This window comes from Augochlora pura, chromosome 7 (assembly GCF_028453695.1).
Source record: "Augochlora pura isolate Apur16 chromosome 7, APUR_v2.2.1, whole genome shotgun sequence".
Lineage (NCBI taxonomy): Eukaryota > Metazoa > Arthropoda > Insecta > Hymenoptera > Halictidae > Augochlora > Augochlora pura.
In genome coordinates, this window is record NC_135778.1 from 40,106,098 (window position 1) to 40,166,672 (window position 60,575).

The window sequence follows — 60,575 nt, forward strand, 5'->3', positions numbered from 1 at the left end:
CCCCTTTTCCAGAGAACTCATTTTTAGCAGAAACTCGAGCCCCCCGTCGACTCGAAGAATTATTCTGTCGTTAGCTTTAAATGTTAGGCAATTTACCCTGTTATCATGGTTTCAAAGTTTCCACGGCTTTGTGAAGCAGCCGCGCGTGTGTATAGTTCGGCGAAGACGTCGTGACTCTGTGATTTTTCTCCGCTGCGGGAAGTTGGTCCGCTTGCAAGGGATTAAGGAGAATATAAAGATGTTTTTGGGGGGAATTTACTACCCCTCTGCTGAAAAGGAAAATGTCAGGTTGTGTCGGATAAATTAGAATAAAGAATAAATAAGAATAAATAAAGAATAAAGAGGACAGATAAATTAGTTTGAAAACTGTTACCGTTTTATTTCTCCCGATTGAATCTTTCAGTAGATTTATAGAGAGAGGCAACCCCTTTGCAACGATCCCCTAAAACATGACGCGCGACGTTCATGGGTCGTTTCGTTCGGACTCGAATGAGAGACGAACTTGTTCCTCTTTGCTGTTTCATGAAATAGAGAAGCTATAGTCTTGCATTATATTTTTACGGTTTATTATTATACGAAAAAAGGAAAAGTTTCTGAAACTAAAAATTTTGCTAGGCAAACGCGAGGACGTAGGCGAACGCGGTTAGCGCGAATAAAAGCTACGCGGCGGCTTCATTAAAGTGCGTCGTCGCAGCCGAGATTTAGCGACGAAGAAATAGAGTGAAAGGTTTTTTAGCGGTTGCCGGACCGGGTCGCGGAGCGCTGCACAAAGGTGGAAATATACTTCGGCGCGACCGTAGAGAGACACGGCGGTCAATGAGAATTTTTTAGCGTCTCCTCGTTGCCGCGAAGACCTCGCGATGAATCTGGCATGATCTCGGGCGCGGAGCCCGCGATGAAAGAGCCGCGGCGTTCGCAGAAGTTATCGCAAAAGGGGCCGCATAATTATTCCATTGTTTTGGTGCTCGCCGCTCAGTCCTTTTGCGGCCGGGGTATAATGACGGTGGGAGCAAAAGAAAATCGCGTTCCGTCTAATTATAAACGGAGCGCGATGCCAATGAGACCGAAACGGTGATGTTTCAAAGAAAATATACAGTGTTCTTAACTAAAATTTTAACGATCGTCAACGGCTTGTTAATTTTCGTGCTTTTCGTGCATGTTCGACTTCGCGGCGATTTTCTCGCGTTATTTTACAGAAGCGAATCGATCGAGCGATGGTCGAGCACTTCGGTCGCTATCGAAATGTCTGTGCGGGTCATTTAAAAATAGTCCCTTCATTAACACTATTCCTACCGCGACCGGTCAAATGACCGTTTTTAAATTTTCAATTGGAATTTCCTACATTCAACGTAAGTGAATCGCCTTTAAACTTTACGACTTTTCCTCATATATATGTATGATACATTTTTCAATATTCGCTTATTTTTTTATTGTTTATTTTCTGAGAAATATTTGTAGTCTGTCTTACCTACCACGACCGGTCATTTGACCGGTAGTACGATTAATACATTTTTATAATAGTTTCTCTCTAAGATTCAATGCCAAAACTATAAAGTCGTTACAAACAAAAGGTAATGCAGTTGTGACACGATTTTATCCGAGAAGTACCTTCCAGAAAATGGTTTACTGCACTTCCAAGTGTTTACAGTTCTCGCTCGACTATAGGGTTAGCGTTGTTTATTTGCTTGAATGATATCCAACACGGTCCAGATCCTCGAATGTTCTTACGCCATCTTATCTACTATGACGCAAAATAAATAAACTTATAACTGAAGAAAATGTATAGAGGTCTTCCCACGAATTCAAATCAGTATAGTCTTGCGACACGAACAGAGTGCATCGAAACGTGAAAGTCACAAAGAGCATACTTGGCAGTCTTTTATTATTATTTTGTAATATTTTATATTGTATTACGTGTTATAAGTGCAATTTTGTACGATGTACGTAGCAAATATATAATAAACGGTTTTTCATATTTGGGAAAAAATGAAAGTAGAGAACCATCAGTTCCTCTTGGAGAGTTTGTCACTATGAAATTAGCAGAACCGTATGTGGAAGAAATATAACCACAGACAACTTTTTTACAAGCCTACCTATAGCAACAAAACTTTTAGCAAAAAAAACTATTATTGTTGGGACAATTAGAGCAAATAGAAAAGAGCTACCAGTACTGGCAAAACTGAAAAACGACGACATGGCACTTTTCTCAACCAAACTCTATCGCTCAAATAATTGTATGTTGAAAATTTACAAAGCCAAACCATGAAAGAAAGTTCTAATTCTCAATTCAATGCACAACTCCGTACAAGTTGAAGAAAATGACACCCGAACACCGGAGACAATTCAATTGTACAATAGCACCAAATTTGACGTAGATGTGACCGATCAAATGGCCAGAAATTATTCGGTGAAATCTAAATCTCGGAGATGGCCTTTGCAAGTATTTTTTAATATCTTGGATTTAGCCGGGATAAATGTATGGGTGTTATATAAAGAAACTACGGGAGGAGAAATTACAAGACAGGAATTTCTATTCCAATTGGCAGAAGAACTTCCCATCGAATACCAACAAGAGCTCGGCAAAGAAAATCAAACAATACCCATCGCAAGTACAAATACAGGTTCCAGTGAACGGAAAACATGCCAGATAAGGTATTGTAAAGATAATAAGACGAACAAAATCTGTCTAAAATGTAAAAAGTACGTATGCGGAAAATGTACAGTTGAGAAACGCATATATAAAAAATGCGACGAAAAAGAATAAAATGTAGATTATGTACTCTTGAACAAAAGAAAATATATTCTTATACTGGTAAACTGGCTATTGGTCTGCATACAACATTGAAAAATATAAATTGTGAACGACCGGTCATTTGACCGGCCGCGGTAGGAATAGGTATACGTGAAGTGTCGGTAGGAATAGTGTTAACTGCAAACAACGTCGCAGCGTTACAATGATATCGTTCAGATATTCGCCGACGCTGTTAAAAAGCATTTAAACGGATTACTTTGCGTTGTTTTATAAAAGTCGCTGTGCACGGTTCTCCCACTTAAAATTAATTCTTTTTAGATTGTATCCGCCGCGTTTGTTTTTCATGCTTTCGTACTCCTTTCGCAAATTAAATGAATCCTTTCGCAGGTTTTAGTCGTCCTATAATAAACGAAATTCAAACATCCTTCATACGATAGTTAAGTTGCAATAGTTAAATTCAACATAACCTTGACTTCGTAACTCCAATGTAAAGAGTCACGTGTCCTGAATTCTGATGTATTTCTAATATTCTTTCTATTTCAATTTTGCAAGATAAAATATTCTCGCCTTGTTTTATACACATAAGACCACTGTTTACTGAAGATCATTGTAGAGTAATATGCTTGCCAAGAAAAATAATGTAGTTAGTCACAGTGCAAACTGTGATCGATAATCTCCCACCTGTAATTTAACAATGATGATTAAATTCGGTATATGTATATTTGCAGATATTAACGTTACGCACCGTTATAATTACTTTTGCACAGCAGGGGAGATTTCGTGGTTGTAAAACGTAATTACACATTTCCATTAAGGTACGACCTCGTAAATAAAATTGTTGCACGTGCCTGAAAAATGATACTTTTTTCCGAAACTGTTGATTTGTTTATAGATAAAATATGTGGTAAAAATAGGTATTTATGTATAGCTGAAATATGTGGTAAAAATTGTTATTTATCTATAGATAGAATATATAGTAGAAATAGTTATTTTATCTATGAATAAAATATGTAGTCAAAATAGTTACTTATCTATATGTATATAAAATATGTAGTAGAAATATTTATTTATCTAGAGATGGAATATATTTTTCTTTTCTTTTCGCGAACATTTTTTTCTATCGAAGCCGAGTTAGGTGAATAATTTAATAATATAACACGCGAGAAATTTGACATTTCAAAGTTCCTGTGGGGAAAATACATCGCGAACGAACGACTCGCGCCGTGCCGAAAAAAATGATCGCGCGCGGCGTCCGCGAGAGTTTTTCGAACAATTCAGAAACTCTTTTTCCGCTCCGCGAATTTCTGGGCGTCCTGGAAAACAGAATTTCCGTCGCGAATAAATATGCGAGCGCACGGATTGTGCCCATTGCACGGATCCGGTATCAGATAAACAGCGCATATTCGTTGGTACAACAGCTTTTCTAAAATATAAGAGAAAATTATTAAAACCAATAATAATTTTCGAATGAATTAAATCGGTATTAATATTAATCTCTAAATGAATTAAATCAATATCAACTATAATTCACAAAATGGAAACTGTGTAAAAATATAACTTTTTACTAATTCAATACTATTAAATAAAATACCCGAATTTCCCAAAGATTTCGAGGTTATCGACACGGCATCCAAACTCTTAAAGAGTACAAGTACATGGTCCCGAATCAGATAATTCCGTCTGCCAGAATGAACCACGAGTATGACGTTTGGACACCTGTGCCACGGAGTTCCCCAATAATACCCTCCGACGAGCCCCGAAATAACTCCGCCAGATCTAACCCATATTTAGATCATCCGTTCCACGCACGGTTTCCTCGATTCCATTAGCGTAAGGTGGTAAGCGCAGCAACGCAAGAGGCGCGCGCGGTTTGCACGCTTGCGAAAAGCGGGATACTGGGTTGGCTAGGTCCACGGCGGTAGGATGTAGGGAAACGGTTGTGACAAGGTTTTCCGGCAATCGTCGGCGAATCACGCTTAAGGTCGATCAAGGCCACAATCACGGGCGTATAAATAAGAGCGAGCGTCTCCGGTCTGCGCGACGCGCGGGTGTATCCTCTCTCTCCAGGACGACGCGACCGGGGGGCGCGCGTTCAGTCTGCCTCGAGCCGCAGCTGCGACCACTTGCACCACAGCGACGCGCAGTTGCCGTTCGGAAACTCTGGCTAGCTAGTCTCCCGGTACGGAATATCCCCCCCTCCCTCGTGCGATCAGGATCGAAATTTCGACGACGCGATTCGCGTGTTGCCACAGGCCGTCGCCGCCGCCGCGATCTCGCAATCTTTGGTTGTAGCTAGCTTCGGCTACGCGGCACCGCCACGCAACGAGGAATCAGCGAACGCGTGCACGCGTCGACGCGTTCACAGCCTGCGATAATGATACCGTTGGAAAATTCGCGATCGTACTCGATGGTGGACACGGTGGTGGTAAGTCGACTCGATACAATATCACGTTCTAACCTAGTTCGACGTGCATGATGGGGAACGCGGGAATCGGAGGATCGTTTGTGCAATTGGGGCTCGAATTGTCGTCCCTTATGATGGTTAACAATATGTTATATTTGTGACTATATATATATATATTTTCTACTATATATATATATTTGTGACTATATTATATATATATATTTGTGACTATACTAATCAATAAAAGGCTCAATAAAGAAATTTGCACCATCAAGAAGTCAATCACAATTTGACTAGCACTTTTTCGTTTCGACGCAGCTGCTTCACTTGATTCTAAAATGGCTGAGTAATTCGCATTATTCCTCGAATTAGCACATAGTTCGATAGATCGTTTAGTTGGGCTCTTAGTATTATAGTCGAAAATTGAAGGAACATTCTTGGTTACTGGCTCCTTTGAGTTCAGCCCATCGCGGTTCAAGGTGTTTCCCGGTCTCTACAGCTTGAAACTCCGTTGTTCGATTTTCGCGTGGGCTACCGTGTCCGTTCTCGGTATATTTTCGATTTTCTGTGTTAATTTTCGTTCGATAAAGTCGAATCGAATGAGATTTATAATACGACTCGACAGGTTATGGTGTATTTATTTTGACACGTTATGGCGTAATTCATTCGCGCGATGCAATAAGCGAGGTACACAGGTGTACACGCGACGCAATGTAATAGATTTTCGTCCGATTTAATTTTAATAATGGGTGTAAATATAATATGGGTCAATTAAATGCGTTATCTCTAATTGAAGTTAGATAGGACATTAGTACAACAGTGACATATTGATTAAATGTATTCGCGTCTTTCAATGATTTGGGGATGATCTACTTCTGTTCGAATAATTACTGTGATTTAATAGAAGTAGCTTTCTCAGAAAATGTGTGTGTGTGTGTCTGTGTGTGTGTGCAACATTAAAATAGAGTTCGTTGCTTTTAATTATTAAAATTTCTAATCGTTGATCGAACGTAAATAATATACTTAATAAAATTCATTATGTTTATGGCACAGACACCGTAACTGTTAGCATTCGGAAGTTTTGAATGTCATAGTGATATATATTCGATGAACTAAATTTGTGAATAAATATGTCCACTTTCACCGGAAGTTATCGAATAAATTTCTTCTTTGTATACACAGTGATATAACAAATCTTGTAACTTTGACAATACAGTACATGCTAGTTTAACCCTTTACACTATAATAACGAGTCAGACTCATGATTTAATACAAAATTTATTAAATATGAATATTATTAATTTCTAACATCGAAATAAGGATAAATTCTTCTCTTATCAAAGTCTAAAGACAAAAGTACATAAAAAGAATAAAAAAAAAGAAAAATTGCCTGGTCTTACTATCAAAAATATTAAGGACAAATAAGTGTTAATCATAAAGCAGCGCGAATTAAAGAAATGCTAATCAACGCAGCGCGAAAGGAATCGTAGTGCAAAGGGTTAAACGAAGTTTTTCCACCCGTCAGGTCATTGGACAACCCACGGAATGAAAGTACCCCTTTTTCGTGTGTTCCACTCGCGGTCCTTGAACGTCTACCGAAGGAATCAACGGCACCTTGTTGACTTTTCGTGTTCGCATGTTATTGGCACACGAACGAAAATAGGGAAGGGGTTAAATATTTCACGCGTTCCCGTCGAGCAACCCGGCTATGCCCGAGAGTTCTCCGTCGCTTCCCAACTCACCCCTTTCTCCCGGCGCGTCTCTCTCTCGAAACAGGTTTTAACGTATGAAAAGAGTCGAAACGTACGACCGCGCGTAATTATGCGCGGCGTGCGCGTTGACCCGCTCCCCCATTTTTTTTCCTTGTTTTCTTTTTCTCTTCCCTCGGTTTCTTAAAGACGTTTGTAAACAAAAGAAGGGGCTGGCTTGGACGTTGACCCTGTTCTTAAAGCTTCCGCGAGATCCTTGTCCCAATTGTGTTAATAATATTCGTTGACCAAACTCTCTCTCTCTTTCTCGTTGCTGAAATTTTGCATTTGTTTGAAACAAAATACAGAGCCGAGTCGCAAACGGGTCAAGAAGTTAAATAAATATTTTGCGAGTCTTAGGTCAATTCCCGACGACGTTCCTCGAGCAGTAAAGACAATTATATAATATATTAACTCTTTGCGCTCGAAGTCGTTTCAACTGCAAATTCTAAAATAATTTGTCCTTGCTCTTAGTATTTCCATTTTATTTAACAAAATTCATTCGACGCGTATGAGATTGAGTCTCGTGACTCGTATAACATGTATATACTTTCAACAATTTTTTAAAGCTGTAAAAATAATTTTCGAACGCGTTACAACAATTTTAACAGCGACGCAGAGTGTCAAGAGTTAGGTTAGAAACTACGAAACAAGCGTTTTGGTTAGTCCGTGTTCAACCACGATTGAGAGAGGATCGTTACAACGTGCGCTCGATATTTTTATTTACACAATTTTTAAGGTACTCTTCTTACTCATTTTGTACATTTTTTTTCATGTTTGTGCCCCATGTTTATTTTATCAGGTTGGAAACTATGAAACGGGCGTTGAATAGAAATCAAAATCAAAAAGCACCATTTTTGAAGTTATATTATGAAATTAATTCCATTCGCATCTGTTACATTTCAATTACTAAACATCGTGGACATTTCAACGTACAGGCGGGGAAAAATTCCCGGTTTTAAGAGGTTAAGGATGGTAATCTACGTTCGAACGACAGCCGATCGCCGCTTTTATTAGTTTTCACGCCTCCGAGCACGTGGAGAGCGCGCGCGGCTGTAACTGCCACACAACGTTTCCGGTAACGGTTTTATAGCATCTGTTTTTCATCCGGTACAACCGATGTTGGATAAAATAAGTGCCGCGAGTTCTATTTCTGTTTGTGGCCATATCGATCGTGGGAACACGAAGTCGCGCCAGTGTCAGTCACGTATCGCATTTATAGGCAGCGAACGTGATCGCGAACCGATGCGCTTCGCCCCGTTCTAGAAATTCTCCCGTAGCGGCGGCCATCGGCGAATTTCGGGCGCGACGGGATCGTTGCCACGTGAAACTGTATAAATTCGAATGGTGTTGTCAACGGGCATTCATTTCATATGATGAACTAAATCATCGAAATGAATTCGATGCTTCGTCGAAAGTCTGCCTGACCGTTGCAGGATTGTACTACTTGTATATGTCTGCTGCTACTAAGTATATGTAGCTGGACGAATACATGACCCTGTTATATACTTGTATGTTATAATAATTGAATTTTTGAGGATTTCTGTCTAGTGTTTACTAATTGAAAATAAATTAAATTATAACTAAAACGCAACAGGACTAAATCAAAAATTAGAACAATACTTAGACTTATCAGACAAGTTTAAATAACAATGGAATGATATACTTCGCTCCTATTTTAAATGAACAGAGATTAGATTTCAAGTAAAGAAATAATTGATTTTAAAACAAGTATTTTAAATGTAATCACTGTAGTCAGTACTGTCGAATGAAACTCTCCAAGTAGAGGAGTCGAGGTCATGTCAGACCAGTCGGACAAATAATCAGACGATCCTCAATACTTATTTAAAAATTAGTTCGATTATATTTTAATAATATAAACTAGCTCTGTACTATTTTATAAAATTATTAACACTCTGCGTCGCGTCTTCCATCTTTGTATTAGCTATTAAAACACACACTATGTAATTTCTTTATGTTTTACTTCTATATTATAATATCATTTTTTTTCTTTTTTTCCCTAAACATTATACTATATAATTTTATACTATTTATAAGGTTTCTCTGAACTGTGTACAGTAACTCCATGTAATTTAAAAAGGGTTTACTAACCCATTAATAAAGATTAATAATAGTAATAGTAATAATTATCGCTAAACCTATTTGACTAGTTTCACAATTTCTGCTTTAAAGTTATTAAATTTCCGTAGAAAACTGTTGGAGGAATTCCTTAATTAATTTACCTAAAATATAACGAGGAACTACCGAAAGTAAATCTTTTTAAATATGAATAAAATTGTTGGAACCATATTTTTTGATATTTTTATACCGAACGTAGCACCATAAGCCAGTGTTTACGAAAAGATACCCGGGGAATTTTCGGCAATAAACGTGGAACGATAACACTAGAAACAAACGAGCAAACGTGTGTTTTCCACCACGCAGGGTCAACCCACTTGATACGTCGCGGAGTCCCGAAAGCATTCAGCCTCGTCCCTCGCGCGCTATTGTCTTCTCCCCTCGCTGCTTTTACGATCTAACCGAGTTCCTTTTTTTTATCGAGTGTCTGGAACAATTCCTGCACACGGTCGGAGAAATACGCACAGTGGATAACAAAGTATTTAGACACCGGATAACAGAAATATTCGGGCAGTAGATAACGTTGTCTTTTCTTTATAGCACGTGGCTTCTTAACCTCACTTTCTTTTTCAGTTATGTCTCGTTTAATTACGACGCTCTAGTCACACATAACCTGTTATCGTTTTACGAGAATAACTAAATCAACTATACGCTAGGCACTATTAAGAACTATATATTTATTACAATATGGTGGACGGATGTGGATTTTACGAAACACTTACATATAATGCAAGACGATCGTTTACTTTACACGCGGGACGCTCGGAATCGGACTGACGCACGAGTGAAAGCTCGGTATCTTTTGTTTGCGGTTTTGTGGATAATTTGGCGATCCTCGTTACCAACAGATAACAAAATATAATAGTTAAACATTGGATGATAAAATATTCGGACAGTAGATAATAAAATATTTAGACAGTAGATAACAGAATATTCGGACAGTGGATAAGAAAATATTTGGACAGTATAACTTTTTAAGATTAGACTAAATTACTTGAATACTTTCAGATATTATAGAGACTAGTTTACTGTAAAATATTAAAATACATTTTGTAATTTTTCTATTGCTTACAATGGAAATAAAAATAAGAATTTTAATCAAATCGAGAAGAGCATTGCTTTTCTGTGCCTTTAAATTCACAAATCCAGTCGTCTCTACGGTGTTCGAACAACCGTTAAACTCTGTTCTCACAACAAGACACGGTTTTTAAAGAAACAAAGAGCGAGGGGTGTGAAAGTGGAAACTTGATCCTTCGAAACGAACACAAGCAAAATATTTCTTTTTGCCCGAAGCTACAGGCGGCGGCTCGGAGTTGATGTACCTTCAATATTGTGGAACATTGTATCAACATGGCCGCGCGTTCGTTACTTTACTCGCCGCGTCGAATTCTGCTATCGTGGAAATGGAGTAACGCGTGAAATTTATTAAAATAAGCTATTTATTGAAACGTAATTTATCGAAGAGGAATTAGATATTAGTGAATATAGATATTAGTAAATATGAAAATTACTAAACATAGAAAATACTAAACATTGCTACCACTAAATATAAAAATTACTAAACATAGAAAATACTAAACATTGCTACCACTAAATATAGCAGCTATTACTAAATTACTATTCCTCGTCTTTACCAGATTCAATTATTATTAATTCCAATCGTTAAATTGAATGCTGATTTGTTTCAACGATTTAATATTAACAAAAACATTGCTATGCTATTAACAACTATTCGGAAACATTTCTTCGTTCGAACATAAATCCGTAAATTACGAGCACGCACGGCGAGAGAGGGAACTAATTGAAAACGTATCTTCTAATCCCAGCGAAATTGACAGAGATCTTCAGTATTCACCGCAAGAACGCGAACGTGGTGGTATGTATTCGTTCCGGCACGGTGTAGCTAGTCGCCCTGCGGAATCCGTGATGTAATTGTTTTCAAGTAAGGAGGAAACGAAGCTTTCCATTAGAATAGTTAGTTATGACTATCGTCACTTTAAAAACATCCTATTCCGTTACAAGTTTCAACAATAGCAATTTTTAATTTTCCTAACCTTTAAATCCCATCCTACTCCCGATTAATATCGTAAATGGAGGAACACTGTGCATAATTTCTGTCCATTGTAATAGCTTCGCGATACCGCGTATTATACAGGCAAGCCATAGAACTTTCCTATGTAGCCAACAATTCAATAAATTGATGATCTCGTAGCAGACGATACATTGTGTTACGATTGATTACGACAAATATATATGGTCCTATTGTCTCGGAAACAAAAGCTTGTTAACACATTTCAAGGGTCTTAAATCTTTTACGGCGATTCGAGCCCTAGAAAGTTACGAGCATTATCGAATTTCAATTTTCATAAATCAAGTCGAAAAAATTTGTATTCGCACGCTGAACCATTGTTGCAAAATTTATTAAGTCTCGGTGGTAACGAAAATATTAATTTACAGCGGAACACGGTTATGGTATAACAAAGTGTGAAAATTGACGCGGTAATTTTAAAACACGGTGTTTTTATAATATTGTAATTTTTTAATAATTTTAATAATTTCAGGACCCATAATATTTTTCTAAATACATTATTTTATTTTTCTAAATACAATACGGTATTTAGCAAGTAACATAACCTGAAATGGTAGCTTCCTTTTAACACCGTTCCGTTACAACACGGATCGAATTTATCGTGTTATCAGATGGTTAACCTTTCTCTAGTATTCCACAGTTTATGAACAGTCTTTGTCGCATGTCATATGACAATTCAGACTCAATTCACTTTCTTATATATAATAAGATCGTGGTTCGAAGGTATTGTAAAAGATAAGGCTCCCGTAACACGTTGACAAACTCGATCATGTTAATGTCGTGCCAGCTGAACGGTCGGTGATATAATGGCATCAGTCAAAACTTTCTCCTTCTCTCTCTCTCTCTCTCTGTCAGCTCGTTCCACGAAGTTTCCACGATAATGCAACTCGAAGCTTCGGATTTTCGGAATGTGTTGCTGACGGCGGAAACGAGAATTCCCGAACACTTGGCCGCGGCAGATAACAATACAAGCTTGCCCTCGCTTAGTCAAATTAATTAGATTTAAAAATTTAGCGATTCTCGAGGTTATGTCAATGGCTGTTCTTCGATTGATAAAAATAAAAATACTGCACATTTTATACGCTTCTAAGAGAACGTTTTTACTAACACCGAGTTAAATAATTAGATAAAATCATCCAACTCAAACGCAATTTGCTAAACGATCCCCAAAAGAAATTTCACCTTTCCCGTCACAAATACCGCTTTAATCGGCGCGGCTTAGGGTCGGGTGTCGTCCGCGTAGATCCATCGTCGAGGGGGTAAAATCCCGTCGCCATAGAGATTGAGAAGAATCGTCGCGGAGAGTAGAGACGTACGTAGACACCAGGGACCACTCTATTTCCCAAAATTGGCCCCAATTCCGTCCCGTTAAACTCACCGCGCCCCCTCGTCGAGCCTCTGCGCGCCGAGGATGGAAACAAATGGATTTCGGGCGAGATGATAGACCGTCACCGAAATCGTCCGCAGATTGGAGGAGAAAATAAAGAAGAAAAACGGAGAGAAAAGGGTAGTTTTCGTGCGCTGGCCGTCGTCGGCTGATCGAATCCTTTTTCATGAAAACTGCGACGAAGGCTCGCGAGAAGATTAGCCGCCTCGGTTAAGTATAAAAATCGGGGACGAAGGGGGATACACGCGTGGACGGGGGTTGGAGTGACAGCCAAAAGGAGCAGATCGAAAGAAAAGTGTAATCTGCGCGCGCTTTGTTTTCGGCTAATCGAATCCATTTTTCATGGAAACTGCGACGAAGACTCGCGAAAACTACTAAATATAGAATATTGCTAATTTATTTAAAATCGAAAGCAAATTGAATTCTTCTGTTGCCAAAGTATAGAAACGAAAGTGAATAAAGACAATATACAAAAAACTGGAATTGTCTAGTCCTTGTTAAAGAAATTATTAAGAATAAATAAAAAATATAAAAAAATAAATATTACATATTTATTATTACAACGCGTCTTTAGAAACTACGGGAATAAAAATTGGAGAAGAGGTGGGCGGGGGTTGCTGCGACAGCTAAAGTTCACGCAACCCTTGTGACCCGCAGGATTGATAAGGGTAGCGAAAGAGCCCGCCCTTGTCTGGTAGAAATCGACCGATTGCCCTTCGACGACGTCTCGTCCTTTCTCCCTCTTGGAGCACCGTTAGGCACGAAGACGTTCCTTCTGGCGACGGATTGATTTTTATTTCTCGTGCAATCGAACCAACCTAGACCATAACTCGGCGACCCTAACCTATTGATCACCGGCAATCATTATCCAACGTTCTTCGTGATGTGCTCTACTTCGGTATAGTCGGCGAATTGATTTATCTCGATACGGCCGATGTTGTAATAAACCCTTGTTGTATTAACTCTTTGCAATCGAGGCTATTTTCACTCTAAATACAAAATCATATTCCTGGATTATAATATTTCTACTCTATGGAATAAAGTGTAGTTTTATGCGAACGAAATGGATTCTTACAACTCGTAGCAACAGTTTCACTACTCAATTTTTTAAATGTAAAATTTATTGTTATAAAAATTATTTTGGAACGTAATAGAATAATTGTCTATAGTAACAAGTACTGTGCTACGCAATTTTAATTGTTATTATCGATCGACTAGTACAACATGATATTTTCGCGAAGGATAAAAATTCTATGGCGCAATTTTCTTTTCTGTTTCAGAGATGAGAGTATGCTCCATTACATCGCAGCACCTCGTCTCGACGCTGCAGAACCACGGCGGTCACCAGCCCAAGGGGGCGGCGCGCGAGCGTCGCGACGGATAAGCCGATGCCGCAGAGTCCGCGGGCGATGATGGAACGGCAAAGATCGCCGCGGGAATTTTTGGTGGCCGACGTTGTCCCGGATGTCAAGCCAGAATTCGATCAGGTTACTAATCTTATCTAATATTATTAATAAATCAGTCGACACATGTTACATTTCACTTTAGGACAACCAATTTAAAAATTAGAAAATCCAATTTAAAAATTTCCACTCGGCAATCTCTGATTTCCAATTGCAAACACGTTTCCATAACTCGTACGTTCTTCGCGCGTGTCCAAGCAGAATCGACTTTGATTAGATCAGCCGGCAAAGTATACTATATTAGCTCTGAAACACTCGCAACTGATGCGACCGCAGGCCACGAAACCGTTGTCGCTACGGATCGGCTTCGAATAAACTGTGACAGAGGGGGTGACTCGTGCGGCACCGCAAAAACCTATTCCGCCGAAATCCGAGGCCGGCAACTTCGAGAGCCGGCTTCCTAATTCCATGGGGAAAAAAAAGAGTAGTCGCTCGAAAATCCCTCGCTCGTGTATCATGGCCGACGCAACAAGTCCTCGGTAAATCTCCGGCAACTTCGCCTTTGTCTATCGTCGCCGAACAGCTGCATTGAATATGTATAGTTTCTGAACATCCGAGTAGAATATGCATAGTCGTCGAATATTCCTGTTCAATATTTTTTATTACATTTTTAATTTTTTAATTTTTATTTAGTTACTCTTAATATTGTAGCTCGAGCTTTCGCTAATTTTCTCTCATTTCTCTCACCTATTTTCTCATCATAATATTTATATTTCTAGTGTAAATTATTATAAGGTCAAATCTCTTTTAGGTTACAAATATTCTTTCAGTAAATCGTCTCATTTATTTTCAAAAACTATTTTATACTTTACTGTAACTTTTATACTATACTATACTATACTATACATTTTTCAATTTTTTATAGTGTTTTTTTTTTAAAATTCGTGTCGAATATGTATAGTCATCGAATTGCATAGTCGTCGAACATCCCTGTCGAATATGTATAGTTTCTGAACATCCATGTCGAATATGTATAGTTTCTGGAACATCCATGTCGAATATGCATAGTCGTCGAATATCCGCGTAGAATAAACATAATTTCAGTGATCGTCCACGCGAGTAACTCGACCTTTCGTTCTATTATTCAGCGGGGCCGTCCGGACCGCGAGAACTACGTCGAGCCGCAGTACGCGATGAACGCCAGCCGAAGCCCCCGGAACTCTCTGGTGCCGGACGACTATTACCGGGGCCCGAGCAACGGCGGCCGGCGAGCACGGCACAGCTTGGTCCCCGAGTCGACAGGCTTTCCACCGGAGATGGTGTACGGCTCGAGGCACGCGATCCACGACGCCTCCTCGTTGAGCCCCAGGAACTCCTTGGTACCGGACGTGGTCTACAATCGGAGCCCGCGGAACAGCATGATACAATTGAACGGGTCACGCACGTCGCTGATGTCCGAGAACGGGAACCCGGCGGTGTCGAAGAGTCCCAGGCCATCCATCTCTTTGAGCGCGTCCCGTTGCCCGCGCGGCAGCATCACCAACGTGGAGCTGGTCGACCGCAGTCCCCAAAGAAGCCCGCGCGAGTCCATCGTCGCCGAGACCGTGAACGCGCCGAAGAGTCTGAGCAGATCGCCGCGGGGCAGCATAGGGTTGGGCGTGCACGAGGAGGACGCGAGGTCGATGCGACGCATCGTCGAGCCCGAGATCGTCAACAGGACTCCGAGGGGCAGCGTGGGCGGTCTGTCGGACAGGCAGACACCGAAGGCGAATCTGATGCTGCAGGATCCGAGGAGAGCTTCCGCTGATCAAGGTAAGATGCTATTTTCAGATTAATATATTAGGCGAAGTAAAAAGTTCCGAGCCTTTTTCTCTTTATTTCAACTTTTCTCCTTTTTGTCCATTTTGTTCTATAAAATAATTTGTCTAGGTTATATAGTATTTCCAATTTAACCTGACATTTTTAAATACTTTTTAAATCTAAACTTTGTTGGTATAAACGTTATTTTGGGATAGAATAATTTTAGAGCGGTGCCTCGGAGTCAAAAATTGAGCGCAAAGGGTTAATAATATTCATATTTAGTAGAGCCCGCACGAATCCGACTTATTAGTTATTATAGTGCAAGAGGTTAAAGATGGCGTCCTTAAAAGGCGGCCAAAATAATTTCCACGTGCCGCCACGCTTTTCGTATTAATTTTCTCTATTAACGCCCACATTTCCGCGGCTATCACTCACGACAGAGATTTAATTGCGTCTCGTCGTATCTGGGACCCACCGGTAATTCGATGCCTACCAGCGCGCGGCACAGCTTGATGCAATCTCTCAAGGGAGCCGTGAATGTCGCTCGTTTCATTGACAAATTCTAGGCATGACGGTAGCGACAGGTTCGTTTACGAGCCGACCGCCGGGAATTGAACCTGATAATGCGTCGCCTCGCTATTCCGACGTCAGGATTTCCTGAGTAACGTGTCTCTCGTTTTGTTTAGTCCTGCGCTGTTCCATCTCGATATTCGAAATAAAAGCTCAGTGCTGAAATACCTTTGGAACAGGAGTAAAAGATTACGACAGTAAGATCTTGTAGATGAATTTTACGTGCGCTATTAATTATTGTAAATATCTAGAAAAAGCATAAAAATACTATTCAAAAAATTATTGGTATGTTGTTGACAAGATATTTATTTATATTCTCTTTGTACTTAGAATAGTCATAAATTTAAGAAACCTAAATGTACACTCAGCGACAGAATTCTTGAAGAGGTTAAAAATGTAAAAATCTTAATCTATTATTTTTAATCTGTTAAAATTTTTTTACCTTGTAATTGATATAGACAATTTTACTTAAAATTGATACAGACAATTTTAATTATAATTGATGCAGACAGTTTTTATTTCACCCAAGAATCCGCAGTCTACTTATAACCGCGACACGCGCGGCAGGATTAAAAATAAGAATACGGCTGAAAGAAATTGCGATAAAAATAGTATCGTATAAAGTCGCGCGCGATGGAAAAAGACGCGTTTCCTCCGTCGTAGAATCAACGACCGACGGAGTATCGAACGCGCTCGAGAGCGCCGCGAAGGTCGGATGCCCGACGAGCCAATGATCCCGCTCGATCATCGGGAATTATTACAGCCAAACGCGTCCCTAATAATAAATAAAACCATGTTAACCCCGTACAACGATATTTCGTTGATTTAATTATCATTTAGCAATCGCTTGTCAGAGATTTCGAGTGGAACTACACAGCGAAAAAATATTAATAATATAGTGAGCCAAATTCGAGGTTATGCATTCAGGAAGCAAGAGGTGAAACCACAGGTGGGGTAAAAAGCAGACGCGAATCGATCTTTTAAAGAGAGATGATGCACGAAAAAAGCACGAGAGCTGCCGAGTTATTTATTCTCGTCCTCCGAGCGCTATTTATAGGTTTCTGTTATTTGACCGACACTGTTGCGACGAGGATTCGTCGACACTCGACTTCGCTGTCAACAGTTTGGACATTTGAAGAATAATCGACAAAGGGCGTCGAATTCCGTCGGCCGCCACTTAACCTTTTCCACTCCAGCTGCGACTCTGAGGCGTCGTTAAAAATTGCTATACTATTTCTCGAAATAATTGTAATAGCATCACACTCGTTTATATATAGAGATTGTTAAAATAACAAATATGGTATTTGTTAATAAGCACAATGTCATAAATCGCAATAAATCGTATAAAATAGAAATACCGGAGAACAAAAATTATGTTTAAAATATAACGAAAATAGCTTCGAGTGCGCAGCGTTAAAGGGTTAAAAGTCCATTAATTATTTGTTTGATGTCATGAGATGATTGATTCAAATTTTATTTCGATTTAATAGAAATGATTGGCAGCCATATTTATCGAATCGTACACGAAACATCGTCACGCGTCCGACTCGTTATTATAGTTCGAAGGATTAAGCAAAATAACAACTAGCCTAACGAAATTTCACGGAAATCTATTTGTTGTGCGCAGGTGCGAGTAACACAAGAACGATGAAGTCAGCCATCAGCGTGCACCAAACCAACCACGGCTATGGGTCGAGCTTCGAAGACAACCGTCGCGACAGCAGCTCCGTGTCGCAGGTATAAAACCCTTTTGTTACGACCTAGAACGTGTCCTGTACAGCATCGAAGAATTAATAAAGCAGAGCTCTAGCTAGGCGATTACCGGTTCTAAGTCGATTAAGGTTAAATTTAATAGCATTTAATGATAGCAATTTAGCAGGAAGTTAGGCCACAGTAATCGCGGCACATCTCGACCGGCGCGCCACGAAATTCGTTCTTCGCGATGTTATTAGCGTTGTTACCGCGCCGGCTTTATTAGAATCTAGATATTACCACGCGCGTTCTATATTTTCCGTCATTCTTCGTTATTAAATCAAAACAGTATCAATCGGTATAAATAAAATAATTTTTCCACCGTTCCTAATTTTCAACCTTCATATTTCAGGTTCGCTCGAACTACGTCAAATATTCACAGAAAACAATTCCATATAAAGTCAAAGCTGTCAGTAGTTCAACTTATTTTCTACGATCTACCTAACCTTAACCTGTTAGCTGCGTACGACGAGTGTACGCGTCACAAGGAAACAGCAATTTTATATCTTATAAGAAAAATATTTCTCCTACGATCTAGGTTAAGATGCTTATGAAACATAAATTTTGCACGGTTTAGAATAATTCTAGAACAACCGTCGACAAAACTATACTTATTGTGATCGATAAAGGACATAACAAAATTTATCTTCGAAATCAATTGACGCAGCTGAGAGGTTAAGTATGAATTGGTATTCGCGATACGAACGGAATAAATGCGATAATTCACGGACGAACGAAGGAACGGGAAAACTTCGCAAAAATTTGCCCGAATCCCTGTGGTCCATGGCACGAATTGAAACGGTACACCGCGACCACGGGTACGCGAGTAATTATCGAGATATATATTTCTACCAATGAATACACATGGTACACGAAAAGATCCAACGAATTGGCTATACAAATCCCATGCGATATCCGTTTCCACGTTCCACTGAAAACAGATTTGTTCTCTCTCTCTCTCTCTCTTTGCAGTTCTAATTTAATGCTGAATAAACATAAACCAACCAAATTGAAAAGTTTCGGACGATATACAGCACCTGCTGTATACAGAGCTCATTTACAAGTTTTCAGATATTTTTGGAACACCCTGTATATAAAATATTGATGTATACAGAAGGTGCAGAAAATAGCAGTGATGTATTTTTATATCACTATGATTTTCCTGAACTTGAATTAAATAAAAGTCTAATAAATTTGATGCGAAATAATGACAATTTTATTAACGTTTATTATATATAAAATATAAATATATTATATATATTTTTTATTAACGTGTAATGAATAAAATCAAACATATAGAATATAATTACGATAACTAGCACATTTTTCGAAGAAACCATCGAAGCTGAAATTTTCACGAAATCACGCGTCGCCGCGTTCGTTTCCGCGGCCAAATAATTTCCGCGTCGAAATAGCGAGTCCGTTACTGTTCTATGAAAACCGTGCGCTCACCGATTTCCGGTGCAGCGACACCTAGGCTTTCCGTTCCGTAAACGCGTGATGCTTGACATTTCGAGGAATTACACCGTATTAATCCTCGACCGAGATATATACACCAGAGGGAATTGAATTTTATCGCTTGACATGTAACGAACTGAATATTTCATCGGCGCGTTGACAGTAAAGCGATCAATTGTCGACAGGCCGCCGTTAAAATTCGGACATGATGCCGTAATTACGCGACGCGGGACGTTAACACTGAATCAATCAGAATGACCGATTCCACGCTTTTTCTTATAAAATTCGTTTAATTATAAAGACTTTTACGTACGAAATTATTAAATGGATATCAGGATTAAAGTTGATTTCTAGCTTTCAGGTTATGTTAACAAGTTATCGATGGGTAGTCAATAAAAAGCCGATTAATAGGCTATCGGTCGGTAAAATGTTAATTTCTGGATATCAATTTTAATTTCTCGATGTCAATATTAATTTCTCAATGTTAATGTTAATTTCTCGATTTCTACGTTAATTTCTAGCTTTCAGGTGACGAATCGCGTCGGTTGTTCAACAACGGTGTCAAAGCCCCCGACGAGAAGGTAGAGAACAGCACGTACAACGCCATCACGTACGGCTCGGTGGTGTTTCAACTGAAGGACGCGAACATCGAGGCGAGAAACACCATCGTGTTCGTCTTTCGTGCGCTGAAGGTCATGTGGCGGACCCGGATAGTGTCGATATACTTGACGCTGCTATGCATATTGCCAATAACGATGCTTATATACGGTGAGTGAAACACATAACAAAATGCGATCGTCCAACAACCGTGTGGCAAACTCTGTGCGATTTGACGGCGACCTCGGTTTCCGTCGATTCGCGACTCTACGGTTACTACTCAATTTTAGGTTAAAGTCAAAGAATTGGAACGAATTTGAATTTTAGTCGAACATTTGACAAGATTATAGGTTATAGTATGGCGCAGGAAACAGTAGAATGACGCACTTATTAATTCTTATTAATTCTTAATATTTTCCCAAATGAGGCCAAATAATTTTTGTTTTGCAAAAGTGAAGCATTTTCGAGTAGTTTTATTTCGCGACCGTTGATTTAGTATTTACGCTCGGAGCTTCCCACGAATCGTCCGTGTTTTTGCGCACCCCACTTCGTGTAAAAACTAAAAACACTCTTTATGCGTCCAGCAGATCGAAAATTAATAAAATGTCCGTGCACAGTCGACGTAAAAAGTGTTCGTATATACCATCTGAAACGGAATAACTTTTTCGCAATTGGGTCAAGCGATTTCTATCTTTCTTTTATTTGAGCCTATAACGAAAAATTAAAACATTTATTGAGTGACATGAAGCTGTGCGACGTTAACATTTAAAGCTCGTGAATATAGATGAATGTGCCGGATAAAGACGTTGAAAAGAAGCATAGTTTTAAAAATATTTCTAGCATTCCCTAATTGAAGAAACAATTTTTTAGTTATCACCAGTAACCTAACCTCTCTAATATGCCGAAAGAATTTAATTAGCTTGGATAAATCATGGAAAAGATGTTTCATTTTAAAAGGCGTGCGAACTTTTGCATACTCTTTGCACAAATTGCGAACAAATTTGCACTAATTGCGAGCGATAGTCGCGCTTCGTTAGTAAACAATTGAAACGTTTACCAGGTAATTGACTTCGCGCTGCTTCCGTATATCGACGCGTCGGGGATGTCAAATATTTTTGCAATTACTAACAGTAATTGAAGTTGAAAGTTGCGTTCGTCCTATTTCGAAGGGACGAGCTCGCGTTTCATCTGAATACCGCACTTCGAACGGATACACGTTATTTTAATCTCTCTCCGACGTGTGTGCAGTTCTCAATTGTGTATTTTACCGAGGAGGGAGCTCAATTTCCTTTTTTAATTACTCCTTAATTAACTGCGGATATCGCACGAATTAGGTCAATCCCCGTGCCCGTCGACTTTCCCGGTTGTGCATGCCGGCGCGCGTCACTTTCATGAGATTACCGTGACTTCGCCGGCGACTGATGCAAATTTATATCTAAACAGACCAATATCCACAAAAACACTAATAATTATACTGATATAGATATATTATATTTACTGTCATTTATAGTATTATATATAATATAACGTAGTATTTAAATAAATTTATTGCATATAATATAACATAGTATTATACATATAATACTATATATAACCTAGAATTTATGTATACTAATATTTATATTATATTCATTATTATAGGTATTAATATTATTTTATAATTTGTTATTCTATTATATTATGTTGTTCTTATATTTTTATACTCTATATTATATTTATTTATATAGTTACAAATAATATAACATAGTATTATATAATATAATAATTATATATAACACTACATATAACAGTAAATTGCATATAAAAATGATTTTTTTTATTCCAGATATTATTTAAACGAACACAAATAAAATGATTTTGCAAAACCATATGAAACACGGCATATTTACCAATTAACGAATGCAGAATAACCGGAAAGCCGCGGGTCCACTGCAAACATACCATGACGTTACATTAAACTGATTGTGTGACGTAAAATCAAAAGTTGATTTTAAATCGTCGCCGAGGTCCAATAATTCTTCGTTTACCTTTTCTACGCGATACGCGTTCACTGTTTGTATCCGATCGGATCGATACGACTGCGTTAAAATATAACCTGACATAACCTGAAATTTCCCCGTGACTATTCGGTTTCGCATTAGGATCGTTTAGACATTACAATAATGCAAAACAGGTTATGACAGAGAGAGAAAGAGAGAGAGGTCGGATAACAACACTAACCTTACATTATTCAACGGAGTCCGAGCGAAGACTAATTGATATCGATTTACCTCGGTCCATTTGTTGCTTTAAGACGACACGAGCGCCCGGAATGAAAAAGCTCTGTTGTGAAATCGATCGAGAGCTCTCTCTCACTCGCTCTCTCTCTCTGGCTTTTGCCGGCGATAAAGAAGGATCGGTTCGCGATTGATCATCGGAATTAAACCGTGTTGGGAACGAGGCAACCGGGGATATAGGTGATCAATTACCGATGACAGCCAACAAATTTCAAGCTCCTCTCGTTGCACAAAATATTGGCTCTTCTTTCGCGGTGCTGCTCCCAATCAAACGGAAGGGGGATTTTTGTGCACCGTAATTTTATTGATCACGTAACTGCGATCACCTGTTTATTGACCGAACCCGGTCGGCGTGTACAATGTGTTTGCTGGTCGAGGAATTCTTCGTTTCCGAAAATTCACAGTCGACGTGGCAATTTTTCAGTTATTTCGTTCGTTACTGATAAATATATTTTTGTTGCAATTATGCGATTACGATTATTTTGTTATTTACTTATTTCATTAGTTACGATTATTACGTTACTTATTTTATTACTTACTATTATTATGTTACTTACCTATTTTATTATTTACGATTATTATTATTATTATTATTATATTACTTATATTATCATATAGTCGATAGCTTTTGTCTTCTACCCCTTTCTCCTCGTTACAGGGTTAACATATGAATTCTCTAAACGATTGTTACTAATGCAATAAATAAACAAAAACTAAGCAGAAAATTGTAAAAAATAATTTGTCAACGAATTCTTTCTTTTGTCTGGTTTCAGGTTTGAAGTACAACGGTAAATGCCCGAAGAAAGTGGAAATTTCGACGTACATGACGCTAGGGGGTGTATTCGGGGCAATATACATGTTTCTGATCACGTATTCTCAGATCCGGTCAAGAAGACGGGAGATTTTGACGCTTCAGCCTCCCGACTCGCAGATATCCTGTTTCTCAATAGGCGTGGGCGTGCTGTCGATGTTCCTCCTCGTCTGGTTTGGTATGGGTGAGTAAACTGGATCATTTTTTATTCAAAGTATTTAATAATGTCGTCGGTATATTATCGAATTAATTAATCACTCTAACTCATTAATTATTTACAATCCAGAAAAAGAATGCGTAAACAGTAACGTTGCGAGAAAAAATATATATTGTAGATTATAACAAATAATAAATTCACTGTGAATTAATTTGCACACTCAACGCACAGTGACGTCGATAAATAAATAATTATACGAATATCTGTGCACATAATCAGAAGTTTATTCGACTAAAAAACAGAATTAGTCGAATTACGTGAATTAGGACACGAGCGTGAGCCAACACACCGTTCACGTGGTAACCGGAATGCACTCGATTCGGCGTTGCAATACCGATCGATCGCTCCGCGAGCCGGTAATTCGTTAGACGTGGGCTGTGCAAGTTGTTTTGATGCAACCCAATTCTTGTTCGTGATCGCGCCTAGTTACAGGATACCCGGCCACGTAGATCCACGAACGTAATTCCGTCGAATTTCCAGCTAATTAATTTTTGCATCCGCAGTCACGGCGGACGACGAATTCACGTTCATTTCTGAGATAGAAATACTGAAATAAAATACTGAATTCTATTACATTAAATTTAATGTTCACTTCAAGCAATATTTGAAGCTTCTTTTACAGTATTTAATAATCAAAGTTAATAACAAACGGGCGAAATTTGATCTGGACGCCTATTGGCGTCTACGGTACCAGGAAGTGGTTAAAAGCCCCACTCTTTATATTATTAGGCTGGAAACTATGAAACGGGCGTTTTTGTTTAGCCTTTGCCCACCTGCGACGCCCGTTTCATAGTTTCCAACTTCATAAATTTATTTTTGGTTGATTGGAAACTATGAAACGGGCGTTTTTGTCTAGCCTTTGCCCAGCTGCGACGCCCGTTTCATAGTTTCCAGCCTAATATAATAATATTCACCTGCCCATAATTACACCAACAATTATATTACGCGAGTCGTTATCACCTGTTATCAAACGAGACATTCAGAGAGGAGAAAAGACGTGGAATCAGCTCGAAATGGAAAATCGACAAAAGCTCATCCATTAAAGTCGCGCGCAACCCTTCTCAGAATAGATGAAAGCAGCCTCGGACCCATCGGAATGTTCCTTCAAAATTGAATCCTTGGATAATCGAAATTCTCTGTTCAAACACGTCGAACCGTCGCCGACGGCTTCCGATAGGAAGTCGCGCGAGAATCGAAAGGAAACAAATTAATGGATGCGCGCAGTCGGCGCTTTCCAAGCGGCTTGACGCACGCGTTCGACGCGACTGCCGGAAAATTATGGCTTCTCGTAAACGGAATCGTTTCTACGCGGAGCCTTGAAAAATCGAAAAAGCCCTGGAAAAAAACTCGCCGCGCGCGCGCTCGTTCGAAAGGCCGTTGCGTCACGGGGCGGAATGTATGTCAAAGGGCAAACGTGGATTTCGCTGGCCGGCAATCCGTTCCGGGAAGCACTTACCTCGTTTTTTTTGCCGACGGACGAACGATGATTCCCATTTTACGGTGATTTATTCCATTTTATATGATAGCCTAAAGGCGCTTTTCAGGGAAAAGGAAGACAATTAGTGTTAAAAATAGAAGACCTTATTTAACCCTTTATTGGACCAGGGACGACACGATGTTACCCTTGGCAGGACTATAAATTATATAATTGTATATCACTGCATGTTAATTATATTTTTATCATGTACAAAATAATATAATAGTTAAAAAAATTATATAAATGCGATTATATAAATTATATAATTTTATATAATTGTATATAATCGCATTTGAATTATATTTGTATTATATACAAAATAGGATAATTGCATATAAATTATATAATTGTGTATAGTTGCATATAATCAGTTACACAAATTATATAACTGTGTATAGTTGCATAAATTATATAATTGTGTACAGTAGCATACAATCACTTGCATAAATTATATAATTTTATATAGTTTCATACAATCAATTGCAATTATACAATTGTGTATAGTTACAATATACACGCAGTATAGAGTCAATAAAACGATTCCATTTCCAGCTGATAATTTTGCAGGATTTAATGGATTCCTTTAATGGATTTCTTTTACGATCGTTTCCGGCAGGGAACAAGTGGATCCTGACGATCATGTGGCCCCGTTTCAAAGCGGAGCAATACAAGCCCGACGAATATTGCGACAAAAACCTCTACATCTTCTCGCTGGTCCAATTGGCTATAGTTTACGTGACGTTCGCCATCATAGTGTTTGTGATGTTCGTCATGGCGTCGCTTAGGATCCTCGGCTGGTGGTTACCGGAGAGGTAAGAAAGTCCAACCATTTCAAGCTTAGATCCAAAATTGCTATTTCGACCAGCTGTGTGGTATAGTTACTTGGTATAATTTGTGCGTGTGAAAGTGAGTGTTGCGACGCGTGGAACTGTTGCGCTTTTAACCGAAGGATCTTTAATAAGGTCAACATTATTTTGTTAATTATATAACAATTTTCATTGGCGCCACTCGAGTGCGAAGGGTTATGTCCGCCCGGGTCCACCGTTTCGTTTCCAACGCACAACACGCAGCACACTTCGGAAATCGTCGGAAATCGTCGGAAATCGTCGGAGATCGTCGGAGATCATCGGAAATTGTCGGAGATCGCGCACGAGTCCTGCGGAATACGAGCGACGGCGACTCTCCGTGGTTAACGACGCGATAAACCGTCGTCCCACATTCGTCCCCGTGGATCCGCGCGTCGGTTGCCGTGCGCTCGACAGGTTAATCTCGGGCTGTTGCATATTCGAACGCTGTCAATGGAGCAGCGGCCCGGTGGAAAAAAAAAGCGTTCCCGGACCGCGCCCGAAAAACACGGACGATTTTTCACCGAGAGAATCGCTCCGATGGTATGATTTGTTTCGCGTAGTGGATTGTCTGTTTTAAACGAATCGCGTTGGAGGTAAACCCGTTCGTTCCCTCCGACTGATCGAGCAGCTCGTGAACTATGAACTTTCGAGGTCGATTTAGTAGAGTGCCGGTTCTCGCGCGGCTGTAACCGCTCGTCGAAGAAACATCGAATCGAATCTGCGCGGAACTTGAAGTTTTGGCAGCGTAACTTTTGTAGTTGAAATGATTAAAAATTCATTGTTTATGATAAAATCGTAGAGGAAAATATGAAAGAATATATAACAATACTTAATATTTCTATAAATTGGGCCAAACAATTTTTGTTTCTTGTATCGTCTTCTGTTTAACTATAATTAAATTCCTAAACTATTGATTAAATTTCTAAACTAAAAATTACATTCTTTTGTTATTATAGTTTAGAAGCGAAGATAAATAAATTTTAGTTAGATTCTTTAATTTCTTTTCTAATTCAATTATTTCACTATATTTTATACAATGTAACAATATTCTCAAATTTCTCTAGTGCCTTTATAATTTCAATTTTATTCAATTTAACGTAGTCATTTCTGTAGAAGGTACACAAATCATTTCTGCAGAGGGTACAAATCATTTCTGCAGGGGGTACAAATCATTTCTATTTTTTCAAATCGTGTGATCAACCCTTACGCGTTTTTATCGTCGAGCCGGCAACAATAAAGAATTTAGGTCGCGCTAAAATTACACGCGACAACGTGTGTATGCACGTGGACGTTTGCTTTCATGAAAATCGTGCACGCCGCCGTGCGGCGAGCGTTAACGTTTCGCGGAATCGACCTACATATATAATCGAGAGAGACGTCAACGAACTTCTTTTCCTTGCGAGTCACGGCTCGTCGACACGTCTGTCAAATGCACATAACAGGGCGCTTGGGCCCCCCACCCATATATACACACACACACGCGCGCGCGTGCCACGCCGTTGAACTCGCGGGGCCACTGGGTCACCGCGCATCGTCGCGAGACTATTCCTCCGTGCGCCGCGCCAATGACGAACACTGTAGCGCCCCGGAAAGCAATTAGCCCGACGGTATTGGAACGCGTGTGTGCTAGCGCGTTTAGAAGTCATCGAACGGCCGCGTCGATACGCGTTGACGTTGACTGACACCGAAGGGGTGGCCCCCGAAGTTTTGACAGCGAGTTAACCCGTTGTAGTAACAGTTAGACTCTATATATTATGGAGAAAATGCGTTTAATTGTTTTCTGCAGTATTGATACTTTGTTTATTGGAAGTCCCTCGAACAGTTACCCTCGAACAGGAGCAGGGCGATATCTTGGAAATTTTAGGTTGGAAAGGAATTTTGTTGGGGGTTGCAAAAATGGTCGATGTGGACGTTGTTTCAATATTTGTTTTATTAAATATTGTTATAATTTTTAAATTCCTGAAATTTTAAAGGTTATGCTTTTAAAGGTTAAAATTATTTAGGAACGAAATATAACAATTTTTACTGACACCACTGAGTCGCCATTAAGGAGCTAATTAGAAAATATTATATCATTACCAACTGATTAAAACAATTAAAAAAGACAAAGAAATGTCTATGCATCTTAACCTAGAAAATTTTTCTTTTTTCCATTTAATCACCGAACAGCCTCGCCTTATGCATTTACGGCACGCATTTTATAAAACACACAGCCGTATTTAAATATTCGTTTAAATATTCTCCCTATTTTCCCTCGAACAATTATTTGTCGGTAAAAAACGCAAGAGCGAAAAATTGACATTTGCATAGCGATCGCCCACAAGCTAGAAATCACGGTGGTCCATATTTTCCGCGGCGATTTTCATGCCGTGGGACCTCGCGGCAAGTTTGCTTTGGAAAAAAACTCGCGTTCGCGTTCTCTATCGAGCTGGTGGATCGGGTGACCGGCGGTGCTACCGGTGTACAATGTGCAGATAGAGGCGGCAGCGTTGATCGAGCGCGTATGTAAAATAGTAGGTCAACGAATCGAGTCGCGTGCCGCCGTGGGACGACCATAAATACCGCGGTGAACACCGTGTATCGCTGCGCGGCCGCCGCGGTGAACGAGACGCGTTTCCTGGGTTTCGCGTGACGTTACGGAGGAAACCGTCCGTTTTTTCCGTTCCGTCCACCGCCACTATCTCCGGCGGAATAACGAGTCTGCTCGCGTGATCGCCTTCGAACCGATTTTCCTCACGACTCGAAGAGAAACGCGAGCGAACTACAACAGCATCGACCGCATTAACCCTTTACACTCGATGCCGTTTCAACTGGAAATTTGAAGTAATTCGTCTGACTTATACAATGTAAAATCAAAGCGTCCTAAACAGGAGTCAATCGCACCTTTCTCATTAATTTCTTAGCCTAATAAAGCAATTGCGTTTTTTTTTCCAAACACAGGTAACCGCGACGGCCCATGGAGTTAAACAAGATGATCACGCAAAACCGAGACGAAATTTTCTTACACCGGAAAGACACCTTGGAAACCTTAACGGAGCATTCTTGTGAAAACGATATACCGCAAAAACCGTCTAACAAAAAAAGGAACACAATGGAAGAAGATCCAGCATTAGACTAAATCCCGTGTAATTTTCTGTCGACGAAGAGGATCATGGCAACCGGAGGCAAACGATTAAGAAGATCTCTCGTGGACGGGTTCTTCGTCAGATACCAAGGAAGATACCGAGGCAGATACCGAGGAAGATCTGTTAGCTAGAACGTGGATGAAGGGTTACGATCGATCGTTTCGTTTGCGATCGCGGCGCGCGGATGCGCCCGATCGAGGGATTGTCTGACGGCAAATGTAGAGGTATTGTCCCGTAAAAGTGGCGGACGCGTCGCGTGGCGCGAGTGAGAGACTCCACCTGCCAGGAAAGAGACGTCGAAGAAAAGACGAGCAACGAGGGGAGACAGGCGAAACAAGTTTGAAAAAAATGGAATTCCATTGGCGAGTAAACGCGGCTACACTTTTCCATTGTTTTGAGCGCTTCGCGGCCAGGTGAACCAACGCGTTGCGGATTTTCTTGGTGAAGGATGCCGATGGGAGGAGGAATCAAGAGGAGACGAAGGCTCGTCGGCGAGACGAAGGATCAGGACGAGACGAAGGCTCATCGGTGTCAAAGGGTTGAAGAGGAAGCTTAATACCGGTGACTTCACGGCGACGATGTTTTCGAGTCGCGAACAGCGAGACAAGGATTTTTTCCGAGGATTCTTTCCGAGGATCTTTAGGCGTCGAGGAATCGGCCTAGACGGAGAAGAGGCGCGCGATCTACGCGCTGCGTCGCGAGAACGTCCTCCGAGCAGAGCATTACCTTCAAGAAACGCGGGTCTAGGATTTCAGCAGCCAACGCGCGCCCTTTGTAAAAAGGGAAACCCGACTCGCGGCCCTAAACGGAGAACGCTGAACGCTTCTTCCGGAAAGAAGAGGACACCGAAGGATTTCGCGAGACGGTATGACATCTTCCGTCGCAAGAATTCGCGCGAATTTTCGAAGACAAGAAGCTGCACATCTCGCGGAAGAGGCACGCGTTTAACAATTCCAAAACGGAGTTCGAAGGGTTAAGACGCTAGAAGAAGAACACACCGAGCGATCGAGACGGTCAGCTGACCTCGTAGCGGGTCCAACGATACAGTTTATAGGCAGAGAGGTTAGTAATCGTTCCGTTATTTCTGTAAAAACGCTTTCGAAAGTCGGTCTGCGCGCGCAGACCATTTGTCCGGTAATTTTTGTCGAAGACCGAGCTTTTCCGCTGTTCCAGAGAACGGCTAAATAATTCATTGTAAACGTGGAGATCCGTTCGTAGAGGTGCATATTTCGTTGTTCAATCTAACTTTTATAAATGTTTTTATCGGTGGTTATGGGGTTCCGATTCATGGTGTCTGCTGTACAGCGGGTGCCAGTTACAATATCGATTCACACGCATCCGGTTCACGGTGTAACGTTTGTCCTTTTAGCTGTATAAAACTTGGCCGTCGTTGTCCGAAGACCGTTGAGCATGAACTCGTATTTATCGTTTCTAACCTTGCTATACTATTTCGAAAATCAACTACGCTGGTGGGATCTCGGACAATCGGAGACTGGACGCGAAAAGGGTTGCAGGTGTCGGCGAGCGAGGATTTTAGGTGAGAATGATCGCAAGATGGCGTCAACGTTCGCGTGACGAGAAAATATGCGCGAAAGTTCAACTCCTGTTGTAAAATGAATTTACATTTCAAAGCCGTAAGATAACAATTAATACTCGTATAATTAACCCTTTGCGGTCGGAGCCAAAATATACAAAAATCCGAAATATATCTTCAGACTCGCAGTGTTTCCATTTTGTATAACCTGGAGCATTTTATACACCATGAAATTGTATTTTATAACTCGTGCTACAGTTAACAATTCTTAACAATGTTTTAAGTATAAGTGAATTTGATAAGAATTATTTTCAAAAGCGGCTTGGTAATTTTTTACGGCTCGGAGACGTCGCTCGACCGCAAAGGGTTGATACTTGTATAATTAATATCTGTAAAATTAATAACTGTATAATTAATACCTCTCTAATTAATATCTCTACAATGAATAACTCTCTAATTAATATCACCGCCGAACGTCGACGCTCGCAGCCTTCTCGCTTCCAGTCCCCGATCCCCAAACACGGCTTCTGGTCTCTCTTTTGTAGATTTCTGTCGACTCGTATCGCCTCTTGACAGTGTAAAGCCTGATTTACACACGATGTTGCTCAAACGAAAAAAAAAATTATTGGACCATTTACCATTTAATGGGACGGGGCAAAGTTCTACCATCGGCGCATGCGCGCGCGCTCTCGTTCGCAAGCGTCGCGCGGACGCTATACATACATGTACGCGTACATGTAAATACAGCCGGCGCGTTGAAAACCGGGTTAAACGAAAGTGGCGCGCGTGATCTATGCAACGTGTAATTTTCCCATCGAGTGACCGGCGACGCTTCCGAACGAGGGGCGCGGCCGCGCGGGGGAAACAGGCGACAGAGCCCTTGGTAGAGAATTCCGGGCTTTCCGTGAATATTTCAGACCGCCGGCGACCAATTCCGGCGAGCAATTGATCGACGGTTTCAAAAAGAAAAATAACCTTCAAACACCGAGTGTAAAATATGTGATCGATGTAAAAAATACCTTGACGCTTGCTGTCTCTCGTCAATAATACGTGTCCGTCGTGACGCGCCGGATCGATCTGATCGGCGTCGAGAAACCAAGACGATGCGATATATTCGTATCGATAACGATTTTCGAGGTTAACTGTGGGGACCGTGCTGTCTGTAACACTATCTTAACCCTCTTAGTACAAAAGAGTCTGTATCCGAGCGAAATGTTTAAATGTTGTTTAACGAAGTTCGATCAAATTTCGGAAAGAAGTTGCAAGAACTTTGAAAAACTCTGACAAATAAGAAATTCGAAAAGGTGGAAGAAATAAGAAACTGTTGTTTAATAAATATATTAAGAAAACTATCTTTCCAGCGATGCATCGTTCGGTATTAACCCTTTGCAGTCGCAGCCATTTTAAGTGGAAATCCAAGGCTTGTAGCGTTGCCATTTTAAATAACTTGCTGCATTTTATATATCATGGTATTTCGCGACAGTTAACAGCTCTCAACAATTTTCTGAATAGAAACGAATACCTTAAGAATTATTTTGAAACGTGGAACGATTATTTTCAGCGGCGCTCGACTCGCAGAGGGTTTAAGAGGGTTAAGAACGATCGCGCGACGATCGACAACGAGAGAAAGACAGATCTCGGGGCGGGCTCGAAGCGTGGCTTTTTAACACAGCGCGTTGCCCGCGGGGTAATCAGATCTTGTCCGCGTTTAGGGTAACGAAGCGGGCCGTGGCAGGATCAGTGTCAATTAAACGCGAACGCGTCGGAAAACCGGCGTGCGCGTGTACGCGAAGCCGTTTTTTCCGCGGCGTCGCGATGTGGAGGAATTTATTCTATATGTACATAATATAAATACGTGTATACTTGTATGTTACAAACAATCGTAAAACAAAGTATCGACCAAACGTAGAACGGAATCGGCGAGTATATTAAACGAGGATACACGACGATGTACAGTATAATTCGAAGGGGGAACGACAATTTTTCGCTTGCTGCTGGTCAACGAATCGAGATTTACATTCTGCATGGAAAAGCTCGTCGGGTCACGTCTGTGCTCTGGTCGCGGCGGCTTCCTGCTCGCTAATTCCGAATTTGCTCTATTTAAATCCTGATTCACGTGCTCTATTTTCACGCTTGAGACGCAAAATTCGAGACTCGATTGGTCTTGCAAATTCTGGAATATCAGGTTATGTTAGGTTATGTTAGGTTATGTCATCGAGACGTTATGGTCATTATGGTATATCATTGTGGTATACGCTCCCAAAGAAAAGGATAGCACACGCATGCTATCTTTAATTTCACTTTTATTATTATATTTATTTTTAATATTATTATTATTATTATTATTCGTAATACGATAGAAAATGGAGAACAGAATTTCCAACGCGCTAAACTATTAATTCTATTACTAGTATTTTTATTGTTGTATCTTTATTATTATTATTATTATTATTATTATTATTATTCATGAGACAATGAAAAAAGGAGAACAGAATTTCCAGTGTGGACTCGCTAAACAAAAGTCTCTAAACAAAGTACTATATTCCGAGCCGGCTCTAAAAATCGTCGCAAAGGGCACTCTGAATTACGTTGCCATAATTCGGACACAGAAATCAAAAGCGACGATCCAAGGTAAGCGGAGAACGCTGTCGACCAGCCGCCGTGCCCCGACATCCATGATCGCACGGGTGAATTCGAACACGGGTCCATATTATATCGTCCATTTCCAGTAAGTGTAAACAAAAGTTCGTATTGTGTCCACTTAATCGATGTAAAAAATGCGTGTGAACCGTCTTCGTCTCTGGACCAAGCCGTCCTCGACGACCGCGTTCGATTAGAGTTATACATGTACGGTGAGAAAGAGAAAAGATCGGCGGATCACGTGCCCTCGAGTTTCCCGCGTCGCGTTGGTTCGCGCGCGAACGCGGCTCCCGGGGCCTCGAGACGCGCTGGCGGCGGGGAACGAGGGGCTTTCTGAATTATGTTACGATGTCTGAATGACGTCACGATGTCTGAACAATGGCTGAACGATGTCACGATGTCTAAGCGATGTTTGAAAGATGTCACGATGTCTGAACGACGTCTGAATGACGTCACGATCTCTAGACGATGTCTCCATGACGTCACGATGTCAGAACGATGTCTGAACGATGTCGGAAAGATGTCTTAACCCTTTCGCCAAGGAGCGTATTAGTGAGAAATTGACGTCGTCAAAGTAGAAGTCGTTTCTTGTTCTCTAAATTTTACTATAATATTTATTATATTTAGCAATATCACTTTATTTTCTAAAATGTAGAAGTTTATAAGCATAATTTATTTTTTTAAATATTATAGTCAACTGTTTGTTGATTAACAAAATTATCTTATGTAAAGTATGAAATATAAATAAAGTATGAAGTATAGTATAGTATTATAGTATGAACGTCATATATGGTATATACATATGCGCTCTTCGTATATGAATGGTCATTCTTCGGGGGCGTGTATATAGTCCGTCGGAGCGAAAGGGTTAACAATGTCAGAACGATGTCTGAACGATCTCTGAACCATGTCTGAACGATCTCTACACCATGTCTGATCGACAACTAATCGACACAATTTTCTTACTAAATTGTAGATGAAGGTCCGGACGGTGAGAAAACAATATAACTTAATTACTTTGAACGCGTTGAGAAAACAAAAGAATGCGAATAGACTATTTATTAACAAAATCCGCGATCGCTTAATTGCCAACCCAATAGAAGCCAGAAAAATGATTTTAGTATCGCTGTGGAAATCGAGATTCGCGGTTGTCTTCGAGTGCAAAGGGGTTACCAATTATTGCCGGCGTTTCACGGTCCCGCGTCGATGATACGTGTGCGAAACAGCATCTGCTCGGAATCTCGACCTGGGTCTGCCGCGCGGCGGCCGTTTTCGCCGGGCAGCCCGTCGGGGACCATGGAAACGTTGCTTCTTCCGAAAACCAACCAGCTTCGCCGTTGTCTATCGATCTGACGTTTCGTTCGAGTTCCTCGTTCTTTTATACGCTTGCTCCTTCGGCGATCTATTTTAGTCCCGTTGACCAAGAAATAAATGATATCGGAGAGAATTCGCCGCGATGCATTAATGTTTAAAATTTATGTATTTTATAAATTTCTGACCGCCCGATCGGTTGTTAGGCCTTCACCATAGGCACTGTATATTTGTTCAGTTGTCGTCTTGTTTAAATTCCCAAAGCATTGCGTGTACTTTTCGACTCGTGATTATGATCTCTAACAATAAATAAGGATGTTATTTCGTCTTTTTCAGTCGAAATAAAATTCTGTCTTCTCGCCACTAATATGTAAGATCTAAAATAATTGTAAGCACGCTATAGATATTAATTTTATTTCTCCTCCAAGAAATGATTCCAATCGAAAATTATTCTATCATTTCTCATTTATTTAATCAATTATTTAATCGTATCTGCGAAGATAAAAGTACTGCAAGGGGTGAAACATTGAAAAATTCAGAACTTTAAAGAAATGCAAAGATTACTAAAAACTCCACAGTTTCTACAACAATGTTCCTAAAAGTTTAACAGAAAGCATCGCGCGCTGCTGGTACACGTTGTCAAAATGTAACCGGCATTTGGACGGACGGACAAAAGATTTGCAGGACAAGCCGCAGGAGGAATGAAAAATGCATTTTAATCGTAGCCCGGCGTTCGATTGGCGGCATGGAATCGACAGCCGGGGCCAGCAAACCCTCCGGTCCAATATTCCGTCGGAACGATAACATTCCGAGGGAAAATGATTCTCGCTTATGCGAGACAGGGCGAGCCGATGAAAATTTCGGCCGGTGCATCGCGTCGCGCCAAATATCAAATTAAACGACGATATTCGCAGGCTCGCGTCGTTTCCATGTGTCCCGATGGCTGACGAGCCGAGCGCGCGTGTCGTTGTGTACAAGGATATGTCTCGTGTACACGTATATACAGTCAGTCCCATAAGTATTCGTACCCTCATCGCTTACAAAAGAAATCTCTTAAAATCAAGGGATGCAATTTGGCAACAAACTTTTTATCATCTTATTTAACTCCTTCCCGTACTTTAGCGAGTCAGCTCGCGATGAAGATTTTTGCCCAAACATGAATATCGCGAGTCAGACTCGCGAACAGTTACTTGGGCCAAACATAAACATCGCGAGTCAGCCTCGCGAACACATACTTGGGCCAAACATAAACATCGCGAGTCTGTGTCGCGAACACATGCTTGGGCCAAACGTAAACATAACAAGCCGAGCTCGCGGACTGATTTTTTGCCCGTTACGCTCGTGACTGAATGTTAGTTCCTCTCAGTACCTCAAAACAGTTAGTCACGATTCTTGTCGTTGCTGTATACATATATATATATTTATTATATACAAAATATAATAAATTTATAATATCTATAAACGTAAAAGCTTTAGAGTTTACTTCCTCAACTCCAGTATCGCGTAAAATTGACTATATCTATTGTATCTATAATGGTATTGAAGCAAATAGCGCATTGAAACTGGTAGAAAGTATGTCGAATCGATTGAACGATGTAATAAGGCATAAAGGTGGACCCACTAAATACTAGAAAATTAATGTAAAGTGAAAAAGCTACTCTAATTGTGCGATTTTTTGACAAAATCTACGCTGGTACGAATACTTTTGTGGACCGTATACGTCTCCTGTACACATACATATATCTCCTGTACACATACATATATCTCCTGTTGACGTATATAAATATACTGCAGCGCGATGAGAAAGGAATACCGTGTTTCGTGGTCCGCGAACGTCGACGAGGCGAAGCCATTCCCATTCGGCAGCTCCCGGTCGTCTAGGGTCGTAAGGATTAACGATTCTGTTGATGTATCGAATGTTAACGTGTAATTGGATTTTTATAGAATAGAGAGCTTATTTATTTTTATACTGAGAATGGTTTTATAGAGTCCGATGTATTTAATTCAACAACGCGCGACGACAGAGGGCCGTTTGTTATATAGTGAACTTGTTCTGTTTTTTTGGAATCGTTGGACTATGGATTTTTATGCGGAATTTATAATAAATATTTGGTGGCACTGTCGAAGGTTCTAATGGTATCATTAAATATTTATCATTAACATTTTATGTTTGTAACAAAGGATCGCATTGTCAAGTTTCTGATACTTGATACAGTTTTTCTTTAACAAACTACTGCTTTTTAAAAATCTTTTTAAAAAGTAAAGTAAAAGTCCTCTCTTACAACAATTTTCCTAGTTTTCCATCTCAAACCTTAACAAACAATTGTATACATATTTGACTTGATAAATTTGTAAATATAGCTAACAATCAGGAGGGCTTAGAATCCATGGTCCAACGATAGAAACACACGAAACACAAGTGATCAGTTATTGTTGATTTTCTCAATGATTAACCAACTGTTCTCTACGGCTAATTAACAACGTGTATATGTACATACGCATCATAGCAAAAATTGTAGCACTATGCATAAATATATATATAATAAAATAAGTACATAAACACGTGTATATCTCGTATAAGTAGTATGGCGTGGCGTTTCTCGGACAATGCTTTCGAGATACGCGAAATGCGTTTAGAGTCGTGTCATATTCGAATAGCGATTAGGGGATTTGCACGCACTACTTTGCAAATTGTGGTCCAGGCTTTAATGTAGCGTTCATCTTTCCGAAAACACTTTCACGTGTTTCCCTTCTCTGCCCCGGAAATTGCGCTGGGAATCGTAGATTCGATATATTCCTTGAAATATTTAAATTCTTTATGATACTAAATATTTAATTTCTTAAAATATTCAAATTCTTTATAATTTAAAATAAATTATAATTTCTTCAAATATTTCGAATTTGAATTCTATTTAAATTGTCAGCAATTGTTTCTTCCCGATTTTCACCGTAAAAGATTAAATAGACATACGCATCCTTTGCCTGCACTATTTTAAACTATCCAAGGATGGCAGGTGCAACGTTCGACGACAGATAAATTTTACATAAAACAACGAACGATATTAAAACGCTGATATCTTTTGTAAATATTTGCTTCGACTGTCAGTCATGCCTATTTCGTTGTAAATATACTAAAACGAGCTTATATTGAGGACGCACTATAGCTTTTAAGAATTAACAACGAATCGCAATGCAGTCCAGAATTTTTAACTCTAAAAACAATTTTTCCAATTTATAATGTAACTTACAACTCTTCTTATTTATTGCTATTATATTTATTGTTATTATATTTATTGCTATTATATTCGTTGTTATTATATTTATTGCTATTATATTCGTTGTTATTATATTTATTGCTACTTTATTTATTGTTACTATATTTATTGTTACTATATTTATTGCTATTATATTTATTGTTACTATATTTATTGCTTCTCACGCAACAAAGTCAAAAACTATATTAACAACAAAAGAAACTGTTTCGTTGATTATTATTATCATCAGCTGCTAATGGAAAAATTCGCAGTCACACCGATAGAAATGGAAACGTAGAAAGCCTTTGGCTTTCTTAACTCTCACTGTACAGGTGATCGGAATCTCGCGAAGATCGAAAGGTTCCCAGCGACATTTGCGCACGGCGATAAAACCCTATCTCTCATATTACATCGACTACGTTTTTCTACGGGCGTGTTCGCACTGTTATATACCACCGTCGCGTCGCGAGCAGAACCGTGTCGTTCTGGTATATATATATATGTACATATATGTGTAACACGCGGAATGTGAGCGGGTAATGCATTGTGCACGAAATTGACATCATAATGGATACCTTTTGGGACGCGTAGCACCATGGCGTTCACCATTCGGGGAACACTGGCCGCATTTCCATCCGATATCGCTCCAACAATGGAATATTAATATTTTACCGATCGTTAACGCTGTTTAAATGCTCCGGGGAATTTAGTATTGAAATCTACTGGATGTATAGTTTAGCGTTTGAAACAGTCGAGTTCGAAGGGTTGAACCAGGCGATTGATTTTGGGAGCATGATTTAATAAGGATTTTTGGGCGATAGTATAAATATTGCTATATTAAGTTGTCGTCGTAGATTTGCTTTTTAGAAAGTTAATTTGAGGCTACAAATTAATTTTTATACCAAACCATACAAATTTCGTCTATTTGTTAACAAAAATATATATAATCCCTTACCTCTCCTTCTATTTAAAATTGTGTTAGAATTAAATTATAGAATTGTTAGAAAATAAATAACATTAGAAAGAAATTTAGATAATTTGGAAATTTTGTCCGCGATTATTTCAGTTTATACAGAGAATCTTTTTCTTAAATTTATTGTAACTTGAAAAAGGTACTTCATGAATTTTTTCTGTAATAAAAATTCTATACTGTTCTCACATAAATAATTTGTCCTGTTCTATCGCGAACGCGCAAACCGCATGTTAGAAATATTGTGCTAATTATTCGAGACGACTGCTCTTTTCCAAGGTTCTGGGGTAAGTGCCGTGCGGTCCAACACCGTCCTCTTACCAAAAAGCAATTGTGCTTTCCCCACTCCGTGGCCAGATCCTCCAAGAACAGAGTTTCATTCTTTGGCAATGCAACGACGGTTGCTTGCCTTCTCTAAACACATTTTCCATAAACAGTCAATGGCTCAACACTCGATAGCTGGGAGACCCACTGCGGTCATCAGCCGTCGCGTCGCATATCGCCAGGACTGTTTAGTCTCGCTTACCCTCCGGGCCACGTGCATCCTTGAACCCTGCCATAAATCCATCGACGACCGACCATCGTTCGGTCGTCTTTATCCCGAATTCTCTTTAAAAAATACGTTGCGCTAACACGCAATATACACGAAATTATATTAAACCTAAAAGAAACTAATGGCGACTCGCAGTTCGCTTAAAACATCGTTTCCTAGACAGCGTTTCTGCAGCTATTGATTTTTCTTGGTCTTTGGAGAACAGGAGAACAGTTTATCCTCTTCCTTACAGTTCACGGCGCAGGTTGAACGAAAAAGTCTTACGGCTGCAGCGGAAACGCTTCGATCGCAAGGATCGCGTGAACGATACACTTCTTATTCGTTGCGTTACCGACGACAGATTTGTTCGGCAGCGACGGCGACGAATATCGTGAAACATTGCCGCCAAAAAGAATTCGAAATATATTCAAAACTATTCTGTCTCGTACGAAAAGAATTTGAGATAAATTTAAAATTATTCCGTTTCCTCTGGAAAAAATTTGAAATAAATTTATTAACTATTTGGTTTGATTTACAAAGAATTGGAAATAAATTTATTAACTATTTGGTTTGCTCCACAAAGAATTTGTAATAAATTAAAAATTATTTGGCATCCTCTGATTTGTTTTCTAACAGCATCCAGTAGAATTTCAATATATTCTAAATTTTTTTAAACTATTACAGCGCGTGTGTTTCGATGGATTAAACCGTGGACGCGTCCCAACAACAATTGTATCCACGACCACGACACTTTCGAGGGTCCAATAATCGCTTACAATTCACGGTCGGCGTGCCGTCGCGCTTCTCGTCCCGCGCAGAAAACACCGCTTCCCGTGATGCACAGACCCTACGCGTCATAACCTATAAACGGTCTCGCGTACCAACGCGAATATTTACGGCTGTATAATCTGTCTAGCGACTTATAAACTAAATAAAAATCAATAAGTATCTGAAATTGACGAATAGAGGTCTTCAACGTTGATATAATTATTAATTCGACTTGGATGAACTATGGAAAATGGCGACGTTTCAATTATATTATGTGAGATAATACATATCAATCGTAAACAGAGTTACACCAATATATTAAAACTATGACCATAATGACAACAATAATCGTAACAACAAATTTTGCTATTTTTTGATTGCCTTGCATTTTGCATATACAAAAGCATTATTCTGCGATGAAAACGATTTTGCCGTTTTGATTAATCGATTTTTGAATCGAAACAGAAATGAATGAAGATTCAGACGAAGCAAAAATATGCGATAATTAAATGTACAATATTTAAGCATTAAGTTGAAAGATAAAGCTTAAGACCACAGAAATATCACTCGATTATTTAACCCTTTCAATACGAGCCGTGACACTTTCGCTATATGAGGCATCGCGCCGAAAATTTGCACATGGTCAGTCCTCTTTAATAAATAAAAATAATTAATAAAAACTGTCCTTGAGAGAGCAGTGATTTTTTAAACAAAAATCGTTGCTTCCAGCTTTAATATTAAAACATATAAAATTCTGCTTTGATTTTAAGAAATATAAAATTCTGCTTCAATATTAAAATATATAAAATTCTGCTTTAATATTAAGACATATAAAATTCTGCTTTAATATTAATAAATATAAAATTCTGCTTTAATATTAAGAAATATAAAATTCTTCTTTAATATTAAGAAATATAAAATTCTGTTATTTATACCACTCGCCGCATGGACGCCGGATATATCCGTCACTCGTACCGAAAGGGTTAATATTAATCGCGTCGCGGACCACGGTACAAATAACCAAGCGATCAAACACGAGAAACGCCGCCATTTTTCCACGATAAAATTCCAATTCTCGCAAAATCCGCGAACCCTTTTACCGAGTTCAAAATTTTGAAAATTCGATATTTATTCATTTATTATAATTATTCGCGTAATAATCGCGTGGTAATTATTCGCGTCGGCGTCGCGAAAGTCCTGAATATCGTACCTGCGATCCCGCGCGGAGAAGAATTGTATAACCGTACCTGCGATCCACGCTCGAGGCACGCGGCGATTTTGTAACGTTGCAACGACAGATGAAAAAAAACGTCCAGGACATCTGAACCGAGAATTATTTTTGTAGATGCCGCGCGAACCGTTGTCCTACTAGTACGTAGAAAACTCTGTCGTGACGGTGCCCTCTTGCCCGATACTCAACACAACGAAAGAGGGTTACATCGTGTTGGCAATTAAGCGATCGCGGATTTTGTTAATAAATGCTCTTTTCTTTTACCAACGCGTCCAAAATAATTAAGTTGTATTGTTTTCTTACCATCTAGACTTCCACCTTCAATTTAGCGCAAAAATTGTATCGTTTAGTTATTTAATTTCGTTTTAATCACCGTTCGTAGTTGAAAGTACCACCAGTGCATTTCAGACATATATTATCGTATTATTTCGAAAAAGTCAGGATCAAAGCGCCTGATCTATATTATTTTCTTGCTGTTCGGACTTCCATCTTTAATTTAGTAAGACAATTGCGCCGATTGATTATTTAGTTTCGTTTTTATTACAATTTGAAGATGGAGAGGCACATTATCTCAAAAAAAGCAAGCATCGCATTTTTAGGTTATATACAGTATATTAAAATGAAGCCTTGGAAGAAAGGCAGTGTCAACATTGATTTGTTGTCTAATTGAATAAACATATTTTTAAGCGAAAGAATTGAATTTTCCTTCTTACTTCGCGATTACTTAGCAATCACAGTGTTGGCTCTGTAAAGGGACAAGGTTTTGTCGGGCGCGTAGTATGAAATAGCGCGATAACGCGTTGCGTGTCGGGCACGAGGGTGTCACAGTGGTAAAGCCGAGCGAGCGATTTGGGAATCGTCGCGTTCGAAGCGACGATACGCTCGGTCGAGCGGAGGCCGAGGGACCGCTATTTCACGGCGCTGACTACCGATCAACGGAGGCTTTAATACGCATCAACGAAACAGAGAATATATATATACATATACATATACATACGCATATATTTTATTTGCTGCGAATTACCCTAGGCGACGATGTATTTTAACTGGATTTAGGAGAAAGAAGGAGGATATGGCGGGGGATATGTGTCACGCGGTAGTCAGTGCTGAAGCGCGCGAGGATTGCAAGAGACTGCGACGATGGCTCCGCCCTGAATACCATGTGACCAGTGTATATTCTGGTATACTATGTATACTATAGATACAATACCAGTGTATATTCTGGTATACTATTTATACTGTAGATACAATACCAGTGTATATTCTGGTATACTATATGTATACTATAAATACTATACCAGTGTATATAAACTATACATACTATAAATACTATATCAGTGTATATTATACTATACACGAAGGAACATACACTGTACACACTGTGTATACTATACACCGAGGAGCACAATAATAGCTTCAACCCCCTTTTTGAATATTTCGAACTCGCGAATGGTAATCCAAAAAAGTCGATTACGTTAAAACAGTTTCATTATAATTTTCCGTCGATACGAACAAAAATCACATAAACTGATCTTTATTATAGAAAAGAAAAATAATGGAAACTTGTTATTTATCCTACCATTTCACTTCACATAATCGACAAACTTCATATCTGAACACATTAGTAACAATGTTGCTATAGCAACAACTGAAAATCGAAATTGCAGAGCAACTTCCTATTATAATAACGCAAGATTATTTAACGCAAAATATATTGTTTATCATACCCTTTTTACCTCATATAAACCACCAAGTAACTACCATTACTTTCCCCTTTTAATTATCATCGAGATGTTCGAAATACTGAAAAATAGAGTGGGGTTACTATAGTCATTGTGTTCTCAGTATAATACGCGGTTACTCGATCTTACCGTCTACGTATACGAAACGGAACGCGGCATTAAGATCGGGTATCCGAACGCCGCACACGCGAAGTTACCTCCGAGAACTCCTCCGTCACGTGGTATGCAGGGTACGCGCAGCTTTCCAATCACCGGGAGAAATTCCAGAGACGAGAGGAGCGCGCACGCTAACTTTCCGAATCACCCCCCTCCCCCCTCTCTCTCTCTCACACACCGCCTCGTGTAACGTTAATGCGTAACGCTTTAATGATGGATGCACGTGTATCGATCACAGCTGAGTGTGTGTACGTAACGGTGTACCCGCGTGAGGAGAGGAACGTGGCGGCGACGTGCAGCGAGTCATGGAAACGATGCGTTTTTTTGGTGATGCGATTTTTGGCGATGCGTTTCTTTGCGATTTTTGACGATGCGATTTTTCGTGATGCGATTTTTCGCGATGCAATTTTTCGCGATGCGTTTCCGAAATTTCGCATAGTCCCAACATGCAATGCGCGTGTCCACTATGCCCACCCCTTCTCCCGCGACAGAACACCTAACCTATCCTTCGCGTTGCTCAGTATACACATAACGCAGAGCGTCCTGTAACCCTTGAGCATCGAATCGCATAATCGTATCGCGTAATATCACCGGACGATCGTCGTTCAACCCTCCAGCAGGAAGGCTTTCGTGTCCAGCAATCACGGAATCGAGGGCGAGCTCTCTTTTTTCCACCCCCACTTTGCTAACAAAGTATAGTTTGTGCTGTACAGTAGTACGGCGGAGCAAGCCCCACGCCGGTTTATTTCGATGTCATTATTATGGGCGTGTTGCGTGTCGAAAGGGGTACAGTCGTGAAAATTGGGGCCGACGACGACGACGATAAGGAAACTCCGCAGACAATTGATACACTGAAAGCTGCCTTTATTTGCGCCGGACGTTTAGAGCGGCTTCTATGGATAGTGGTAGACTTTGGTCTTTATTTAATGGTTGTTTATTGGTCTGTCTTTAACCCTTTGCACTCGGATTTATTTTAATACTTTAGCAACCGGGGATTCGGTCGTAAAAATTCAGCTCAACGTTACATTTTCGTGTCTACTTTGATTTTATTAATTTTATGACTCGCGAAAGATATTTGGCATTTCAAAAATTATATAATAATAAGGAAACTTACGGTGGTAAGAGAAATCTTGCGGCAGAAATTGATTTCCAGATCTAAATAAATAGCCAAATATACAGCACTTAATGCATAAATAAAACAAAAAATAACCAAAGACCAAAATTTCTTTCCATATCTAAATAAATAATCAGAAATACAGCCCTTAACTGGTAAATTAAATAAAAAGAGCCAAAGACCAAAATTTCTTTCCAGATTTAAATAAATAGAAACACAGCACTTAACCTATAAATGAAACAAAAATAACCAAAGACAAAAACTTCTTTCCAAATCTGAATAACTAACCAAATACGCATCACTTACCTTGCAAAAATTAACTAAAAATAACCAAAGACCAAAATTTCTTTCCAGATCTAAATAACTATTATTAATATAACTATACATCGCTTACCTTGCAAAATTAAATAAAAATAGCCAAAAACCAAAATTTCTTCCCAAATCTAAATAACTAGTCAAAAATACATCAAATACCTTGCAAAATTAAACAAAAATAGTCAAAGACCAAACTATAATAATTTTCAAGAGAAATGCCTCCCGGCAATTCGCATCATCCTATACTAAAATCCGAGCGACGCAACGAAGTTATCGGTGTCACTGTCACGGTATCAAAGTCTGTCGTTCGAGTTTTCAATGTCGAAAACGGGACGCGCGCGCGCGCGCGCGGGCCACTATGTTTCTCCTCCTGTCAACCGGAAGCTCCATGATTGCTCGACGTTCTCGAATAAACTCGCCTCTGGAATTCGCGAGCGTATTATCTGACCCTGTCAGCCAACCAGAGCCCCCCCCCCCCCCCCCCCGACACAATAGCCAACCAGTGGACGCTTATCACAAGCAACGTGTTTTGTTCAATTAAATTACCTTTGTGCCGTGTGTGTCGCACGCTCCTCTCTGTACACAGAGAAGTCCATATACACAGAGAAATCCATGTACTCATATACACATATATGTATACGTCAATATGGACACAGAGCGTCGCTGTATACGTCTCTCTATAACTTCGCCCGCTAATCAACGAGAAACGCGATAGCAGCTTCGCGCGAATTCTATTTATAATGTTCCCTCAATTAATCGCGTCGCTGCCGCGGCCGGAAGATCCTCGTAAATCCCTTCAACGCGACACAATGCTCGGCTTAGACGCCGTCGAAAGATGCTGGAGCTTTGGGTTGCATCTTCCTTTAGCTAACAAGAAACAGAAACGAGAAATTTGCATTTGAAATATAAGACGAAAATTTGGTTTATTGCTTTTTCGAGATTTCCATCTATTTTTCGAGATTTTTATTTATTTTTCGAGATTTTCATTTACTTTTCGAGATTTTGATTTATTTTTTCGAAATTTCGAATTTCGATAAATCTGCCGTAGCCAAAGGGTTAACGTCTATTTCACTCCGTTTCGTCGCAAATGAGAACAATATGGCGGCTTCGTGAACGAGAGAAAAATGGAACCGGAGAGAAAAGGGAACGCGAGGAAAGGGAACGCGAGAAAAGGGAACGCGAGGAAAGGGAACGCGAGGAAAGGGAACGCGGGAAAAATAGAGCGAGAAAAAAATGGAACGCGAGAAAAATGAAACGCGAGGAAAATGGAACCCGAGAGAAAGATAGAACGCGGGAAAAATGGAACCGGAGAGAAAGGTAGAACGCGATAGAGAGAGAGAGAGAAAGAAAGAGAGAGAGAGAGAGGGGCAGGATCCCGAGGAGAACATCGCGACACGTTTTGCATTTCGCGACGAGCACCGAAAGAAGAAACGTGAAACCAATCGAGCAACACGCCGTTAAGTGTCCCATAGAGAGAATCGATCGTGCTTGTCGACGACTGTACTTGACAATCCATAATTGTCTCTTTGTTGGCACCCGTGCGCCGTGAACACGCATACACACACGCGCGCGCGCGTGAAACAGAGCTTGAAGCCCCGGCGCCTGTTTCGCAGCGGCGCCAATTGTTTGTAGAATTATTCGAGCATACCGTACAACGAAGAATTCTTAATTAACAATTAACCCGGTTACGCGAGCGCGCGCGCGCGCGCGCGTCTCGTGCCGGCCACCTGCGATTTCGTTGGATTCGAGGCGCGCGTTGATTGAAAAGCGAACGAATGGAGAGCGCGGATTTCTAGTGTAAACTAGAGCTGTAAACTATAGTTATAAACTGGTTGTAAACTATAGTTATAAACTGGTTGTAAACTATAGTTATGAACTGGTTATAAACTAGAGCTATAATTTGGTTATAAACTAGTTATGAACTGGAATTATAATTTGGTTGTAAACTAGGGTTATGAACCAGTTATAAACTAGAATTATAAACTAATTATAATTTGGTTATAAACTGGAGTTGTAAGCCAGATATAAACCAGTAATAAACTAGAATTATAAATGAATTATAAACTAGAATTATAAACTAATTATAATTTGGTTATAAACTGGAGTTATAAATTAATTATAATTTGGTTATAAACTGGAGTTATAAACTAATTATAATTTCGTTACAAACTATTCACGTTTCTTGAAAATGTCACGTTGATCCCAAGAAAAAAAATCGAATCGAGACTGGTGATCTCGCTTCAGCGAAGAATGGCGGACAATTTCTATAGTTTCGTACGCTTCTATTAAGTTTCGATTGTTTGCCGTGGCTTCGCGAAATATGTCGACAAGCTCGCTGGATCGTTCGCGGGCCGCTACGGATCCGCGTAACGACGTTATGCGTGCTCACAATCGTAGATTTAAACGGAACGATACGCGGCACGGAGATTTATGAATTGTGCGACGCGTTTTGCGTGCCAGGTGAAACAAAAAAAAAAGAATGGTTTGTAAAAGCCCGGTATGGTGGACTCATATTCTGTGACCCATTTGTAACGTAACCACCGAGTACTGAAAATAAAAAGTGTCTACATGGTGTAACGACGATGTGTATTTTCTTTTACTCGGTCCTGGATCCACTGTCCTTGGCAAAAAAAAAACATGGTCCTTTGTCATCGTCCATTTTATCTGCCATTTTCTTCGTTCCGTTGCGTGGGCGATTTCAAGCGTTTAATGAACGGCACGGTTGTTTAACGAAGACATGGGATTAACCCTTGCACTTTTCTGTCTTTTAGGGGTACGGTGATTATGGCTGTTTTCGGGCTTAATTATTGCTTTGAATTATTTGAATTATTTCCTTGATATTGTTTGCATTATTTCCTTGATATTATTTGAATTATTTCCTTGATATTATTTGAATTATTTCCTTGAATTCTTCGAATTATTTTCTTGATATTTCTTTGATAATTTCCTTGATATTTCCTTTCCTCGATTTACTTTAATTTTCAGATTTCGATGACTGGGGATTCAAATTTTCTTGCGATTTAATAGAAATGATTAGCAGATGACGCATAACCTCAAAGTAAGTATACAGACTGCATTTCACTCGATTTTGTATTCGACGATAGATAAATCGTTCCCCAACGCAGGCGATAAAAATAAATATTTGCTTATCGCCTGGACGCATCCGAATTGCATTGTCCCCCGCGGCTCGTAGCACGAGTCGCAAGTGACCTATTCAAATTTGATAAATTCCTCGCCGCCGCACCCTCCGAAAACATCATTCGCCGTACAGTCAGTCCCATAAGTATTCGTACCCTCATTGCTTATTAGAGAAATCTCTTAAAATCAGGGGATGCAATTTTGCAATAAACTTTTTTTTATATTTTCTGGATAATACTAGATAATACTTATTTGGACTAAATACTAGAAAATTAATATAAAGTAAAAAGGCTGCTCTAACGTGCGGTTTTTTGACAAAATATACACTGGTACGAATACTTTTGTGGACTGACTGTAAAATACAGGACGCGGCGATGGCGCAAAAGGAATCGAAGAAACGAAGAAAGCAGCTGATGCTCGTCGGATCAGGTGAGTCGAGCGGCCGCGTTGCGATATAGTTGTTTTCGCAAATACGAGATTCAATCTAAATGTAAATATGTGGCGCGTCGGAAAATATAGGTTGGAGCACTCGCGTGGGAAAACCGAGAAGACAAGAAGCGAGGGCAGACGAGAAAAAAAACGTTGACTCGCCGTCGTCCGCTGTTTCGCCGGTTGCCGCCATGATGGATGGAAAATGGTGGCCCGGCGGAGTCGAGAAAAACTTAACCGCTCGTGAAAATGATCCGTCGCTTACGCTGAAATATTTTATTTATCTAACTGCCTATAAATATAGGCAATACTATTGCAAAGTAATTTATTTTCATAAATTTCATACAGCTGCACACTGGTAATTTAATTTTTTCTTTTGGTCTACCGAAAAATTATGTGAAGGTTATGTCATTTTACCTGCAACATGTTTTTCTGAAACATAATATTCATACATACCAACAGGGCATAAGTTGAGGTTATATTAAATCTTGCTCCCCGTTTCTTCGTCCTTTCCATGTTCTCCTACGGATCGTAATTTGAATTTTTATTCGTTCGACCTGCAGAAAGGGAGAAAGTCTCGGAACTCTTCCCGGCCGTTTCCCAACTTTTTCCCTAGAGAACATAGCCGGAATCGCCTCGGAGTCCACAAATCTGGACATCTCGGCTTCGAGAAGTTCCCGCAGGCAATTCTACTCGGCTTGAAAATCTGCTCGCTATCAAACTGTCCCGCGACAGTTTCGACGGTATATACTAGGTCGCGTTCTTGGCAACGCTGTAGCTGCGTCACCTTGAATTTTTTATCGTCTGCGAGCGACTCGTTGCGATGTCAAGATTTTTGGCGAAGCGAATTCGACGAATACAGGATTATCTTAAATAGACTGTAGGAAGTTTATTTTTTAAGGTAAAGTATTTTGAATTTTATTGAGCTTTTTAAATTCAATTATAGAATTATAGGTTATGGAAGAGATTGTGGAATAGAATTATATATTATAGAAGGTTAGGTATATAGGATATTTTATAAATAATATTTTGTGATGTATAGTGATGGTATTTCTAATATTGGTAATTATATACTATAGGTATATACTATACAATATTAGGTAATATTTGGTATATGTAATATTCTATACCTAATATTCTATAATATGTAATGATGGTATTTATAATATTGGTAATTATATATGATGGAACATATATGTATAGTAACATACAGTATAGTAACATTAGGTGTTATAAACGCATTATAAACTTATGTATTATACTTAAAATAAATTAATTAAAATAAAATCCTGTAAAATCGAAATATTCTAGGTTAGAAACCACGCTTCGTACCTCGGAATAAAGCAGCTCCGACCGCGAAAGGTTAAGTCGTTACACGAAAGCGCAGCTAAGCGCCGCCTCCGCGTCGACGCGTACGAAAGAAGGTCAAACAGCCGTCGCGTTCTCGAGAGAGTAAATAATTAATTAACGTGCGATAATAATTAGCGAAGAATCGCTACCAGTGTTTTGTAATTTATTCCCTGCTCCACAATCCAAGCCGCGCCGCCAAGTTCCCCTTCCCTCGGCCTCGTATTTCCCTTTCGAGTAATTCGAGTGGCTTTCGGGGCTGACATTTGACGATTTCATTCCGACCGCGGCGATTCTTCTCCCGCGTGACACATGACCTTCCGGGAAGGGGAAATGAAAAAGGGAAGAAGAGAGAGAGAGAAAAAGAGAAATAACGGAGCACCCGGCACAAAGGAGCGTAGGTCCGGTCAGGAGAACGCCTGAAAGAGGCGGCGGTAATTGTCGTCGATCAAGGTGGGCAACGACGCCGCGCGCGCGCGCGTCCGCTGTAAGCGCGCGCGAACACCATTGGCGCAGCCGTTTAACCAGTTAACTGTGGCGCCCTCGTGTAAAAGTGCGCACAGTTTTGTGTCGCCGGAATCGAGCCGCGACGAGTATATTCGTCGATCGCAGAGTAAGTTGCGCTGCCAAGATATTGGATGAAAAAGATGGGTTTATTTTATCAAAATAATATTTACGTGCTTGAAATTCTTCTCTATGACGAGTATACTCGTCGATAACAGTTAACCATTTAATCGTCGTCCTTCCGTACGTTATTGCGGCGCGCCAATTAAAATTGCGGGAACCGGCTCCCCCCCTCTCTGGAATCGATATATCGAGTAATTCCGATGCGTAATTGTTGGCTGTCTCCCGCGCGACGATCGCTTCGCAGGATAGAACGTATTGTTATACGAACGCTTTATTCTTCGATCGATTTCATCGTCGGTTAGTTCAACGTGTATACGTACACGTGGACACGGTTACGCGGTTTTAAAGGGAAATCGTTGTTTTCGTTCCGAAGCGAGTAATGGGGAAATAGCGATATCTAAAGCCGAAACGTCGTTTTTGATCATAATTAAGGGCAAATCGTCGGATTTAGGGAAAATTGAGGGTGAATGTTTAAATTTCTCTGTTGTATCGTGATAAGAAATGAAATGGAGTATGCTCTCTGATGTAAAATAGTTGTTTTCAGCGAATTCGACAGGAATTTCTGCAGAAATAGCGATATCTAAAGCTGAAACGTCGTTTTCAGCCATAATTAAGGCCAAATCGTCATATTTAATGAAAACTGCAAATAAATAGTTGAAATTACTCTATTATACTATGATAATCACTATAATAGATCATGCTTTCTAATTTAAAATATTTCTTTCCAGCCAATTCCAAAGCAACTTCTGCACAAACATCAACATCTAAAGCCAAATCGTCATTTTCATCCACAATATCGTGACAACTCTCAAAACATCAGTACTATTTATAGATTAGGAAATATCATTAATATTTCCTCGGTACTCAAATTCTCCGCTGCCAATAAACAAACGTATAATACACCATCCAAGTTGCAGGTAATTCGAGGCTGGAAGAACTTCGAGAGATTGCAGCCGTCGCGCTGGGAAGTCGTTACGCACGGAAGGCGGGTAAGAGATTGCTAGCGGCGAAAGTTCGGAACACTGTCAACGCGCCGGATTAGGTATAGATTATGCGTTAGGGAAATTTCGGCACTTCGCCACGGAAATTACCCTTCGTTCTGGTAAATGTAATATATGTAACCTGCTGACATAACGCGTACGTGGAACTTCGATGGAGTGATTAATCTTGTTTATCGCGTACAACGCACGCGATAAGTTGGTCTGCACACGTTGGAAATTAATAAACAAATTATGGAGTAATATATAGGATAAACTATGCATAATTAAAGTATTGAAATAGACTGGCACGTTTATAAATTTTTGACGATTGTTAGCCGGCGTTATTTAAAGCAGTGGAAATGTTCCAAGAATTTTAAAGATGGCAAAATTTCTATTCGACTTTTGGGTATTGCAAAATTTATATTAATTTATCTTGTCGTAATTCTTGCTCAGATTGTAATTAAAAAACTGGCGTGCTGTTGAGATTTATGAATTTGTGAATATAGTTTAAATATTTTAGAATTTAGAACGAGGCTCGGAATTAACCTGCACATAAGTCGAGGAGCGCGAATGCCACGCCATTGATTGCCACGCCTCCTAAGTGCCACGCCTCTTGCTCCGCGACGATTAACCTAAATACTACTCACGCCATATAAAACAACATAATATTCTATAATATCAACATGTAACACACCCTCGAGTGAATTAATCGTTAATTTAATTTTTTAAAATTTATTAAATTAAAAAAGTTGCAGCGTAGGGCAAAGCGCGAGGCTATAATCAGTATCGAATGGTCTACGAGAACAGCGACGGCGAAAATTTATGGGGGTGATCTTATCGCGCGAAGTTAATATCCTCTTCGGCGCGGAGATTACATACGGTAGAGCGTATGATTAAAGAGAGGTAATGCAGTCCGGTGTCGCGTTACTGGCCATATTGGTCGAGGCGCAACAACCGGCGCCGAGACCTCGTGTCCCCGTGACTCTAGATAAAGCCTGCTTTTTCTATTGAAAGTTTTTCTATTACGGGTCAACTAATGGGCCATTAACTTGCCCCTCTATCGAGCCTCTGTTCTCTCTCTCTCTCTCTCTTTCTCTCTCTCTGTTCTCTCTCTCATAGTATTTGAATTTATTTCAATTTTATAGTAGATTTTAGATTAATTTTAGATTTATTTCAATTTTATAGAATTTGTATTTAATTCAATTTAATAGTATTTAGATTTCCTTCAATTCTATAGTAGATTTTAGATTAATTTCAGATTTATTTCAACTTTGGAGTATTCAGATTTATTTCAGTTTTATAGTACTAATATTCATTTAAATTTTATAGTATTTACATTTACCTAAATTTTAAAATATCAGTATTTATTTGAATTTCATAGTAACTATATCTATTTAAATTTTATACTATTTAAATTTATTTAAATTTTGTAATATTTATATTTATTTCAATTTCACAGTACTTATATTCATGTACCATGTATACTATACGCAAAATATGTTTCCCAATAATATTTCGCCACACTTTCGTCGATCACTGTACATCCACACGTGAATTCCGCAGCTCGATCTGTCAATTCCACACTGGTACGTGTCTCCCTGGAAACGAAAAAGTGGCGCGCGTGCGATCGAATTACCGGCTAACGAACGTTAACGCGAGCTTCAAACAAGCGTGTGCCCCGCCGCGAAGCCGGGTTCGTGCACGCGACGCGACGGCCGCCGCCGATTTCGCCGCTAAACACAGCGTGCGACGAGCGAACCACCGTAGGCCAAAATCGATGCCTCGATACACGGATTCGAGCAATTCATCTGCGCGAACAATGAGCCTGTGTTCGCGGCACCGTGCTTCGAATATCGTAGCAGGCTCTCGGCCCCCTATTGTCGACGCCACGCCGCGCGTTTACCTGTTTTCTTACAATGTGTCTGTCTCTCTGTCTGTCTATTTAGTTGGCTCCCTTCGAAACTCGATTCGTCGACGGTTTCTTTGACAGCTACGGCCCACCTTTTATCGATGTATCGAAAGAGGTGAAACCGGGCGGATCACGAAAGCAATCGCGACGGGCCCATCTGCGGAGGTTCACCGATGAAAGTGTCGACGCAGCTCCGTTCCGTTTTCGTGAACGGCTTAATTCGTTCCGACAACATCGTTTAACCCCCCACTCTCCGCGCGTCGCGACCCGGCACACACACACACGGTTCTCCTCGCCCCGGTCTCGGCGACTCCTATAACCGAATTAGAGTGCCGCGCTTCGGTCGAACAGATGCCCGATCGCGCGATAAGAGGCCGCCGTGCTGGGAGAGACTGGGCGTCGCATGGAGATCTGTCTTTCTTCGGTCAATTCTCGAATTAATATTAGAAGAATTCCTGTCAGGATTTATTACGGAATAGGCGAATTTAATGAACGCATAAAAAGGAATAAGCGCCCAATTCAACACGTCTACTTATTTATATATATACAAAAGAGAGGTTAATTTTACTGCTTTAAGATTTTTTTTGCAATATATAGCATAAATATTACACAATATATAACATAAATATTACACAATATATAACATAAATATTACACAATATATAACATAAATATTACACAATATATAAAATGAATATTACACAATATATAAAATGAATATTACACAATATATAACATGAATATTACACAATATATAATTAATCAGATTTAATAAGACGGGGGCGAAATTTGATCTCGACGCCTATTGGCGCCAACGGTACCCAGAAGCCAAATACAGCGCCAAAAAGTGGAGGACAGAGATTATGGCGAACTGGAAAGCAGAAAGAGTTCAACTCAAGCGGAATGTCGGCTTTATGGTTTCCGCAATCGGTAGAGAACGTAACCCGACAAATGGCCGAAGACCGACAAGTGCCCTGGGTCCCCACGAAATTTTCCGGTCACGTGTGACAGGGCTTCGGCATCGGGCAACGTTAATTGGACAAATAACCTCCGCATCTCCGTGTATTAACGGATACCCTCCTTCGGCGCCCCCTTCCTCTCTCTCTCTCTCTCTCTCTCTCTCTCGCTCTATCTTCGGGGATTAATCCGAAGATTCCCAGGAGCCGAGTTCTCCTTTGTCCTGATGAGCGTTGCTCTCGCACGAATAATCTCTAACCCCAGAGACAAAACTGTATCTTTGACGTCATCGCCGTCGTCGAACCCGTAAGACGCTCCACTACTACTATGTACATACTCCTTGCCGATGTAAAACGATACGGTTCCCCCGGTGTACTAGAAAATGCAACCCCCGTCAATAATCGAACATTTGCCGAGGATGACGAAACAAACTTCTATCGTGCGATACCATCAAAATTGGAAGTTTTATAATATAGTAACAATTATAGGGAATAGTTGATAATCGTTCATCGAATATAATATTTGTTTGAAAAAGGAGTTGTTTCGATGATTAGCCTAGATAAATATTTATTTGCAGCAATTCGAATTCTATGCTCAGTGAGCAGAAGAATATATTAACCCTTATATATTGAATATAGTTATATTGTATACATATATGTATATAAGTGTATATATGTAACACAAAAATATGTTTCAATGTTATATAAAAATAGAAATAAATAAATAGCTTTATCGGCTAAAAGCAGACCGCGAAGAATGAATAAAATTAGTAACACAGGAACACACTCTAATCTAACCCAATTCATATTCTCCTTTATTTAAAAAAACCATTTCCTTTGGTAAGAATTTTTTTAGTAAGAATTTTGTGTAATATAGTTTTGGTACACCTTGTACAGAGAAGCTACGGTGGACCGGAGCTACTCCTCGTCGAATTTGCATACTTTTCAGTTTCTCTCTAACAGCGTGTCTTGTCCTTCAGTTTTCTATTCCACGGTTTTTTTTTCTGCGACGCGACCGGCAGAGAGAGAGATAGAGAGAGAGTTTAAAACACGTCTCTAGAATTCGCGAGGACAAGAATCAGTTTCGCACGGTTGGTTTAGCAGGTGTGTGTGCAGTTGTTTATCGATTCCCGGGCGACGGAGGTGTCCTTTGACGCAACGTGAATTCTTAATCAAAGAGGGGCGAGCTCCGCGCATAATTGCGCCCCGCGCCGCGATACAGTTAGCATGGACGCGCGGAAACGATGCATACACGCGGGGCATAGAACAATAATACGCGGCAAAGAAAAGGAGAACGCGGCCCGAGTAAGATAATTCTCTTCGATGGGAATTATTGATGTCCGGGGATCCTCGATTCTTTAACATTGCGCGCTCGACTTTCGTGGCAACTGTATTAGGTTGGAAACTATGAAACGGGCGTTTTTGCTTAGCTTTTGCTCAGCCGCGGCGCCCGTTTCATAGTTTCCAACCTAATATCGGGTTCGGAAATTTCGTTTCGTCCCAAGAAGAGGACTTAATTTTTTCACAGCCAACTTCACACTTAAGCTGCACAATCATTATACACATTTCAACAACCGACACAGTAAATGTTGTTTGTTAAAAATTTTGTTCAGTTCATTTCCCTAAAAACAAAACGAAATTGATTTTCCAAACAACCTGATCCATTACCGCAAAGTATACGATTTTCAAGTAATATTAACAGAAATTCGTTGATATTAAATTCTAGCGAATTTTAGGCGCAATAATTTCCAGCGAATTTTAGGCGCGGCGATATCTTTTTTGGTCGCGAAATAACCGGCATCGGACTCCCGGAATCCCGGTCGCGCTGCTCCGAGAATTGAGGGGTGGTAAGGGGGTAAGGAACCACGCGCGATCCCCAGGAAGCCTTGAAGAGGGTGGATCACGTCGAACAGGTCTCTCGAGTGGTTGTGTGGTACACGTGAGAAATTGCGGCTCGAGTTTGTCATCCGAGCCTGTGGATATCGGACGACTTTTTCCGAGGCGGCGATCGTCCACATATTACGGTGTCCCATAAGTTTCTTCCATTTTTTTTTATCCGAAATCAATACACGATATTTGTTGTTTAAGGTGGATTTATTATGTTATATATGAACCGTTCTGTTCTATAACCTTTTTCCATCTCTCAAGAAGCCTCATTATGCCCTCTTTTGGCTCTCCATATTGAACGGTGCAGAAAAGTGTTAAAAGAGACTTTGTCAGCAACGAAACGTACTTTGACAGAGCTCCGGGACGACTGAACCCGATGCCATAAACGGCTAAGAGATAAGCCTGCGTGTTTATATAAATACAGCCACTTAGAGTCACTTATAGCGTGGCGCGGACGAAACTTATGGGACAACCTAATATCTTCCACCCCTTACCCCCCTGTCCGACGATATTCCGATCCGTGAACGCGCGGCCCAAGAAAAGGGAACCACCGTAGCGCCCGATGATAGCCGCACGAGCCCCCGACAGCGCGGGAACGAAATCAATAAAGCCTGGGCAAGTTTTGCCGGCGCTCTTTCTCTCCCGGTTACCTACCACCCGTTTTCCTAGCCGGTCACGCCGTCTCTCTTTCGCTCTCCGCCTTGCCTCGCATCCTTGCTTCTCCCCCGTTTTCCTAGAATCCACTCGCCACCACCCCCACCCGCTTCCTCTCTCCAGCATGTGGTCCGGTCGACCGTATCAAGGAGCTATTCTAAATATTAGCTGTAAATGTAAAGTGGATAATACGGGATCGATAATGTGGCATCTGACACGGGGCGATGGTGGTGGTGTGTACAGATGTTGACCTATATACCAGTGATTGATCATTTTCTTAAGGTATTAGAAAGCGTAAGATGACGCGTTCTTTTTACCGAATAAAATCTATACGTATTTTAATAGCACAGAATATTTTTATACAGAATATATATGTATTATAACTTATTCGAATTTATATTTGGTAAATGTATAAATAAATTTGAAGTAATTACGCGTTTTCTATGAATCACGACTGTATCAGCTAATTATTTTTGTATGTTATATTATTTGTAATTATATTATTGTATAGTAACTTAACCCCTTCCCGTGCCATTTAGCTCGACGAAACTCGGGCCCGAGCGGTCCGCATCAACGCGCGCTAAACAGACCAGACTGATGTTTGTAAACAGTCGCAATACGATCCGAAATGTAGATGCCCGCAATGCCTGTGATATAGTCAATTTTACGCGATACTAAAATATCACGACCTTCACTACACACTTTTGTACCTTAAATTTTGAAGGGGGTTTCTTAAATTTTAATAATCGAACTGCTTCGTAACAGCAACGACAAGAATCGTGACTAACTGTTCTGAGGTACTGAGAGGAACTAACATTCAGTCACGAGCGTAACGGGCAAAAAATCAGTCCGCGAGCTCGGCTTGTTATGTTTACGTTTGGCCCAAGTATGTGTTCGCGACACAGACTCGCGATGTTTATGTTTTGGCCCAAGTATCTGTTCGCGAGTCCGACTCGCGATGTTTATGTTTTGGCCCAAGTAACTGTTCGCGAGTCTGACTCGCGATATTCATGTTTGGGCAAAAATCTTCATCGCGAGTCTGACTCGCTAAAGTACGGGAAGGGGTTAATACGACGACGAATATGGGACGCGGTGTTTGCGTGTTGCATCGGCGCGCGTGCAATCGCGAATATTGTTCCAGGTTTATTTGTTTATGGTAGCGCTATCGCCGGCATCAATACGTCGGGATTAACGCGGTAAGGGGGGAGTGGCTCTCGTTGATCGGAAGAGAAGCCTACTTTGCTCCATTCATGCGGTTCCTTTGAAACTCTATTCACGGCTCAACTATTCAGAATGCGCACCATTGTGTTCCGGCGAAGTCAATTTTTTACTCCTGGCTTGCTCGATGTATCTCGTACAAAATAAACATCCCAAGAAGCCTATTTTATTATTTTATTATTTTATTAATTTACTACTTATATATTTATTATTTATTTCAAAAAAAGGGAAGGAAGTTTTGAGACACCATAATATATTCATTTATGCCCGACCGTCGTAGAAGGTTTTTTTCTATTCCAGACGTTTCGCGTGCTCAATGCCAAGTCCTGACGCGCGCCATGATTCAAAGCGGGAAGAGAGAGAGAGAGAGAGAGAGAGAGAGCCTCGGCTCTCCTCGCATGGTGTGACAATAGAGTGGGGATCGATTGTTGCGGTCTGGATGGCAAACCCCACACGGTAAAAAGTTTCCGGCCGGGATCCGGTTTTCCGGTCGCGTTGCGAATCCGTCGTTCGCGCGCGTGTGCGTGTTCCGTTTCACGGTGGGCGTGCCGAGTCTCGACAAATCGCCTTTCGATGTATGCCCGAGCGATTTCGAATAGAAGAGACGCCGTCGAACGGGAAGGAGAAAGGACACCGTCGTGTCTATGGTAGATCCAAGGGGGGTTGGGACCATAAATATTGTCTCTCCTCTCGATGGTTAAGTATCTACCGTGCCCATTCGGCTGCGAGGGACGCGAAACAGGTTTCAAACACCGCGCGATACGCGCGCGCGTCACCGTCGACGTCGTTCGCATAAAGAAGCGGGGCCGGGTCACATGATAATTTAGTCCTCGACGATTTCATGCTCGGTGAACAGAGATGGTGGCGCGCGATGCTCTTTCGAGCAGATGTTTGCGGTGCCGTTTTCATTTTGTTTAAGCGGACAGCGAATTTTTGATTACTTGAGTAAGGTTGCTTGGTTACGTAGTTTACTTTTTGAGGTTAACAAGATTAAATGTACTTAGACTATCAGTCAGTTGAAAAGAATCGAAATATGGCTATAAATATATACTGTTTTTTAGGTATATTATAGTCGATACTCAGACCAAGGCAGATATAGTTTACTTTTTGAGGTTAACAAGATTGAATGTACTTAGACTTTTCGTCAGTTGAAAAGAATCGAGATGTCTTCGAAATGGTCATAAATATATAATGTTATAATATACTGTTCTTCAGGTATATTGTATTCGATAGTCAGTCCAAGACAAACATTATCAGCTGACTCCTCTATTAATAAAAATAAATCAATTGTGTTTCCTTTAAAATGTAACAAAATTCCTGTGACACATGGGTATACTTGTTCCCTGAAATCATGTGTCTCAAAGAGTTAAAACAGTGTTCCACGAAAGAGAGAGAGATCGCGTAAGCGTAACGGGTTTATATCATCCCCGAACGGCCTTCCAACCGGAGCTCTGTCCGTTTCGTTGATGACGCGACACACGGCATCGAAAAAGTAGCTCTCGCCACGGCGCGAGACGTCTATCGCTGAATTAATTACCGAGTTCGCGGGCTGACTCGATTTTCGCTCTCGATATCCGCTGGGATATGGAACTGCGTTATACAGTCGGACGCGAAACTTTCGTCCGGATGACGGCGACGCAGCCAAGGTGAAACAGGGGGTTCGGTAGCCATAGCAACCCTTAATTTGTTATCTATCATTGAGATTAATGTGCTAAATTGTACCAAAAAGCTTCAATATTATTATATAAATTTTTTTAACCAAAAGCTTCAATATTATTATGTTAATTTTTTTATCCAAGAGCTTCAATATTATTATATAAATTTTTGTAACCAAAAGCTTCAATATTATTATATAAATATTTAAATACTAAATACCTTTCGCGATGAATAAGATAAATAAAATCAAGACAGAAGCGAAAATTTTTGCGATCGGATGACCGGTCTATAAAGTGTTAAAATAGCTTCGAGTGCAAAGGGTTAGATCTTTGAACTCGCACTGTAGAGTTTCTTTCGGTGCCACGGCGAGGACCCTTTGTTTCGGTGCTTTTGTCGTCGAGCGTGCCTCGACCCAACTACACTCGAAAACACGTCCAAAAACTACGCTCGAAGCTCTTCTCGCGAACTCAACATCCCCCCCTCTCTCTCTTTTTGTCTAACCGGGTCGCGAACGCAAGGCGCTCCACGTTTCCCGCTTCATTTGGTGTAAATCACCCTGTACACAAGCGAGAGCAAATAACTCGAATGTTTGCCGGGCGAAGCTTCTCCTTCCGAGAAAACTTCGCGATGCACTACCTAAAGGAAGAATAGAGGTGTATCTTCCCAAGGGAAGAATAGAGGCGTGTCTTCCTAAGGGAAGAATAGGAACGAATCTTCCTAGGTGGTGTAACAGCGAAAATGATACGCGTCGGGGAGGAGAACGCCGCGAACCTCGTCGAGGGGAACGTTCTCCACTACGCGACAGTTCGAGCAGGTTCAAGTGCGCGCGTTCCGATGGAAATTCGCGACCCCCCCCCCCCACCCCGCGTAAAGGACGCTCGCGAGTCGATCGGAAAATATTTACCTTGCCATTGTGAATTTCACGCCGTGTCTGACTGGCAATTTGCCGGAGCGACGCGCGAAATCAAAGAATATGCATCGACGATGTATAGTATCTGTTAACCCTCTGCGCTCGAAGTTGCATTTCGACTGGAAATCTAGAATAATTTTTCTAGCTATGGTGTTTATTAACCGATGGTCGACGTCATCGCCGCGGAAAGAACCGAAACGCGCACCTACGAAAATCCTAACCTACGAAAATCTTAACCTACGAAAATTTCTCACCCATGAAAATCCTAACCTACGAAAATTCACGAATCGAGCTCGCGTTCCGTCGAATATCCATCTCCGCTAACGAATTCGGTGAAACCGTGTTCGTCCGCGTTCGCGCGAGCTTATGCGCGCCGCCAGATATCCGAGTTCACGAAGCCGCCGCTATTATCATCCGACAACGTGACGCGGACGCGTGTATTTT

The 60,575-nt window shown here is 40.4% G+C and overlaps 1 protein-coding gene across 3 annotated transcripts; it reads left to right on the top strand.

The window, feature by feature from the left end:
* Positions 1-4,864: 4,864 nt before the first annotated feature.
* On the top strand, positions 4,865-38,787 carry LOC144472066 (uncharacterized). Of its 3 annotated transcripts, XR_013494377.1 has the most exons (9): positions 4,865-5,177; positions 13,800-14,006; positions 15,071-15,734; positions 17,920-18,029; positions 20,024-20,270; positions 23,149-23,370; positions 25,497-25,692; positions 28,669-29,915; positions 34,941-38,787. XR_013494377.1 is itself a non-coding variant. In XM_078184761.1 (8 exons), exons 2-8 carry the CDS (start codon positions 13,908-13,910, stop codon positions 28,670-28,672), a joined length of 1,542 nt encoding a protein of 513 aa, XP_078040887.1. In that variant the 5' UTR covers positions 4,865-5,177; positions 13,800-13,907; the 3' UTR covers positions 28,673-38,787. The 3 variants fall into 3 exon arrangements, 2 of the variants coding, with proteins under 2 accessions (XP_078040887.1, XP_078040888.1); XM_078184761.1 differs by having other exon boundaries at positions 28,669-38,787; XM_078184762.1 differs by lacking the exons at positions 28,669-29,915; positions 34,941-38,787 and having other exon boundaries at positions 25,497-25,696.
* Positions 38,788-60,575: the final 21,788 nt, after the last annotated feature.

What these genes read in the sequence shown, in the direction of transcription:
- LOC144472066 (XM_078184761.1), top strand. Translation starts at nt 13,908, where the DNA reads ATGCCGCAGAGTCCGCGGGCGATGATGGAACGGCAAAGATCGCCGCGG. An exon ending in GAGAGCTTCCGCTGATCAAG is followed by an intron (nt 15,735 to 17,919) that starts GTAAGATGCTAT and finishes TGTTGTGCGCAG; the next exon opens with GTGCGAGTAACACAAGAACG. An exon ending in AATAACGATGCTTATATACG is followed by an intron (nt 20,271 to 23,148) that starts GTGAGTGAAACA and finishes GTCTGGTTTCAG; the next exon opens with GTTTGAAGTACAACGGTAAA.